We start from the raw sequence: 60948 nt of genomic DNA, 5'->3' as shown, positions 1-60948 counted from the left end.
AGAATTTACCAACTCCAGACAACTTGAAAGATTAAGTTGCTCATTTTTGGGGGTATTTCTATTTGGTACTTCCATTTAAGATATTCACCTAGGATGGAAAATGTTTTTAGTCCTCCAGTAAAGAATGGCTTTGCTAACACATGGTCAGCTTATTTAATATGTGGCATGTCATGTTTCTTCTAAGTCTAGCATTTAATGTCACCTCTTATTGGATGTAGACATGGAGAATTACTCCTTCTTCTATGTTTCTGTTATAGGAGTTATCATATACACATGTATTATATCTGTCTTTCCTTCTCACCTTCTCAAAACCAGATATTATGTCTTCTTCATCCATATATTCCCAACACTACACAGTACTAGGGATTTAGCAAATATTCTTTTTCTTCCTTTCCCTTTTCTCCTCAAATCATGAGCAATGTGAACTCATTTGGATAATTATTTTGAAATGTAGAAGTAGGCCGGGTGCAGTGGCTCTTGCCTGTAATCTCAGCACTTTGGGAGGCCAAGGTGGGCAGATCACAAGGTCAGGAGTTCGAGAGCAGCCTGGCCAACCTGGTGAAACCCCATCTCTACTAGAAATACAAAAATTAGCTGGGCATGGTGGTGGGCGTCTGTAACTCCAGCTACTTGGGAGGCTGAGGCAGGAGAATCATCTGTACCTGGGAGATGGAAGTTGCAGTGAGCTGAGATCATGTCATTGCACTCCAGCTTGGGCAACAGGGCGAGACTCCATTAAAAAGAAAAAAAAAAAGAAATGTAGAAGTATAGAGATGTTGGCTAAACAGGCCAGTTGATAACAGCTTAGAAAACTCAGGTTTGACCATAGAAATGAATGGTGTCCGCATGTTCTCACTCATAGGTGGGAACTGAACAATAAGATCACTTGGACTCAGGAAGGGGAACATCACACACAGGGGCCTATCATGGGGAGGGGGGAGGGGGGAGGGATTGCATTGGGAGTTATACCTGATGTAAATGATGAGTTGATGGGTGCAGCACATCAACATGGCACAAGTATACATATGTAACAAACCTGCACGTTATGCACATGTACCCTACAACTTAAAGTATAATAATAATAAATAAATTTAAAAAAAAAAAAAAAAGAAATGAATGGTGTCTCTAACACTAGCTTTTAGTAAACTTTTTCTCTTCTCCAGATGCAGAAGCTTCAAAGGAGTGTGGAAAGTGTCTGGAAGGAAAGGTGTGCACCTTGGAGCTTTCCTTGGAGTGTATCATTGAGCTCTTTGTGTTTGGGTGGTGGGTCTTTGGAAGGTAAGACTTCTGACCTCCGAGGGGGTGGATCTCCAGAGAGTAGCCTGACTTCCTGAAGGGCATCCTGGAGAGGCAAGGGTGAGGGAGGCAGAAACCAGTGTTCATCTTGATCCTGTAGGAACTTGACCTTGAAGCAGAGGGCTGAGTAGGGCTGAGTATTTGAATGGAAGAAGAGGTGCACCTTGAGTGTGGCACTGAGATACTAAGCATGGAACACTGTTATCTGCACTTAACACTGAAGAATGAAACCCACCTGCTTCAGCAAACCACATAGGGTGAACAAGATCTTGAATTACATAGAAGGTAACCATACATCCTGGTTTTCTGAAACAGTCCTGGCTAACGTCTCTTGTCCTGGCATAAACTATTAACAGCATTCCTTTCTATTATCAAAAATGTCTCAATTTGTACAATAAATTACTTGACCACTTTGTGTAGGATCAGTTTTCAATAGCGACATTATGTGTTCTCACAAAGCAATGGCAGTGGACCAAGGTGTCCCAGGTTGACTCCTGGCTGGTGTGAATGCTAGAATGACCGCTCCCTGCCCTTGGACTTAAGAGCTGTAAAGATTCTGACAGTTTAGGTGGGAGGAATAACTTCAAGGAGTTCAAATATATCCTGTTTTTTTTTTTAATTTAATACATGATATATTATTCAATTTTATGCAACTTTCTGAAAAGATATACTTCACTGCAGTGAATAGTAACTCTATGTGACCAGAATTTCTGTTTTCATCTAATACTAAGCTAATAGGGTAGAATTCTTTACCTTAAATTAAGAAAGTGACAGCCTCTGGGAACTATTCTATTCTCTATGCTTCCTCCTTAGCACGTAACTGACCCTATAAATGTAACCTCAGTTTGGATTTTCCATTTAATCGAGAAGTTAATTAAAAGGATCTTTTATAAAATTTGCATGTGGCTAGATATTACTGGTTGGTTACACATTTTCATAATTTCTATAGTCATTGCACAATGCCTAGAAAATATGACCTGCTTGATACCAGCTTTCTTAAAGTTAATGACATTTTTAGACCTAAAACCTTATCATTTAAAATAATTTTCTCTTGTACTGGAAAATAATGTAGAGTATATCCTATTAGTAAGGCATGTGAGTATTTCAGCAATTAATTGGAAAAATAAGAGGTGTGATGTATATGCTACTTTGAGTTGGTGAAGCAATTTATACCAGTCATATTCTAGTTATTTTAGAATTGTTGCTTACTTTAGCCCCAGTGACCTGATTATTTACATGGTTCTTAAACTGAGCTCTTTGTAGTGGTGTAGTAGCTTTCGCCACCTTAACCTACAGTCTTTAGAAGTTACAATTTTTGCTTATACAAAGACACAGAGTTTAACAATGAAGTAGACCTCTGCTTTTGCATGTCCAGCATCCCTTTTCTCTTCCATAGGAACTGAGCCCGTTTTACTGGGAGAAATGCATTCCACATAGTTTAGGTGATTCCCTTACTTTATTCTTCTTCTTTTACTACTCTTAATCCTTAATAAGGGGCTGAACATATGACATAAGCTTGACCAATCAGAGTATTCCATCCCTCTGGCCACATTGACTGTGGGATAGGGTAGGCAATTGACCTCAGATAGGCCAGTTTATGATCTTTTCTGGACTTTACTGCTGAACCTATTGGAAAATGCTTTTATTCTGCAAAGATTGCTAATCTGGTAGTACGAGATTTAGGTTGTTGGCAGCCATCTTGTCACTAAAAAGAGAAGACCCATCTGAAGAGAGAAGAAAAAGAAACGATGTCTCAAAGACATTGTTTTGAGGTTTCTTGCTCTAGCCTTGTCTAAAGCCCCAAATCTATTCATGCACTTAAAAAAATTTTGTGGGTACATAGTAGGTGTGTATATTTATGGGGTATATGAAATGTTTTGATACAGGTATGCAATGAGTAATAATCACATCATGTAAAATGATGTACCCATCTCCTCAAGCATTTATCCATTGTGTTTACAAACCAATTATACTCTTTTAGTTATTTAAAAATGTACAATTAAATTGTTATTGATGATAGTCACCCTGTTTTGCTATAAAATACTAGGTCTTACTTTAAAAAAAAAAATCCACTAAGCATTCTCACCTCCCTGCCATCACCCTTCACAACCTCTGGTAACCGTTCTTCTACTCTCTATCTTCATGAGTTCAATTATTTTGATTTTTTAGGTTTTACAAATAAATGAGAACATGTGATGTGTGTCTTTTTGTGCATGGCTTATTTCACTTAGCATGATGGCCTCCAGTTCCAATGCAAATGACAGAATCTCATTTTCTTTTTATGGCTGAATAGCACTCTATTGCGTAGATGTACTATATTTTCTTTATTCATTCATCTGTTGATGGGCACTTAGGCTGATTCCAAATTTTGGCTATTGTGAACAGTGCTGCAGTGAACATGAAAGTGTGGATGGCTCTTCAATATACTGATTTCCTTTGAGTATATACCCATCAGTGGGATTGCTGGATCATATGGTAGCTCTATTTTTAGTTTTTTGAGGAACCTCCAAACTGTTCTCCATGGTGTTTGTACTAACTTACATTCCCACTAACAATGTATGAGCATTCCCTTTTCTCTCTATCTTTGCCAGCATTTGTTATTCCGTTTTTGGATATAAGCCATTTTAACTGGGGTGAGATGATATCTCATTGTAGTTTTGATTTGCATTTCTCTGATGATCAGTGATGTCAAGTACCTTTCACATGCCTGTTTGCCATCTGTATGTATTCTTTTAGACATGTCTATTCAAATCTTTTGCCCATTTTAAATCAGATTATTAGATTTATTTCCTATAGAGTTGTTTGAGCTCCTTATATATCCTAGTTATTAATCCCTTGTCAGAAGAGTAGTTTGCAAATATTTTCCCCCATTCTGTGATGTGTCTCTTAACTTTGTTGATTGTTTCATTTGCTATGCAGAAGCTTTTTAACTTGATGAGAACTCATTTGTCCATTTTTGTCTTGGTTGCCTGTGCTTGTAAGGTATTACTCAAGAAATTTTTGCTCAGATCAATGTACTGGAGGGTTTCTTTCATGTTTTCTTGTGCTGGTTTCATAGGCTGAGGACTTAGATTTAAGACTTTAATCCATTTTGATTTGACTTTTGTATATGGTGAGAGGGATTTAGTTTCATTTTCCTGCATATGGATATCCAGTTTTCTCAGTTTCATTTATTGAAGAGACTGTCTTTTCTCCCATGTTTGTTCTTGGCACCTCTGTAGGTGCCAAGGTGTGCAGATTTGTTTCTAGGTTCTCTATTATGTTCCATTGGTATATGTGTCTGTTTTTATGCCAGTACCATGCTGCTTTGGTCACTATAGCTCTGTAGTATAATTTGAAGTCAAGTAATGTGATTCCTCCTGTTTTATTCTTTTTGTTTAGATTAGTTTTGGCTATTCTGGGTCTTTAGTGGCTCCCTATAAATTTTAGAATAGTTTTTTTTTTTTAAATTTATGTGAAGAATGTCATTGGTATTTTGATAAAAATTGCACTAAATCTGTAGATTGCTTTGGGTAGTATGGATATTTTAACAATGTTAATTTTTCCAATCCATGAACTTGGAATAAGTTTCCATTTTTTGGTGTCCTCTTCAATTTCCTTCATCAGTGTTTTACATTTTTCATTATAAAGATCTTTCACTTCTTTGGTTAATTCCTAGATATTTAATTTTATTTGTGGCTATGATAAGTGGAATTATTATTATTATTATTTTTTCAGATTGTTCACTGTTGGCATATAGAAATCCTACTGATTTTCACAACGTGGGGACAGGTCATCATGGTGGATGGGAGGCAGGACTAGATTGCAGCTGCAACTCAGACAGAGAGAGAAGCATGCAGAGGCTCGCATTTTGAATTGTAGCTCCAGATCAACTTCAAGAACAAACCAGCGATTCTGAGAGGACTCACAGACCCTCTGAAGGAAGTGGACTGCTCCTGCAGGACCCAGAAGCCACCCCAAATACTCTGTTGGTATTAATGGCTGAGAGACCCATAGACAGTTCACATGACAGGACTCTGTGCAGACAACCCCCAGTACCAGCCTGGCACCTGGTAGACTTGCTGGGTGGCTAGACCCAGAAGAGAGGCAACAATCACTGCAGTTCAGCTTACAGAAATCCACATTCTTAGGAAAAGGGGGAGAGTACTACATCAAGGGAACACCCTATGGGACAAAATAATCTGAACAACAGCCTTCAGCCCTAGACTTTCCCTCTAACAGGGCCTACCCAAATGAGAAGGAACCAGAAAACCAACTCTGGTAATACGACAAAACAAGGCTCCTTAACACCCCCCACAAATCACACTAGTTCACTAGCAGTGGATTCAAGTCAAGAAAAAAAATCCCTGATTTACCTGAAAAAGAATTCAGGAGGTTAGTTATTAAGTTAATTAGGGAGGCACCAGAGAAAGGCAAAGCCCAATGCAAGGGAATCCAAAAAATGAAACAAGAAGTGAAGGGATAAATATTCAAGGAAGAGGTAGCTATTCTTATATCAGACAAAACAAACTTTAAAGCAACAGCAGTTAAAAAAGACAAAGAGGGACATTATATGATGGTAAAAGACTTTGTCCAACAGGAAAATATCACAATCCTAAACATATACACCTAACATTTGAGCTCCATAATTTATTAGACAATTACTAATAGACCTAAGAAATGAGATAGACAGTAACTTGATAATAGTGGGGAACTTCCATACTCCACTGACAGCAGTAGATAGGTCATCAAGATAGAAAGTCAATAAAGAAACGATGGATTTAAATTGTATCTTGGAACAAATGGACTTAACAGATACATATAGAACATTTTATCCAACAACTGCAGAATACACATTCTATTCAACAGCACATGGAACTTTCTCCAATATATACCATATGATAGGCCATAAAATGAGCCTCAATAAATTTAAGAAAATTTAAATTATATCAAGCACTCTCTCAGACCACAGTGGAATAAAACTGGAAATCAACATAAAAAGAAACCTTCAAAATGATGGAAATACATGGAAATTATATAACCTGCTCCTGAATGAGCAATGAGTCAAAAATGAAATGAAGGAAATTAAAAAATTCTTCTAACTGAAGGACAATAATGACACAACCTATCAAAACATCTGGGATACAGCAAAGGCAGTGCTAAGAGGAAAGTTTATAGCCCTTAACACCTACATCAAAAAGACTGAAAGAGCACAAGCTGACATTCTAAGGTCACACCTCAAGGAACTACAGAAACAAGAACATACCATACCAAACCCGGCAGAAGGAAATAACAAAGATTAGAGCAAAACTAAATGTAATTGAAACAAACAACAACAACAAAAGAAATGCAAAAGATAAATGAAACAAAACGCTGGTTCTTTGAAAAGAGTGATAAAATTGATAGATCATTAGCAAGATAAACAAAGAAAAGAAGAGAGAAAATCCAAATAACCTCGTTAAGAAATGAAACAGGAGATATTACAACTGGCACCACAGGAATACAAAAGATTATTAAAGGTTATTATGAACACCTCTACACACATAAACGATAAAACCTAGAAGAGATGGATAAATTCCTGGAAGGATACAACCCTCCTAGCTTAAATTGGGAAGAATTAGATACCCTGAACAGACCAATAACAAGCAGCGAGATAGAAATGGCAATTTAAAAATTACCACCAACAAAAAAAGTCCAGGACCGAATGGATTCACAGAAGAATTCTACAAGACATTCAAAGAAGAATTGGTACCAATCATTTTGACACTATTCCACAAGATAGAGAAAGAGGGAACCCCCACACCCCCAATTCATTCTGTGAAGCCAGTATCACCCTAATACCAAAACCAAGAAAGGACACAACCAAAAAAGAAAATTACAGATTGATATCCTTGATGAACATAGATACTAAAATCCTTAACAAAATACTAGCTACCTGAATTCAACAACATATCAAAAAGATAATCCATCATGATCAAGTGGGTTTCATACCAGGGATGCAGGGATGGTTTAACATACACAAGTCAACAAATGTTATATACCACATAAACAGAATTAAAACCAAAATCATGTGATCATCTCAATAGATGAAGAAAAAGCATTTGACAAAATCCAGCATCCCTTTGTGGTTAAAACTCTCAGCAAAATTGGCATACAAGGGAGATACTTCAGTGTAATAAAAGCCATCTATGACAAATCACCAGCCAACATAATACCGAATAGGGAAAAGTTGAAAGCATTCCCCCTGAGAACTGGAACAAGACAAGGATGCCCAATCTCACTACTCCTGTTCAACATACTGTTGTAAGTCTTAGCCAGAGCAATCAGACAAAAGAAAAAAAGGGCATCCAAATCTGTAAAGAGGAAGTCAAACTGCCACTGTTTGCTGATGATATGATCGTTTACCTTGAAAACCCTAAAGACTACTCCAGAAGGCTCCTAGAATTGATAGAAGAATTCAGCAAAGTTTCCGGATACAAGATTAATGTACACAAATCAGTAGCTCTTCTATATACCAACAGTGACCAAGGGGAGAATCAAATCAAGAATTCAACCCCTTTTACAGTAGCTGCAAACATAAAATAAAATACTTAGGAATTTACCTAAACAAGGAGACGAAAGACCTCTACAAGGAAAACTAAAAAACATTGCTGAAAGAAATCATAGTTGACACAAACAAATGGAAACACATCCCATGCTCACTGATGGGTAGAATCAGTGTTGTGAAAATGACATACTGCCAAAAACAATCTACAAATTCAATGCAATCCCCATCAAAATACCACCATCATTCTTTACAGAATTGGAAAAAACAATTCTAAAATTGATGTAAAACAAAAAAAGAACCCACATAGCCAAAGCAAGACTAAGCAAAAAGAACAAATCTGGAGGCATGACACTACCTGATTTCAAACGAATCTATAAGGCCATAGTCACCAAAACAGCATGGTACTGGTATAAAAATAGGCACATAGACCAATGGAACAGAATAGAGAACTCAGAAATAAACCCAAATACTTATAGCCAACTGATCTTTGATAAAGCAAACAAAAACATAAGGTGGGGAAAGGACACCCTTTTCAACAAATAGTGCTGGGACAACTGGATAGCCACATGTAGGAGAATGAAAGTGGATCCTCATCTCTTGCCTTATACAAAAATCAACTCAAGACGGATTAAGGACTTAAATCTAAGACCTGAAACTATAAAAATTCTAGAAGATAACGTTGGAAAAATCCTTTTAGACATTGGCTTAAGCAAGGATTTCATGACCAAGAACCCAAAAACAAATGCAATAAAAACAAAGATAAATAACTAGGACTTAATTAAACTAAAGAACTTTTGTCTGGCAAAAGGAATAGTCAGCAGAGTAAACAGACAGTCCACAGAGTGGCAGAAAATCTTCACAATCTATACATCTGACAAGGGACTATTCGGAATCTATATTCAGAATCTACAACAAACTCAAACAAGTCAGCAAGAAAAACCAAACAATCCCATCAAAAAGTAGGCTAAGGACATGAATAGACAATTCTCAAAAGATGTACAAATGACCAACAAACATATGAAAAAATGCTCAATATCACTAATGATCAAAGAAATGCAAATCAAAACCACAATGTGATACCACCTTCCTCTTGCAAGAATGGCCATAATAAAAATAAATAAATAAAAAAACAGTAGATATTGACGTGGATGTGGTGAAGAGGGAAACACTTCTACACTGCTGGTGGGAATGTAAACTAGTACAAACACTATGGAAAACAGTGTAGAGATTCTTTAAACAACTAAAAGAACTACCATTTGATCCAGCAATCCCACTACTGGATATCTACCAGGAGGAGAAGAAGTCATCATACAAAAAAGATATTTGCACACTCATGTTTATAGCAGCACAATTTGCAATTGCAAAATCGTGGAACCAACCCAAATGCCCATCAATCAACTAATGGATAAACAAATTGTGGTATATTTATATGATGGAATACTACTCAGTCATAAAAAGAAATGAAACAATGGCATTTGCAGCGACCTGGATGAGATTGGAAGCCATTATTCTAAGGGAAGTAACTTGGAAATGGAAAACCAAATATCATATGTTATTACTGATATGTGGGAGCTAAACTATGAGGACGCAAAGGCATATGAATGATACAATGGACTTTGGGGACTTGTGGGGAAGAGTGGTAGGGGGTGAGGGACAAAAATATAGGGACAAAAATATTTTTAAAAAGACTACAGATATAGTGCAGTGTATACTGCTGGGGTGATGGGTGCACCAGAATCTCACAAATCACCACTAAAGAACTTACTAATGTAACCAAATACCAACTGTACCCCAATAACTTACAAAAAAAAGTTACTGATTTTTGTATGTTGATTTTGTATCCTGCAACTTTACTGAATTTGTTATCAGTTCTAAATAGCCTTTTTTGGTGTATTCTTTATTTTTTTCCAAATATAATATCATCTGAAAACAAGCAGAATTTGACTTCTTTCTTTTCAATTTGGATGTTCTTTATTTCTCTATCTTTTCTGATTGCTCTAGCTAGAATTTCCAGTACTATATTGAATAACAGTCATGAAAGTGGACATGTTCCAGAAATTAGAGGAAAGGCCTTCAGTTTTTCCTCATTCGGTATGATACTAGCTGTGAGTCTGTCATATGTGGCTTTTATTATGTTGAGATATGTTCTTTCTATCTCCAGTTCTTTGAGGGCTTTTATCATGAAATATTGTTGAATTTTATCAATTGCTTTTTCAGCATCAATTGAAATGATCATATGGTTTTTGTCCTTCATTCTGTACATATAATGAATCACATTGATTGATTTGTGTATGTTGAACTATCCCTGCATCCCAGGTCATGATATATGATCTTTTTAATGTATTGTTGAATTTGATTTGCTGGTATTTTGTGGAGGATTTTGCACCAATATTCATCAGATATTTTGGCCTGTAGTTTTCTTTTTTGATGTGTTTTTGTCTGGTTTTGGTGTCAGGGTAATATTGACCTTATAGAATGTGTTTGGAAGTATTCCCTCCTCTTCTGCATTTTGGAATAGTTTGAATAGAATTGGTATTGTTCATCTTTATTTATTTTTTAATTATACTTTAAGTTCTGAGGTACATGTGCAGAATGTGCAGGTTTGCCACATAGATAAACATGTGCCATGTTGGTTTGCTGCACCCATCAACCCATCATCTACATTAGGTATTTCTCCTACTGCTATCCCTCCCCTAACCTCCCATCCCCTGACAGGCCCCTGTGTGTGATGTTCCCCTCCATGTTCATGTGTTCTCTTGTTCAACTCCCACTTATGAGAACATGTGGTGTTTGGTTTTCAGTTCTTGTGTTAGTTTGCTGAGAATGATGATTTCAAGCTTCATCTGTTGCACTGCAAAGTACATGAACTCATCCTTTTTTATGGCTGCATGGTAGTCCATGGTGTATACATGTCACATTTTCTTTATCCAGTCTATCATTGATGAGCATTTGGGTTGGTTCCAAGTCTTTGCTATTGTGAACAGACAGTGCCACAATAAATGTACATGTGCATGTGTCTTTTTAGTAGAATGATTTATAATCCGTTGGGGATATACCCAGTAATGGGATGGCTGGGTCAAATGGTATTTCTAGTTTTAGATCCTTGAGGAAATGCCACACTATCTTCCACAATGGTTGAACTAATTTACACTCCCACCAACAGTGTAAAAGCATTCCTATTTCTCAATTTTCTCCCCAGCATCTGTTGTTTCCTGACATTTTAGTGATTGCCATTCTAACTGGTGTGAGATGGTATCTCATTGTGGTTTTGATTTGCATTTCTCTAATGACCAGTGATGATGAGCTTTTTTTCATGTTTGTTGGCTGCATAAATGTCTTCTTTTGGAAAGTGTCTGTCCATATCCTTTGCCCGCTTTTTGGTGGGTTTTTTTTTTTTTCTTGTAAATTTGTTTAAGTTCTTTGTAAATTCTGGATATTAGCCCTTTGTCAGATGGATAGATTGCAAAAATTTTCTCCCTTTCTGTAGGTTGCCTGTTCACTCTGACGATAGTTTCTTTTAAGCTCTTTAGTTTAAGTATATCCCATTTGTCTATTTTGGCTTTTGTTGCCATTGCTTTTGGTGTCTTAGTCATGAAGTATTTGCTCATGCCTATGTCCTAAATGGTATTGCCTAGGTTTTATTCTAGGGTTTTTATGGTTTTAGGTCTTACGTTTAAGTCTTTAATCCATCTTGAGTTAATTTTTGTGTAAGGTGTAAGGAAGGGATCCAGTTTCAGCTTTCTACATATGGCTAGCCAGTTTTCCCAACACCATTTATTAAATAGGGAATCCTTTCCCCATTGCTAGTTTTTGTCAGGTTTATCAAAGATCAGATGGTTGTATATGTGTGGCATTACTTCTGAGGCCTCTGTTCTGTTCCATTAGTCTATATATGTGTTTTGGTACCAGTACCATGTTGTTTTGGTTACTGTAGCCTTGTAGTATAGTTTGAAGTCAGGTAGTGTGATGCCTCCAGCGTTGTTCTTTTTGCTTAGTAGGGTTGTCTTTGCTATATGGGCTCTTTTTTGGTTCCATATGAAATTTAAAGTAGTTTTTTCCAATTCTTTGAAGACAGTCAATGGTAGCTTGATGGGGATAGCACTGAATCTACAAATTACTTTGGGCAGTATGGCCATTTTCACGATATTGATTATTCCCATCTGTGAGCATGCAATGTTTTTCCATTTGTTTGTATCCTCTCTTATTTCCTTGAGGAGTGGTTTGTAGTTCTCCTTGAAGAGGTCCTTCACTTCCCTTGTAAGTTGTATTCCTAGGTATATTATTCTCTTTGTAGCAATTGTGAATGGGAGTTTACTCATGATTTGGCTCTCTGTTTGTCTATTATTGGTGTATAGGAATGCTTGTGATTTTTGCACATTGATTTTGTATCCTGAGACTTTGCTGAAGTTGCTTATCAGCTTAAGGAGATTTGGGGCTGAGATGATGTGGTTTTCTAAATATACAATCATGTCATCTGCAAACAGGGACAATTTGACTTCCTCTTTTCCGAATTGAATACCTTTTATTTCTTTCTCTTGCCTGATTGCCCTGGCTAGAACTTCCAATACTATGTTGAATAGGAGTGAGAGAGGGCATCCTTGTCTTGTGCTGGTATTCATAGGGAATGCCTCCAGTTTTTTCCCATTCAGTATGATATTGGCTGTGGGTTTGTCATAAATAGCACTCATTATTTTGAGAAATGTTCCATCAATACCTAGTTTATTGAGAGTTTTTAGCATGAAGAGCTATTGAATTTTGTTGAAGGCCTTTTGTGCATCTATTGAGATAATCATGTGGTTTTTGTCATTGGTTCTGTTTATATGAAGGATTATGTTTATTGATTTGCATATGTTGAATCAGCCTCACATCCCAGGGATGAAGCCAACTTGATCGTGGTGGATGTGCTGCTGGATTCGGTTTGCCAGTGTTTTATTGAGGATTTTCAAATCGATGTTCATTAGGAATATTGGCCTGGAATTTTCTTTTTTTTGTTGTGTCTCTGCCAGGTTTTGGTATCAGGATAATGCTGGCCTCATAAAATGAGTTAGGGAGGATTCCCTCTTTTTGTGTTGTTTGGAATAGTTTCAGAAGGAATGGTGCCAGCTACTCTTTGTACCTCTGGTAGAATTCGGCTAGGAATTCAACTGGTCCTGGACTTTTTTCGGTTGATAGGCTATTAATTGCTGTCTCAATTTCAGAACTTGTTATTGGTCTATTCAGGATTCGACTTCATCCTGGTTTAGTCTTGGGAGGGTGTATGTATCCAGGAACTTATCCATTTCTTCTAGATTTTCTAGTTTATTTGCATAGAGGTTATTCTTTGACGTAGTTTGTATTTCTGTGGAATCAGTGGTGATATCCCCTTTATCATTTTTTATTGCATCTATTTGATTCTTCTCTGTTTTCTTCTTTATTAGTCTGGCTAGTGGTCTATCTATTTTGTTGATCTTTTAAAAAAACCAGCTCCTGGATTCACTGATTTTTTGAAGAGTTTTTCGTGTCTCTCTCCTTCAGTTCTGTTCTGAGTTATTTCTTGCTTTCTGCTTGCTTTTGAATTTGTTTACTCTTGCTTCTCTAGTTCTTTCAATTGTAATGTTAGGGTGTTGATTTTAGATCTTTCCTGGTTCTCTTGTGGGCATTTAGTCCTATAAATTTCCCTGTACACACTGCTTTGTGTCCTCGAGATTCTGGTACATTGTGTCTTTATTCTCATTGGTTTCAAAGAACATATTTATTTCTGCCTTTATTTCGTTATTTATCCAGTAGTCATTCAGGAGCAGGTTGTTTAGTTTCCATGTAGTTGTGCGGTTTTAAGACTTTCTTAATCCTGAGTTCTAATTTGATTGCACTGTGATCTCAGAGGCTCTTTGTTATGATTTCTGTTCTTTTACATTTGCTGAGGAGTGTTTTACTTTCAATTATGTGGTCAATTTTGGAATAAGTGCAATGTGGTGCTGAGATGAATGTATATTCTGTTGATTTAGGGTGGAGAGTTCTGTAGATGTCTATTAGATCTGCTTGGTCCAGAGCTGAGTTCAAGTCCTGGATATTCTTATTAATTTTCTGCCTTGTTGATCCATCTAATATTGACAGTGGGGTGTTAAAGTCTTCCACTATTATAGTGTGGGAGTCTAAGTGTTAAAGTCTTCCACTTTTTTTTTTTTTTTGAGATGGAGTCTGGCTCTGTCTCCCAGGCTGGAGTGCAGTGGCCGGATCTCAGCTCACTGCAAGCTCTGCCTCCCGGGTTCACGCCATTTTCCTGCCTCAGCCTCCCAAATAGCTGGGACTACAGGCGCCTGCCACCACGCCTGGCTAATTTTTTGTATTTTTAGTAGAGATGGAGTTTCACTGTGTTAACCAGGATGGTCTCGATCTCCTGACGATCCGCCCGCCTCGGCCTCCCAGAGTGCTGGGATTACAGGCGTAAGTCACCACGCCTGGCTGTCTTCCACTATTATAGTGTGGGAGTCTAAGTCTCTTTGTAGGTCTCTGAGAACTTGCTTTATGAATCTGGGTGCTCCTGTATTGGGTGCACATACATTTAGGATATTTAGCTCTTCTTGTTGCATCGATCCCTTTACCATTATGTAATGCCCTTGTCTCTTTTGATATTTGTTGGTTTAAAGTTTGTTTTATCAGAGACTAGGATTGCAACCCCTGTAGTTCATCTTTAAATGTTTGATAGAATTCAGGAGTGAAGCCATCAGGTCCTGGGTTTTTCTTTACTGGGAGACTATTTATTACAGCTTTGATCTCATTACTTGCTATTGGTCTTTTCAGGTTTGGATTTCTTTACGGTTCAATCTTGTTGTTTTTGTCTAGGAATTTGTCAATTTCTTCTAGATTTTCCAATTTATTGGCCTATAGTTGCTCATAGTGGCCCCTAATAAATCCTTTGAATTTCTGCAGGACCAGTTGCAAGTCTACTTTTTTCACCTCTGATTTCATTTATTTGGATCGTCTCTCTTTTTTCCTTAGTCTGGCTGCAGGTTTTTCAATGTTGTTTAACTTTTCAATAAAGAAACTTTTTGTTTCATTGATCTTTTGTATTGTTTTCTTCATTTTGATTTCATTTATTTCTGCTCTGATCTTTATGTTTCTCTTCTACTAATTTTGCGTTTGTTTTGCTCTTGCTTTTGTAGTTCTTCAAGATGCATCATTTTGTTGTTTATTTAAAGTTTTTCTTCTTTCTTGATATAGGCACTTATAGCTATAAATTTATCTTTTAGTACTACTTTTGCTGTATCCTGTAGGTTTTGTTATGTTATGTTTCCATTATCATTTGTTTCAAGAAATTTTTTAATTTCCTTCTTAATGTCTTCATTGACCTACTAGTCATTCAGGAGCATATTGTTTAATTTCCATGTATTTCTATACTTTCTCAAATTCCTCATTATTGATTTCTAGCTTTATTCCATTGTGGTCAGAGAAGATAGTTGATATTATTTCAATTTTTGAGAATGCTGTTTTGTGACCTAAAATATGGTCTATTCTTGAGAGTGATCCATGTGCCAAGGAAAATAATGTGTATTCTGAAGCCGCTGGATGAAATGTTCTGTAAGTATCCATTAGGTTTATTTGGACTACAGTGCAGATTACATCCAATGTTTGTTTGTTGATTTTCTGTCTAGGAGATCTGTGCAAAGCTGAAGGTAGAGTGTTGAAGTCTCCAGGTATTATCATATTAAGGTCTATCTCTCTCTTTAGCTTTAATAATATTTGCTATATATATCTGGGTGCTCCAGTGTTGGGTGCGTATATATTTAAAATTGTTGTATCCTCTTGGTGAATTAACTCCTTTATCATTATGTAGTGACCTTATCTCTTATATTTTTACTCGTTAAATCTATTTTGTCTTATATAAGAATAGTTATTCTTGCCTAAAGTGTGTTTCTTTTAGACAACAGATCTTTGGGTCCTGTTCATAAATTCATTCAGTCAGTCTATGTCCTTTGATTGGAGAGTTTAGTCCACTTACATTCAATGTTATTATTGATAAGTAAAGACTTACTTCTGCCATTTTGTTATTTGTCTTGTTGTTTTGTGGTCTTCTCTTCCTTCTTCCTTTTCTTCCTGTCTTCCTTCTAGTAAAGGTGATTCTGTCTGGTGATATAATTTAGGTTTTTTTTTTTTTTTTTGCATTTTTTTGTGTATTCATTGTATGTTTTTTGAGATTACCATGAGGTTAGCAAATACTATCTTATAACCCATTATTTTAAGCTAGTAACAACTGAACATTACTTCCATAAACAAACATGAAAAAAGAAAACAAAGGCTCTATTTCTTAACTTTGTACCCCCACTTTTTAACTTCTTATTGTTTCTATTTTTATCTTGTTATAGTGTCTATGTTCTGAAAAGGATTGTTGTAGTTATTTTTGATTGGTTCATTGTTTAGTTTTCCTACTTGAGTAGTTTACATACCACAGTTACTATGTTATAATATTGTGTTTTTCTGTGTACTTGCTATTAGCAGTAGTTTTGTACCTTCAGATAATTTCCTATTGCTCATTAACGTCCTTTTCCTTCTGATTAATGTACTCCATTAGCATTTCTTATAGGATAGGTCTGGTGTTTATGAAGTCCCTCAGATTTTGTTTGTCTGGGAAAGTCTTTATTTCTCCTTCATGTTCGAAGGACATTTTCACCAGAATACTATAGCAGGATAAATGTTTATTTCCTCTAGCACTTTGAATATATCATGCCACTCTCTCCTGGTCTGTAAGATTTTCATTGAAATGTCTGCTGCCAGACATATTAGAGTGCCATTGTACATTATTTGTTTCTTTTCTCTTGTTGCATTTGTGATCCTTTCTTTATCCTTGACCTTTGGGAGTTTTGATTATTAAATGCCTTGACATAGTCTTCTTCGGGTTAAATCTGTTGGTGTTCTATATTTGGATATTGATGTCTTTCTCTAAGTTTGGGAAGTTCTTTGTTATTATTCCTTTGAATAAACTTTCTATGCCTATCTCTTTACCTCCCCTTTGAGGCCAGTAACTCTTAGATTTTTTCTTTTGAGGTTACTTTCTAGATCCTGTAGGTGTGCTTTGTTGTTTTTCATTTTATTTTTTCTTTTGTGTCTTCTGTGTATTTTCCACTACCCTGTCTTTAACCTCACCAATTCTTTCTTCTGCTTGATCAATTCTGCTATTAAAAGACTCTGATGTATTCTTCAGTATGCTAAATGCATTTTAACTCCAGAATTTCTGCTTGATCTTGATTCTTTTAAATTATTTTAATCTCAGTGTTACATTTATCTGATAGAATTCTGAGTTTCTTCTCTGTGTTATCTTGAATTTGAGTTTCCTCAAAACAGGTATTTTACTTTTCTGCCTGAAAGGTCACATATCTCTGTTTCTCCAGGATTGGTCCCTGATGCCTTACTTAGTTTGGTGAGGTCATGTTTTCCTGAATGTTGTTGATGCTTGTAGGTGTTTGGTGTTGGGGCATTGAAGAGTTAGGCATTTATTGTAGTCTTCTCAGTCTGGGCTTGTTGGTGCCCATTCTACTTGGGAAGGCCTTCCAGATATTCAAAAGGACTTTGATGTTGTGATCTAAGCCATTACCTGCTGTAGGGGCCACCCTAAGCCCAGTAATACTGTGGTTCTTTCCGACTTGTAGAGGTACTACCTTGATGACTTTGAGAAAAATCTGGAAGAATTCTCTGGATTATCAGGCAGAGGTTCTTATTCTCTTTTCCTACTTTCCCTCAAATGAATGGCGTCTCTCTCTTTTCTGAGTCACCTGGAGCTCTGGGTGGTGTAACACAAGTACCTCTGTGGCCAAAACCACTAGAATTGTGCTGGGTTAGACCTGAAGCCAGCACAGCACTAGGTCTTACCCAAAGTCTGCTGTAATCACTCCCTAGCTATGTCCTATGTTCACTCAAGGCCCTGGGGCTCTACAATCAGCAGGTGGCAAAGCAACCAGGCCTGTGTCCTTCCCTTCATGGTGGTGAGTTCCCCCTGGCCCTGTGCATGTCCAGAGATGCTGTCAGGGGCCAGGGTCTAGAGTCAAGAACTTTAGAAGTCTACCTGATATTCTGTTGTACTGCGGATGAGCTGGGTTTCAAACCAAAAGTCTCAGTTCTTCCCACTCTTCCCTCCCCTTTCCAAAAGCAGAGATGCCTCACACCATGGCCACTGCCACCATAGGCCTATGGGGGAGTACTGCCAGACTACCACTAATGTTTCTTTAAAGAAAGGCTCTTCAGTCAGCTTGTAGTGAACGCTGCCTGGCCTGGGACTCACCCTTCAGGGCAGTGAGATCCCCTCTGGCCTAGGGCAGTTCCAGAAATGTATTCCGAGAACCAAGTCCTGAAACTGGTGACCCAAGGGCTCACTCTGTGCTCTACCCCACTGTGGCCAAGCTGGAAGACAATGTCCACTTTGCTTTTTTCCTCTGCTTTTCTCAGGTAGAAGGAATCTTGTCCTATAGCCACAATAGCTGGGACTATGCTGAGTCTCACCTGAAGCCAGAAATTCTCAGGGTCTCACCTAAAGCCCCCCATATAGTACCTAAGTATTGCTGTTGGTTATTCAGGGCCCAAAGGCTTTTCAGTTAGCAGATGATGAGTCCTTCAAGGACTGAGTCCTCTTCAAAGTAGCAGGGTCCTTTCTGGCCCAGTGTGTGTCTAGAAATGTCATCTGGGAGCTAGGGCCTGGAAAGGGGGCTTCATGACTCTGACTGGTACCCTATCTTGCAGTGGCTGAACTGCTATTCAAGATGCAAGACAAAGTCCTCCCAACTTGAGTCCTCCTTGAGCAGATGGAAACGGTCTCTTTTGGAGTCATGTGCTGTGCTGCCTGGGATTAGGGGAGGGGTAATTCCAGCACTCCCTTAGCCACTCGGTGACCACCCCCGCTCCCTGCCAAGTCCACTGTGCCTGGGCCTAGTGCAGCACTAGGACTCACCTAGGAATTTCAACTTTATTTAAGCCTCCAAAGTACTTTAGCTTGGCAGTGGCAAGGCTTGCAGAAACTTAAATTCCGACAGCTGGGATCAGCAATTCTTCACTAGCTAGGGCTGGTTTAAATTATCCCTCTGTGGCAGGTGTCACGTGAGTTTGGTCTGGTTTTGTTTTCTGTTATAATAGGGAAGCTCTGAGTTCAATATCTCACAGATGCTGCAATCTTTCTCTCCCCAGCACTCAGAAATGCTCTCCACACCACACCCCTGCTGCTGGGAGGATGGGGAAGGGGTGGCGTTGGCGATTCCAGACTGTTTTTCCTATCTCTTCAGTGCCTCTTTCGGCAGTATGAAGTTAAAACTACAGACTGTGAGTGCTCATCTGATTTTTGGTTCTTATAAAGGTGCTTTCTTTATGTAGATAGTTGTTAAATTGATGTCCTTGAAAGACGGATAATTGATGGAGTCTTCTGATTTCTTGCCTGGCGTATTTATTCATAGGCTTTTTATTTTATGTTTAAATATGTAAATATAAATATTTATGGATTTGCTATAAATTACCTCAAGCTAAGGTCACTTACAACCTATGAGTTCTAATATAAGTAGTAAGTAATCTTCTGTATTTCAGGAATCCAATGTGTCAGATTTTTGAGACTCACTAGAATAATTTATGAATTAACTTTTCTTAGCATCTATGTAATTCCCCAAGGTCAGATTTGTTTACTATCAGGTACTAATTCAGCCGATCCATAGAGCCACATAAATCTATGACAGAGCTTTTTACTGGGCAAGGTTAATCCTGGAAAGATGATGTGGTGATGGAAGGTAGTCAAGTAGGCAAACGATGAGGAAAAAACTGAAGCAAATCTCTTTCCTCCACAAGTTTCATGCCTCCCTTCTACACGCTCGGATCCCACTTCCCTTCTGTTGCTCAAGGATATTTCTTGAGGAATCAGTGGGGTAACATGTCCTCTGTCTCAAGTGTGAGAGATGGAAAGAAGAAGCATCTGAGCTTCCACAAGGTGCTCCTGCTCAGCACCTTGGGCAGTACATTGACGAGGAGATCTGGATTTATGAATCTTACATGAAAAAACAGGTAGCTCAGCAGTCTGATGAAAAATAGGGTGATGAAAAAGAGACAGCAAAAAATCCTAAAAAGAGAATGCCATGAAACTGTTAACCAGAAGGTTAGAAAACTTGGAACAAAAAATAAATCATACCTGAATGCATATCTGTCTCCCAATTGATATTCTAATGTCTCTCATGGATTATCACCCCCTTTCTTGACAACCTTTTATAATGGCAGCTTCCCTCTCCCATGTTCTGGCCTATTGGTTATTCTCTATCCTTTACCATGTTTTATTTTCTTGGTAGCATTTATCACTAAAATAATTTTGTTCTCTTATTTTTTGTTTTATTTTTGGTTTTGTTTTGGCAAGTTGTTTTTCAAAACAGTTTCATTGGTTTATAACCCTCTAGCAAGGTATAGGTTTTGTGGACCCATATCCTTGCCAACACTTGATTATCAGATGTAAACACTTTTGCTGATCAAATGGGTGTAAAATAATCTCTCACTGTGGCCTCAATATGCATTTCCATGAGGAACAGTGATGCTGAACATCTGTTGATAGGTTTATTGGTTTTACGTGTTTCTTCTTGCCCATTTGTCTACAAGGTAGTTTTAGCTTTTCTTATTGACTTGTAAGAGTTTGTTTTACGTTGTTGATATCAATCGTTTTGCATTGTGTGTAGTGTTATATATCCTCCTAACTTTATAACCTTCACTTGCTCTAAGATGTTAAAGAAAAAAATTATCAATTTTAATAGGGTATAGTTTGTCAATCTTTTCTTTAATTAGAATCAATGCTTTCTGTGTCCTTTTTACAAAAATTCCCTATCCCAAGACCTGAAAGATACCCATATTTTCTATTAAAAGTCTATGTTCATTTAAAAATATGTCTACAGATTCTTTATTACTCCTCCTTTCAAGAGAATTCCCCTCAATTGGAGTGTGGACTGGACTTAATAACTTACTTCTAAAGAATGGAATATGGTGGAAGTCACAGTATGTAGTGTAGCTTCCTAGATTACATCATAAAGGTATTGCAGTTTTCTCCACAGACTGTGGAGGAAGCCAGCAGTCATGTTGTGAGGACACTCAAGTGGCTTTATGGGAGGGTCTGTGCAGTGAGGAACTGAGACTTTGTGTCAACTACCAGAAAAAGCTTGCCAGATATGCAAGTTACTTACCTTGGAAATATAACTTCTAGCTCCAGCCAAACCTTCTAATGACTGCAATTTTGGTCAACATCCTAACTGCAACTTCTTGACAGATATTAGCTAGAACCACTTGGCTAGTACCACCTGGCCCATAGAAACTGTGCCAATAATTGTTTGTTCTTTGAAGTCACTAAGTTTTTGGGGTAATTTATTATGTAGCATAGAAAATAATACAGAGTTTCGAAGATTTTTTTTTTTTCAAGCATTTACATCTTTAACACATCTGGGCTTGCCTTTTGTATATACTGCATTTAGTGATCCAATCTCATATAGATAACCATTTTTTTTTCCTGCTGTTCTTATTGAACAGTTCATTCTTCCTTTTCCTTTGACATGCAGTCACTGTCACATACCAAAGTTTGCTATGTGCACAATTTCTGAACTCTTTGTTCCATTCCACTAGGCAGTTTTCCTATTCCTGTCCCAATACCACACCATAATGATTACTATAACGTCATAGTAAGTCCTGATATCTGGAAGGGCGTGTTCCCCACTCCCTGCTCTTTAAAACTGTCCAGGTTATTCTTGACCCTTTATTCTTCATATAGAGTATATTTTAGAATTATTTTATTCAGTTCCATGAAAAACCCTTTGGAGAGTTTGATTGAAATTTGGCTGAATTTATGAATCATTTGGAGGCAATTCTTACTGTTTTGATATGAGTTTCTACCCACGATTATGTTGTCTTCTTTCATTCATGTTATCTGTAACATTCTGTAATAATTTTTTATAAACCACCCTATGGTGGTCTTGATTGTTTTTTTTCCTTTCAACTGATGAGTTATTTAGGCCTTATGGCTTCGTTATGATTTGCATGAGCAAACCTTCACCATTTCTTTCCTGTATTATCCTTACCCAGCTGTTTTGGGGGTGCCTCTGCCCCTGGACAAATTCACTATTCACCTTTAAAGGTCAAAAACAGCCCCTTCCCCTCCACTTTTCTCAAGTTTGCTGCTATGGTTGATCTTGGTGACAGGAGCCAGCACTCATTATAGCACAACACCTTGGTCAAAATTAGAATCAGAAGCCCTTGACAAATCTTCCCACCACTCTCCATGAAATTTGAGCCAATACACATGAGAAGGTTCTGGGATTGCATTCTCAGGGAAAATCCTAGGAATAGCCTGGCTTTCTTGTCTCTTGAGTTAGTGTCCAGTGTACCAGTGCCCCACAAGATGTAGAAGCAGAACAAGAAAAAAGACATTTATAGTTTGACATGATTAGCTAGATTTTCAGGATCTCTTTTCTAAGATTTCCTTCAGGATGCCAAGTCTGTTTAGGCAGACAGTCCTTATTCTAGAAATCCACACAGTCAATTCCATGGTGGGCCCTTGTGTTGGAGTATAAGAGAACAAGTAGGAGTTCTAGAGAAAATTCTTCTAGTTGTTTCAGGAATATTGTATCTAGGAATATTGAAAGATGTAATATTTCATTTATCTGGTATGAAGGGGTATTCTACTTAAGCAAATTTTCTAGATAATTGGAACTGACCTTTAAGCATCAATAATTTTACGTTAAACATTTTGATGGAACTCTCTCTAAATCATATTTCATACCATTTTGAATATATGTTTCTTTATGCCTTCTTAAACAGACTATATTGAATATAATTTGACCTTTTCTTGAAAATGTAGTAGCTTCATGAATACCAATTTTACTTTGCTATCACAGTGTTTCCCTCAGGATGAATATCTACTCAGGTGTTTGAATCTTAAATTCTTTTCAATTTAACCAGTATTTCAAGCAACCGTTATGTGTTAGATGCTCTTTCTCATAATGCTTGTCTCTCTTCTATCTCTTATTTGTCAGTGGTATACTAGCATGTGACAGGCTTCATTCTACTCTACCAATGCTACTAGGAAACCAGATACATGAAGCGAATCCAAATTGTTAAAGGGAAAAGGCGGTAAATAAGAGATTTGCCACATCTCTTTTACATAATCAAATTTCTATTTCTTAATACCACAAGGCTGTTGATTTTTAATAATGGAAAGTTGAGATTATTAATTACCTTTAAATAAATAAGTCATAACATTAGAATAGAGAAATACAGTCAAAGACGTTAGTTTGCTGACTTGTGTGTATGTGTGTGTGCACACGCATGTACAAGGTTCTCCTTGTCTAGACTTTTCTCTCTGTCAGGATGGCTAAATAGGGCTCCCAGTTTTATAGGAAGTTTACTTGAAGATATTTTACTTACTTTCTACTGAAAAATGTTGCTGTCTTTTGGGTAGGAGTACCCTGGAAGAAGAAGAAAGGATATTGATAAATAAGCAATTTCTGGAGGCTATTATCATTGTCCAATAATATTTAGTGAGCCATTAATTATATGTTATTTAGATAACGTTAACAAATTCTTTTTATATGCATAAGCACATATAATTTTCAGGCCAAAAATTTAAAATATATTTATTATTATTGTTATTTGTCCTAACTTTTTACATATTTATATAACTAAACTAAGGCACAGAAAGTCAAAGTATGCTGCCCAAGGTCACATAGTTAGTTAGTGGCAGGATCGGGCCTGGAACCTGGATTGTCTGACCCCACATTCTTGGCTCTCTCAACTATACCACTCTATCTTCTGCTTAACCAGTGACTCTTAGAGAAGCTTATAGGCTAAGAAAACTACATAAACATATCTTAAGAGAGAAGTCTTAAAAGCTATAAAAATCTAAAGATGAGTGATCAAGTTTGGCTTCATCCCTGGTATGCAAGGTTGGTTCAACATACACAAATCGATAAATATAATCCATCACATAAACAGAACTAAAAACAAAAACCACATGATTATCTCAAGATGCAGAAAAGGCCTCTGATAAAATTCAACATCCCTTAATGTTAAAAACTCTCAATAACCTAGGTATTGAAAGAACATATGTCAAAATAATAAGAGCCACATATGACAAATCCACAGCCAATATCATACTAAATAGACAGAAGCTGGAAGCATTCCCCTTGAAAAATGGCATAAGACAAGGGTGCCCTCTCTTACCACTCCTACTCAACATAGCATTGGAAGTTCCGGCCAGGGCAGTCAGGAAAGAGAAAGAAATAAAGGGTATTCAGATAGGAAAAGAGGAAGTCAGACTATCTTTGTTTGCAGGTGGCATGATCCTGTATCTAGAAAACCCCATCATCTCAGCCCAAAAGCCTCTTCAGCAACTTCAGCGAAGTCTCAGGCTACAAACTCAGTGTGCAGAAGTCACAGCGTTCCTATACACCAACAACAGTCAAGCAGAGAGCCAAATGATGAAAGAACTCCCATTCACAATTGCTACAAAAAATAAAATACCTAGGAATATAGCTAACAAGGGAAATGAAAGACTCCTTCAAGGAGAACTACAGACTACTCTGAAAGAAATCAGAGAGGACTCAAACAAATGGAAAAACATTCCATGTTCCTGGATAGAAAGAATCAATAATTTCTAGATTCAATGCTATTCACATTAACCTACCATTGACATTTTTCACAGAATTAGAAAAAAATGATTTTAAAATTCAGATGGAACCAAAAAAGAGCCCCAATAACCAAGACAATCCTCAGCAAAAAGAACAAAACTAGAGGCATCACACTACCTGACTTCAAACTATACTACAAGGCTACAGTAACCAAAACAGCATGGTACTAGTACAAAAACAGACACATAGACCAATGAAATAAAATAGAAAACTCAGAAATAAGACTGCTTGCCTACAACCATCTGATCGTCAACAAATCTGACAAAAACAAACAATGGGGAAAGGACTCCCTATTCAATAAATGGTGCTGGGAAAACTGGCTAGCCCATATGCAGAAAATTGAAACTGGACTGCTTCCTTACATAATATATAAAAATTAACTCAAGATGGATTATAGACTTAAATGTAAAACCCAAAACTGTTAAAACCCTAGAAGAAAATCTAGGCAATACTGTGGACATAGGCATGGGCAAAGATTTCATGATGAAAATGCCAAAAGCAATTGCAACAAAAGCAAAAATTGACAAGCGGGATCTAGTTAAACTAAAGAGCTTCTGCACAGGAAAATAAACTATCATCAGAGTGAGCAGACAACCTACAGAATAGGAGACAATTTTTGAAAACTATGTTAGACAAAGGTCTAACACCCAGAGTCTACAAGGAACTTAAACAAATTTACAAGAAAAAAACAACCTCATTAAAAAGTGGGCAAAGAACATGAACAGACACTTCTCAAAAGAAGACATACATATAGCCAACAAACATACGAAAAAAAGTTCGACATTACTGATCATTAGAGAAATGCAAATCAAAGCAACAATGAAATACCATCTCATGCCAGTCAGAATTGCTATTATTTAAAAGTCAAACAACGACTGATACTGGTGAGGTCGCAGAGAAAAAGGCATGCTTTTACACTGTTGGTGGGAGTATAAATTTGTTCAACCATTGTGGAAGAAGTGTGGCAATTCCTCAGAAACCTAGAGGCAGAAATACCATTTGACACAGCAATGTCAATACTGGGTATATACCCAAAGGAATATAAATCATTCTGTCATAGAGACACATGCACACAAATATCATTGCAGCACTGTTCACAATAGCAAAGACATGGAATCAACCTAAGTGCCATCAATGATAGACTGAATAAAGAATATGTGATACATATACATATTGCAGGGACATGGGTGGTATTGGAAGCCATTTTCCTCAGCCAACTAACCCAAGAACAGAAACCCAAACACTGCATGTTCTCACTTGTAAGTGGGAGACGAATGATGAGAACACATGGACACATGCAGGGGAACAACATACACTGAAGCTTGTCAGTGGGGGTGAGGTAGTGGGAGGGAGAGCATCAGGAAGAATAGCTAATAGCTGCTGGACTTAATACCTAGGTGATTGGATGATCTTTGCAGCAAACCACCATGGAACACGTTTACCTGTGTAACAAACCTGCACATCCTGCACATGTACCCCTGAACTTTAAAAGTTGAAGAAAAAAAAAAATCTAAAGATGAGGCTATGTCCTGTATTTCTGTGGCATTCTTGTTTCAAAATATTTTCTGTTATTTCATTGTCCTTTAACCTTCCTTGTGAGATAAAAAGAGGAATTACGATCACATTTTAGAGCAAGTCAGGCATGGTGGTGGGTGCCTGTAGTCCTAGCTACTTGGGAGGCGAAGATGGGAGGAACCCTTGAGCCCAGGAGTTCAAGACCAGCCTGAACAACATAGTGAGAATTCCTCTTTCTACTAAGAAAAATTAGAGCTGTGGAAATGAGGCTCACAGAATTGGAATTACAAAGAAACTTTCAGGATTACAAATTTTGTTCTGTAGTTTGAGTAAGATTACATGTCATGCCAAACAGTCAGTTCTCAGGCAGCCTGTCTCCAAAGATGCTCAGACAACATTAGGTCATTGAACCATCATGGGACCCAGATGAGCTTGATGTAGACAACTTTATTTTTTTCCTCTCACACATAGTTAGAAGGAATATTTTGATGAGCTGTGGGGAGAGATGGTAGGACACATTGGAGATGTCAAAAACTTGGTTCTACAGAACTAGGTCGAGTTAATTTCAAGGATTTTGTTTACTAAGCAGAATATGCAAGCTTCAGGGCCAGAATGACTTGTTCGGTACTCTAAGAACCACGGACATGGCCTAACATATATCCAAACATTTGGATGACCCAAGCACAATGGCCAATATTTGATATTTGCTTTTAAGGAAGTGATTAGTTCTCTTTTCTGAGAATTTATCTTGACTATATGTAATTTCTGATGATTGTTAACCTGGACTCTAAAGTCAATATCAATTACAAAATTAAAACCCAACCCAAGTTTAACCTTTTATCCTTGCTGCCACAAGATATCAAGCAGGCCAAGAGGATTGGTTCTCTGCATAAAATTGTTCTGTTTCCTTCAGACCTTTATATGTGTGCTGGTGGGTTCATAATGTTAAATATGAACAGACACTGAAACTGTCATAAAGAAGCAATAAGAAGCAATAGCTTTCTATGTTTTAACTCTCAGGCCAACTCTGACTAGATGATGATAGATGGTGGGTGCTCTGTGTTGAGAGAGATTAGGGACCATGTCGAGATCATCAGGAAAGAGTAATGTGATTGCAGGAGATGGAAGAAGTGGTGTATGTGCCCTATACTGGCCTCTTTCTATAGAGCACACCCTCAATTAAGGTTGCTTCTTGCCTTTATTCTGAGTTCTCTTAGGTCTTTGGCTAGTTTTTTAAGAGCCTGTTATTTGTATGGCTGAATGAGAAGAAAGTAGATTGTTCCTTAGAGTCTAGTTTGTTTGTTTAGGGTTGGAATGCTCTGTAATTATAGCTGGTACTTCTCTTGGAAAATGCACATGGCAAGACTGGGTATACATTTGGTGCCTTAGAGTTTGCTGGAGATGTCTTTGAAAGGCAATGACACTGTGAGGAGCTGAAGAGAGAGTGGAGTGTTTACCTCATTATTTTGCCTGGTATGCTCTTTTTCCACAGAGTTCATGCTCACAAGTTTTGATCTATGAAGATAAGAGCCAGGACAGAAATTGAACAAAGTGCACTAAAATATTCATACTACACCATTGTTATTTTAAAAAAGCTTTATATTCTACATCTGTACTGTCCAATATTGTAACTACTGGCTTCCTATAGCTATTTAAATTAATTAAAGTTAAAATTCATTTCCTCAGTTGAGCACATCTTTTATGTACTCAATTGCCATATGTAGTTAGTTTTACCTACTAACTAGCACAGAAAATTCTGCTGGGCAACCTGTTCTAGAATCTTGGCTTAACAGTCAAGCCATAAGCCAATGTTCAGCAGGGATCTTGAGTGACTTGAAGGTGTCCTTTAGAAACAAGGACCTACAAGTCCTAGGACCCTGGCCCCTAGGCCACAGTTTGTATTTGGCCTATATAGAAGCTATATGCAGTTTTGATCTCTTGTTCTTGATCTAAGGATTTAAAAATATTTCATAAATAGAAATATTGCTTGACTGCGTTAAGATTTAACTTACAAAGGGGGTCAAGAAATGAAGATGAGGTTTTTGGTAATTTCTCACCATTTAGACTCTTGACAAACTCAGTGTATTATGAGAAGTGCTTTCCTTTTATAATGTCTAATTTTAAATGTTTGTAGTTCAATACAGTGTACAGTTCTGATTTATATAATGTAGTAGCTGTGGTATGAGTCTAGAGATTAGTTTCATGCCTACCCAATATGGTTGGGTGTCCATATATTTGGGGGAAGTGAGGATGGTATTAATTAAAAGGCCTTTCTGTGATATATAAGGAATAGCCTACTTATCAAGGTGACTGACCACCAACTCTTTTTAAAGTACATGTTTATACTCTTAATGTCAACCCAAATAATAATGTGATAATGTGATAAAATTATGAAGGGAGATGTGTTTCTGAGGTCTTTTTAGAAGGATGGGAGAATGACTGGAAGTTTTAAGTTGGTGTGATCTACCGGGGTCAACCAGATCACTAACAGAGGGCAAAGATATGTGGTGTCGGAACTCATTCAATTCCACATAGAAACTGGTCTGAGAACTGTTTGCTCTGACTCAGGCTGAGATGGAGTTTCTACCAAAACTGGGATGTTCCTTTGCCAAAGCTCACACTTCTCTCTCAAGGAACCGAGCCTCTAGTTCTTCTTCTATTTTCTTCAACGTTTCCTGGTACTTCTTCAAAGAGAAACAAAGGAAGCCCCAGTTACTACTTAGGAGGTTTTTAATTTTTCTAAGCATAATGAGCACTTGTTATTTTACATGATACCATGAATGCTTGGTATTTCCACTGCCACTTTCTCTGCTTTCATAAACCTCACCCCACCACTACTCTTGATCTCTCACTACTCCTTACCACTGGATAGGTTTCTGGGCATCATTGACATTATAAATAGCAGAAGTGTGAATTATTAACTTAACAGCATAGAGAGTGGGAGAGCAGGGCAGGAATGCCCAGGGAGACAAAGACAAATAGAGTGATATTGGTAGCGAGGTGGGGTGCTGATGACCTTAAAGTCTCCCAGTAACGCCACCTTGAAGTGTTCAAATTGCCCTGGACAGTATTCTTTGAAAATCCTGGTTCTATTTCATCCTGTACCTTAATAAACCCTTTGCTAGCCCTTTACCAAGAAGCTCTACCTTTATGTAGAGGGCTTGGTCTTCACAGAGCTGGGTCACAAAAGCATACTCCTTCATTACCTGGGAAATCAAAATTTGGTTGTAAATATATTTCAGTAAATTGCTGTAAGAACACAAGCATACTTGCTTCCTCCAGTGTCCCAGCTCCTAAATGTGGTTTTCTAATTATTCTAAATATGTTTTCTTTTTTGCTGTACAGGTAAATGGATTTCCTTTGTTTAGGGTAAATAAGCTAAATGGGAGTTATTGGTCAAAGGTGGAATTTGGGAGCAGCTGGGAGAGGAATAGATAGATACTAATATTTGCAAGATATAAACTGTTGAGTGTATTCTGTAAAAAAAACACTGAAGAGAAGGTCACCTCAGGGATTGTGTTTATCTTCCTTTTTTTTACCCCTCCCTAGCCCCATCATGGTCTTGGATCTGGAACCTTTATGTAAATCAATCATTTGAGAAATAGATTGTCTGACCAAAGATCACATTTCCCTTTTCGGGGAGAAGTCACACTGAAGTTCCTGCTGTTACCTTGAGCAGCTCCTTCTCTTGGCGTGCATAGGAAGCTTCCAGCTGTTGTAACTTAACCTAAAGAAAACAAAAGAGACTGCTAACTTGGCAAGGTGAAAGCTGTGCAGGAATGGCATGCTGTCACCAAGGTGGTCTCACGAGCCATGAGGAGCCTCAGGGCCACGACTTCACACGTCTCCTGATGGAGGAGTTAAACTACCCAGCACCCTTTGCAGCTGCTTGTTAAACTTGCTCTTTTATACTCCTTATCTTTTAGTCCTCATCTGATGCTACCTTCATCCCTAAACTTCAGTTCTGAGCTTCCTACTCTTACTTAGCCATTTCTCTGAAAAACAATACCAGTTTTGAAAAACTTCACTCTTCCTTTTCCTTTAATATAGTCGATCAGGCTCTAAGGCATTTGTTCACTCCTTTCTCCCTCCCTGTATGCCTTGCTCGCCCTTTTATTTCCTTCAATACTTGGAAAAAGACCATTCTACATCAGCTGCTATGCTGGAGTGAAGCATGTGTGTGTCGGGGGGCAGGGAGTAGTACTTAGGATACAGTAGTAGACAGGATGGACTAGCTCTCCACCCTTGCAGAGCTGGCCTTCTAGTAGGAAGACAACAAATACGTCTACATGATAATGGTATGTGCTATGAAGGAAACAAAAACATTAATGTTTAAAGATAGTGATGGTAGTGGTGGTGTGAGAGGAGGTGGTAGGTGGTTGGCAAAGGCCTCTCTGATGTGATGATACCTGAGCTAAAGCCTAAATGATAAATGCTAGCTAAATGGAGATCTGGAATAAAGATGTTCTCTGTGAAGGGTATGGCAAGGGCCAAGACTATGAGGTTATCACAGATTTGGCTTGTATGAGGGAGTCGTGTGACCAGAGCGTAAGGGAAATTGGTAGGTAGGAAGCAAGGTGGGATAAGGCAGACAGGGGCTAGATTGTGTAGGGCCTTGTGGCTTCTAAAAGGATTTCGGGTCTTTGTTCTAATTGCGGTGAGAAGGCAGGACAGGCTTGAAGTCTAAAGACACAATCTGATTAATGTTTTTAGAGAATAGCCTTTTCTGTGTCTGAAGAAAAGGATTGTTTGGGTGTGAGAGTAGAAGCAGGGAGACTGGTTGAGAGGTGACTCCTTTTGTCCAGGTAAGGGGTTATGGTGGCTTGCAAAAGGATAGTAGTAACAGAAGTGGTAGAGAGGAATGGATACATTTGGGAGATAATTTGGCAGAAGAGCAGACATGCCCATTCTTCCTTCCCTTTTTGGCTCTGCTGTTCCCACTTTCACCTAGGTGCTATTATTTCACACCCAGATTCTTCTGAGAGTTGCTTCACTCTTCAGTTAGTTACATCCAGGACCAGTTATCCAAATGTGCTAAGGGATATATAGTTTCAAGCCAATAGTGTGAGTCACAAAGGGTTGAATTAGACACTCCATTAAAGCTGCTGCACTGATGACTAGCATGCCAGAGGAACAGAAGCAAAAGAGATTCTGTACATTTCACAGAATTAGAGCTATCACCTGATAATTCAATAAAATACGTGGGCAAAGAGTGGTTCAAAGGATTAAACAATACTCTAGAACTCTTTAGGGCTAGCCAGCAAAATAATGGCCATTATTCTGACTAACACTAGACTCTATTCTCTATTACCTGACATAGTGAGCACAGCCAGACTTAAAGTGTCACCACTCAATTCTGACTGGGCTTATTTTCTGGGAAAAATAAGTGATTTTGTAAGAAAATCAGTGTCCTGACCACTGGAATCATATGGCAAGTGCAGTCAGGGGTGTTTATAGCTCTTCCTAATTTGGGCTCCAATTTCTTCCAGATTTCTCTTTCCAGATAATTTACCTGAATGAGCACAGCCAAGCAAGCTTATTTGGTGGCTTTGGACTTCCTATTTTTGTGGTCATCAAAACTAAATTGGCCAGAAGATAGGGGAGTAATTCTCCATACTTTCATTTTCTATTTCTATTTTCTATGTATCCAAATCTTCAGAGGCTTCATACACACAACCAAGTGTAGGCTTTAGAGGGTAAAGAGAAGTTAGATAAGGCAAGGACAAAGATGTAATTCTAGAGAAGGTGTCAAAAAAATTTTATCTGTTCTTCTCTGAAGAAAAATAAAGTCTCCGCAATGCAACATGTCTATGTTAGCAAAATGGCACTTGTACCCCCTGAATATATACAAAAAATTTCTCTCTCTCTCTCATCAAATAGGTTGTGGTTGGTCTCAGGTTCTTAGCTCTGGAACACAATTAGAGACATGCCAAGCAGAGTATGATGTGCTTAGCAGGTAGTGGTCACATTAAATACTTGAGTGACTAATTGAATCCTTTTCTAGATTGGAATCCATGACAGGGTACATAAATTGCCGAGCACTCAGTAGACTTACAAATCCTAGTTCTTCCTCTCTGAATTCATACATGCACCTCAGCAAGACTTTTAAATAATTACGTAAAACTTAAAGGAGAGAATATTTTATATACACAATTTCATTTAATCTTGAAACTGAGGCTAAGGGGGAATAATTAAATTACCCAACTTCATACACCAAATTATGTGCTGTGGCTTTAAACTGGGGACTTTAACTGCCCCCACATGTTACATATGCATTTGTGCCCTCCTCTTCCTAACAGAAGAGAGAACAATAAATAAGACTTAAGAGTGACATTCCTTACTAAGGGCAGAGAAGAATTCAGCACTCAGTGGCTCAAGCTTAAGCTTGATATGGGGGAAAACTACCAAGAATTTGTCGCAACATTGACAATGATTTCCAACTTAACAGCTTATTTCCTGGTTACATAGCCCGACCACATTTAGGATTGCTTTTTCATTTACCTTTGTCTCTTCTAGGGCTCCATCTGGACTGCTTTGTTCACAATTGGTTATCTTTTGTGATTTCCTTGTAAGCTATAGTTTCAAATAAAAAAATGTACAAAATTAAAAGGTGTAGAAGGCAAAGACTTTCTCTGGTGTGTGGAGATTAGTAACTATGGCCTTGATAAAACTTTCCAGGACATAGTCCTTTGGTAGATATTTGGTGACCTATGGAAAACATCTTTGTTCTACCTCCATCTTCTTCTCACTAGTCTTGGCCACTGATGCTAGAGTCCACTCAAGGCAGGAGTACTTTCCTTAACCCGTAATTCATACTGGGTTACTCAGGGATACAGCCCTCTACAGTAGAGGGCTACTCTCTACTCATGGTCAGAGAGTAGGGTAGTCATTGGAAGCCCACTGTATTCTGAGGAGGTATTGAGGTATTGGAAATGACTAGGTAAGAAAAAGGAAATCCTTGGGGATTAAGTTAATTATTGTTGTTGTTGTTTGAAAGTTCTCTTTCAAAAGTAAAATTAACCTCTCACCACAAAGGTTCCAGTCAGTGACTTCAACAGAGTATCTGTTTGGAACCCATTTTCTGGCGATAGAATGAAGAACCCATGAGATTACTAAATATTCCATCCATTCCTTTCCCCTCATGCTTACAGAGAAAATCCATAACATTTAGGTCATGAACCTTGGCCTCAGGAGAGTGGATTAGAGAGTAGTATGCACTCCCCATACAGGCCTCTCTGACTTACGGGTTCCTCTATGATCACTTCCCCCCAACCTTGCCTCTTTGATGAGTGGGGCTGTTGTGGGGGCACTGGAGAACACAAGAACCCCACCTCACCTTTTGTTGAAGTTCTGTTATACTGTGAACCAATGTCTTATTCTTCCTTTCCTGTGAGAGAGAAATAACAGTATAAGTCTGCCTCTGTACTCCACCTGTTCTCATTCAGTTGATTGCTGTCCATTTCACCCCAGCTATATTTTCCTTCAGTAACTTGACCTTATTTGCATAATGTCATGTGTATATTGAAATCAAACAACAGGTAAAATACAGGGATATAGATGCCCATCTGTAGGGCTTCCCAATTATTAAACATTGCCCAAGAAGCCAAACACATCCCCTTCCATGCATGGACAAATTCTGACATGACTTTTGAGGTGACTACTCTTCATGTATAAAAAGGAGAGATAAGCTTATCTGATAATTGATGAAGGATGGAATGAGGAATGCAACCTATTAAACGGCTCTTCCTAACTTCTTGCTTACAAGTCTGGCTGTTTCTTCCTCCAGCTCCTGCAAGGCTCTTTCCCTTTCCATCGTGGTGCGGTTCTCCTTCTCCCACTCTTCATCTTCCACCAGGTCCCCCGTCTGAATGATCTCACTTTCCAGCCTGGACAACACAAGCATATGCCATGAAGACCCATGCTTGGCAGTTTCAGAACTGATAAAACACAGATGTCTGATATAAGGGAACTTTAGGGACAATGTACATGAATCTCAAGCTGAAAACTCTTCCTTACTGAATCCACAGGATCATGATCACTTCAGTATTATAAAAAGGAAGACCTGCCTGATTCCTAAGCCAAATACCCCAATGTTCTCTCAACTCCATCTTGTAGGAATCTATTTGAAACTTGCTGTGCTTCAGTGTTCAAGAGAAATGTCAAAGAATGAAGAAGTAACTTCCTGACACACAAGATAGAGGTCTCTAGAACAAGCAGGAAAATTCAGTTTTGGTTTTGATCCTCCACCCCTTCTTTGGATTGGGACCTTCCCTCATGAAACCTTAATACTCACCTCTGAATCTTATCTTCTCTCTCTTGGATTTTGAGAAGAAGTTTCTGATTTGCTTCATCCATTCTCTGCATATCCCTTTCAAGGTCCGTGTTCAAACTGATAATGTTTCTTTTTGACTGAGCCAATCTAAAGATTTCCATTTTCTCCGACCTATAGACTCAGCCCCCAAAATGAACAAGGGCCAGTTATCTGAAGATCAATAATCATTGGGCCAAAAAGGATATTTAGAAGACATCTAGTTTATTAACCTTGCTCTCTCTGGGGGCATACCATTTTCATTCTTGAAAAATTACATTTCTTGATCATGCTCTACAACTGTTTCGATAATTCTCAGCTCAGTCAGCAAGGGTCTTTCCCAGGCTTTCTCCTCCAAAGTGCTCAATCTAATAGTGCACCTCCACTCTGGTTTCATGAGAAGCTTTGCTTCCTTAGATAGCCCCTAGCATTGAAGAGAAATGTTTCTCTTGGAAATCTTTTCTTAGATAAACTATTCACAAAACCCGCTCATACAATACACATCTATTGAACACTTTTATCTCAGCACCTGGCACATCACTTCTGATTGGGGCTGGCATTCTGCATAGCCACAAGGGGTTTCCACCAGCATAATAGGGCTTCATTCTTTCCCTTCCTCCTCCCAGCTCAACACCTCTCCCTCACTTATCTGCTACAAAGTTTGAAATTTTTACCATGAGAGTCATTCCATTAAGCACACACACACATAGGCTCTAGGCATAGCTTTCAAAAATGCAAACATCTTTTTTGAAGTAAATTCAAATGAAATAATGGTAACTCTAGAGTATTTTAGAAAGGGTACATGGGAGGCTCTTGATATATTTTTCTTTTTCTTCTAATGTAAATTAATTCATTGGTTTGTGTTTGAATTGATTAACCACAACTAGTGTAGTGAGGCACCAGGGCTTTTGTTTTAGATAGGAATGAAGGATAATATTGGAAAGTTAAGTCCTATCTTGGAAGGGCTTGCTTGGATGGGGGATTTATAGTAATTACTTCAGGAGGGTATGGCATGCTTGGGGTCGGGTGTGGAGGTGGGTGCATAACAGGAGTAGAAGGTGAGAAGAAGGCTGGAAGATGAGGGAAGGGGTCAATAGCAAACCTGCTTTACACCTTGGTCTCTGGATGTGGCTTTGCATAATCATGACTACTTAATCCAGTTGATCTTTCTTGTGTCCTTCCATTGCAGATTCCCTAAAATGCCAACAGAGATGTATCTAATGAATTGGAAAAATGGCTGCATTTGTCAAGAACAGAGTAACTGGGGAAGATTCCCAAAATGTAGAAACCAAATTAAGTTAACTTGTTTTCTCCCTCGAATCCCCACATTTTAACCATGACAAAACTCAGCCCTTTGATTCTTCTGCCCATGATCTGATTATACCCTAGTAAAGATACGGTCAGGATACAGAGATAATGCTGGAATATACATCCTATTAGTAGACATAGTCAGAGATGATTTATCAACATAAAACCCTGTGGAAGTTTATACAAGACAATATAAAGAAATAGAGGTAATCAATACTTAAGTCTCTTTTTGCTCTAGGCCAGTTGCTTTCCATAAAGCACCATAGGCATGGATGTAGGTTTACAACTGCCCTGAAAAATAATCTTTGCTCTCTATCTTGGTGTATGCCAGAATTTCCAGATATTAAGATCTTTAGTATTAAAGCGGGCTCAGAAAACCAAGTACATGTAAATCATTTGGCTCTCTCTTCCCCTTAGTTTCTTTTTTTCCCCTTTATTTCTTCTATAAACTCTACCTCTCCCTTTTGGTGTATCTTGTCTCCCTGATCCTTCCCTAGTCAATTAGCTTCTGAGGAGTCTAATCTTTCTCCACTGGAACTATCCAGTAGAATCTCAGAACATTCTGAGAGGTCATGACTCTTCTTTTGACATAGGATGGGTGGGGCAACATGTCATAGTGGGGTGGGTGGCAATGGTTTCTCATCATTTGTGTAGAGTCTAGAGCCTAGATAAGTGTATGGATTTCATGGCCAAGTCTGCCCTAAGTAGCAGTAGGTTCAACAGATTTGATTTCTGGGTAGTTTGAGGAGCAGCCTCTATCTTTTATTTCTCTGGCAGATAAAGCTCTCTTCCTGCCCCAGTGTGACTAAAATGGAAAGTCTAGGTCCTTTTGCCAGCAGTCTAATTTCAACATATAGCCAACTAACTACTCATTCATTCAACAAACAGTGAAACACTGAATGAGCACAATGTGTGTCTTCTAGGCTCTGTTCTAAGCACTGGAGAGAAAGAGTGAACAAAGCAGCCAAAAGCCATTGACCTCATGAAGTTTATATTCTAAGATGTGTGTGTGTGTGTATGTGTGTGTGTGTATGTGCGTGCATGTGTGTAGGGGGGACTGGTAACACAATCAATAAAATAAATAAAATTAGTTTTACTTGATACGATAAAAGAGGAGACTGCTGAAACCATACCCCAAAGAGTTAAAGAAACCAGTGACTAACAGAAATTCTTGAGCTTGCAGAATAGCAGATAAGAAAATGAACAACTTGCAGAAATGCTGAAACTCCATTTGAGAGGTTTTAAAACAAAAAACCTAGCTGAAATTGGTTGGAACCAATAAGGCCAACTGGAGTCTGTGCAGAACAAGCTTACTAATGTCACAGCTTGAGTTTCCACTGCGTGTTTCATACTAATTTCCTCTAAATTTGCACATGGGACCCATAAGGAGGCATGAAGAGATAATTGTGCATGCCCGAGGACTTTTCAGACCTCCCCTTTTCTTCTGCCAGTCATTTGCTAATTCCAGAATCCACTTCCTAAACCTTTTCTAGTAAAAGTACTGCCTGAAAGCCAGCGCAGGTAGACAGATTTTAGTTGGATTCCTGTCTCCTTGTTGGTAGACCTACAGTAAAAACCTTTTTTTTTTAACCTCAAAAACCTCACGTCATAGTACTGGCTTCCAGCACATTGGGCAGTGAGGCTGTTTTGCTTGGGAACACTGCCGTGAGGAAACAGAAACAGGTGAAGGAGGTAAGAGCGAATGCAGTGTGTATATGTGTTTTGTGTATGGTGGGGAGGTTGTTGCAAGTACAATGAGGGTGGTGCAGAAAAAGCGGCTGAGCATTCTCAGACCCGGAAGTGGTCTGCAGATGTGGTAAGAGGCTGCGTGGACAAGAGAAGCCCTCCAGTTGTGCTGAGGTGGACACAGAGTCCAGCAGATCTAGGAGCAGGCAGGGGAGGCATGAAAACCCAAACCCTTTCCTGTGATGCTTCCTGGGTACGTAGCTTTTCCTTGTACCTGCCACCATCTTAGGAAAGAGCAGCACACTGGAGAGGGAGAATCTCCTTAAAAGACTGAGAAATTACCTGAAAGAGATTTTTAAATTGGAAAATTTTATGATATCTCAAACTGACTTGAGTGAGTCTTTCCTGCCAACTTTAGGAACAGGAGCTGGAGGGGAAGGTATGATCAGTTGCAGAATCTAAAGCATATATTTCTACGTGCCTGAAGGTATGTTCCTTTGATAAGATTCTGTACCGTTTGTGACTTTTTGTGTATGCGAGTCACGGAAGCTTGTGAAGTTTTGGATCTCTACTTAGGAAGGACCACATTGAGTTGATTTGTGAGCCAGAGTGACTTCTGAACATACTGTCGTTTCCAATAAACTATTTGTAAAATTAATGGCCTCTGATGACCCCCATTACCATCTCCCTTCTTCCTGAAAGAAGGCATTTCATTGCTTTATGAAGCTGTACACAGAAGAGTAATTAAGTAACAATTCAGGCCAATGGCCTCTCCCAGGAATTAATGGTAGGGAGAGTTCATTAACCCCAGCTGGTTATAGCTTCTGCAGGAAATGCCCTGGACCAAGGTTATCGAAGCTGTTAATGGATTGGACAGGGACTTTAACTGGGATAAAAATAAAGCTCTATCTCCTTCCTGGGGAGCCTTTCTCCTTGAGGGGCTACTGAAGGCAAGCTGGTATGAGCAGCAGAACCCCAAGCTTGAGGCCTTGTGTGGGATGAGGACAACAGATTGCTATCATTGGGAATTGTTAAATCAAGGTAAAAACAGGGCCTTGGGGGCAAATTAAGGTGTTTGATATAAGCCTTCCTGCTATTCGGGAGATGGTTTGATTAACACAGAGTGCAGCTTTAGAGCAGCTGTTTTTGTCTTGTTAACTTTTCAGTGCCATGCCTTGCGCCATTCTGCTGGGAGACCCCATCCCTATAAAAGCATTCAAAGATTTTATTTGTATAAGCATTATAATTTTCAGTATAAGCAAAATATAAAACAACTTATATTTTGACCCTTTATAAATCAGTATTCAAAATAAAAAATATAAGAAAAGTAAGGACAAGAAGGAATAACTCTCTCACTGGGATTAAAAGTCAATATTAAAAGATCTCCCACATGTATAACTATACCCGGAACATTTACTGACTCATTCTTCTGGAAGGCTGGAAAAGTGCAACAGGAAAAGGGAATTTTCTTGATTATCACATGGTGATGCTACCATGGAGCAGTGATTTATGTATGCTTCATCTTAGTAACAGTTTTTTTGTTTGTTTTTAATGAGGTCATTTCATCAGAGGTAACCAATGCTTGGTAGCTGCTTTCATCATCCTTTGCTTTATTTTAAGTTTGCTTCCCTAACTTTTATCTTTAAAATTTGCAGTTAGTTAGTGATAATTAAATGGAGGATTCCTAAAAAAGAATAACTGGAATAACTTACATGCAAAGTCTTATAAACAATTTACACTGACTTCCAATGTAACTGCATACTCTTTTCTCAAGTCTTCCAGCTCTGTGTTTTTCTGCCATATATGGAAAACACAAACATTTAATTTTTTAATTAGTCTTATTTGATAATTGTAGAGAATCTTCCATACATTGAGACTTTGGAGCATCTTTGGTTCAACCAAAGTAATATTGTGCTGAGATAGTCATGCTATAAATGACATCATTAACTTAGCTTTGGCTACATACCTATCATTCTTTCTTTGTTTAACAAATATTTTTATTGAGCATCTATTATGTACCGACCTAGATCATGGGATAACCCATGGATGACTACTCAGTTTCATAAGGGAGACAGACATGTACCTAGTATGGCCCTCCCTACAATGTAATACATGTCACACTGAAGAAAGGTAGAAAGTAGGTAGAAAGCGCTTTGGAATACAGAGAAGAAACATCTAGCTTTAAGTGATTTGGGGAAGCTTCCATGGGAAGGTAACTTTGGGTTAAGTTAATCCTAAAGGAAGGGAATAACTTTACCAGATAATGTAAAAGGGCTTGGTAAGAGGAGGAAAACAATAGTTTCAAAGGCGCAGTATGCTCAGTGTACAACAAAGAAGTCACTGTAGTTTCTGTCTAGAGCAGTGCATACCAATGTGTGTTACATGAACGACTGGTGGTGTAACATGACACAGAGAGCAACTTCTTAATTTTAAAAAGTTAATTTCAAGAGTAATAGTCAACTATTTAGTAAAATTGAAAGTGGCACATTAAAACTTGGCTAAAAGACACTGCTTAGCATGAGGATAATTTTAAGTAAAAACATTACTTGGTTTATAGAAAACTATTAAATTGATAGCAATTCTGGGGGAACGTGAATGTAGCAAACACTGTGAAGGCAGTGTGTGAGTGACTGAAGTCTGGGAAACAGAGCTCTAAGAGTGTATGTGGCATGGCATGGTGGGGAAGAAACAGCTATGTTGGCTGAGGAGCACCATGTGCGTGTGCTGCAGACTTTGGGTTTCCCCTTGAAACCTCCTGAAGAGGCATTTGAGACTTCTAAGCAAAGAGTGGTAAAATCATTGTCTTTGAGAAAGATCACTCAGAGGCAGTGAAGGATGGATATAAGGAAGGAGTCCCCTCCTTATCCCCGTGCTTGTCTATGCTACGCACTCAGATTAGATGTCTGAGGGGAGATGTATTACATATATTTCCATTTATAACGGAGGCTCAAGTTTTTTTCTTTCCTCCAACCAAAAAGAGTACATTTGGAAATTTATTTTTGTTTGTTATCTTTTCTTTTTTTCTTTGTTTTTAATGGACACTTAATAATTCTATACGTGTATACAAGTTTTTACCGTGGATTTTTTTTCTATTGAAAATAATATATTGGAAGTTTTTCCCTTTTATATTATTTATACTCTGGTTAGTTTTTAAAGGCAATGCTGAGTGTTTTTCTACATGCACAAGGTCTGTCAAACTGGCTGTGAGAGTTTTTATCTCTGACTCCCTAACTTTGACCTGATTAGATAATCATTGGCTGAACAAGAGCTCATCCATAGATGGTTTGGTCTCCTATTGTTCCTTAAATTTATTTATTTTTTCCACTGGGACTAATTCTTCCTCCAAATGGAAACTTGGAAATCCCATGACATTTTCTGGTTGCTTGCAGTCACACAGCAATGTTCCAGTTCGATAATCAAGACATCTGATATCATGCAGTCATCAAAACCCTGAACTTGGTATGGAGTTGAGTATTCAACCCTCTGGCAGCTGAGGTCTACTGTAGGCAGAAAAGCTGTAACTGAGGAAAGGGGCTCTGTTTACTTATCTCTTTCCACATGGAGCATGTCTGCTCTTCCCTCCCACCAAGCTGGCTATGATGGTGAACATACACCTACTACATAGGAGAGGGAAGGGGACTTACAAAGTTCTTACTTGCTCTTACAGATGTTTTGGAGGTTGCCCGACCAGTATCTTGGTGTAACTGGGATCTGTAGCCCTGACCTGGACAGTAGCATGTCTAATCTAGCTCTTCACTTGCTTCTCTACTAACTGCAAGACTTTTGTCATTTTTGTCAGCATCTCTTTGCTGGTCTCTTGTCCTTTTAGGTGACCATGATTGGCCACATAATTTTCATGACCCAGTGCAAAACAAAATTGCAGGGCCCCTTGCTCAGAAATGATTAAGAATTTCAAGCCAGGGAAAACAGAACATTAAATTAAGCAGATTCCTTTTGAATGTAGGTCCCTGTGTAGCTGCACAAGTCCCATGTCCATGAAATTGGCCCCGCAGGTGGGTTTCATAAATAAGACCTTGACAGTCCTTTGCAGGAAAGGCACACTCACATATTCTTTGTCTCTCAACAGGCTCTGGAACGCAGGCCAATTCCCAGTTGTTCACTCTGATGTCAAAGCTGTTAGCTAATCTGTATCAAGCCCTTGGACTTTTCAGAGGACAGTCAGATAGCAGTACCCAGTGTTCACTGGGATTTAGAAGAAATATAGTAAGATGTCCTAGTGGGCTTTCTAAAACCTTTTCTCTTGTATTAGTTTTCTATGCCACTATGACAAATTACCACAAATCTTGTGACTTAGCACAATGCAAATCTACTATTGTACAGTTTTGGAGGTCAGAAGTCTGAGATGGCTCTCACTGGGTGATATGGTTAGGCTTTTTGTCCCCACCAGAATCTCATCTTGAATTGTAATCCCCATAATCCCCACGTATCAAGGGAGAGAATGAGTGGAGGTAATTGAGTCATACGGGCTATTTCCCCCATGTTGTTCTTGTGATAGTGAGGGAGTTCTCATGAGATCTGATGGTTTTACAAGGGGTTCTTGCCTCTTCTCTCAGCACTTCTTCTTCCTCCCGCCTGTGAAGAAGGCGCCTTGCTTCCCCTTTGCCTTCTGCCATGATTGTAAGTTCCTGAAGCCTCCCCAGCCATGCTGGACTGTGAGTCAATTAAACCTCTATCCTTTATAATTTACCCAGTCTCAGGCAGTTTTTAATAGCAGTGTGAAAACAGACTAATACACTGGGGTAAAATCAAGGTGTTGGCAGAGCTGCATTCCTTCTGGAGGCTCTAGGAAAGAATCTATTTTCTTGCCAGTTATAGCTTCTAAAGCCCACCTGCATTCCTAGTGTGTGACCCTGTCATTCATCTTTGCAGCCAGGAGCATGGGATCTTCAAATCTGTCTGGGACTCTCTCACCTTTACATCCATTGGCATATTGCTTCTCTCACTGTGACCCACCTGCCTCCCTCTTATAAAAATCTTTGTGATTACATCCAGTCAATCTGGATAACCTAGGATAATCTCTGTGTTTAAAGATGCTTAATCACATCTGCAGAAACTCTTTTTACCATGTAAGGTATATTTATAGGTTGTGAAGATTAGCATGTAAACATGTTTAGAAGCTCTTTACTCAGCCCACCTCACTTACCTTGCATAGGGAGAGCAGATCTCCCATCCTTCCTTTTGGTCCTCTTGTCTCTCTAGGTTTGGAGGGTTAGCCCTTGCACCCTTCCCTTTGGGGCTATACAGTCACAGCACAGCCCTCTGAAGAGATTGTGCTTCTAATCTTGGCTCAACTTTGTTTATTACTTTTTTTGAAAAATGCCTTTTGATTGATAAATCATAATCATATATATTTACGAGGTACAATGTGATGTTTTGATATATCTATATAATGTGATGTGATTAAGTCAAACTGATTAGCTTATCCATCACCTCACTTACCTGTCATTTTTTATAGTGAGACATCTAAAATGGACTCTCCTAGTTATTTTGAAATATATATTACTATTGACTATAGTCACCCTGCTGTGCAATAAATCTCAAAATATATTTCTCCTATCTGAAACTTTGTACCCTTTAATCAACAACTTCCTATTCCCTCTTTTCCCACCCCCAGCCTTTGGTAACCATCATTCTACTCTCCAATTCTGTGAGTTCAAGTTTATTAAATTTCACATCTAAGGGAGATCGTGTGGTATTTGTCTTTCTGTCCTGACTTGTTTCACTTAGCAAAATGTCCTACAGATTCATCTATGTTGTTGAAAATTACAGGATTTCCTTCCTTTTTAAGGCTGAATCATGTCTCATTGTGTGTGTGTGTGTGTGAATATCTATCTATCTATCTATCTCTCTATCTATATCGCATTTTCTTTATCCAGTCATCTGTTGATAGACACTTAGGCTGTTTCCATAATTTGGCTTTTCTGAATGGTGCTGCAATGAACATGGAGTAGTACAAATATCCCCTTGACATACTGATTTCAGTTCCTTTGGCTATATACTCACACATGGGATTATGTATAATATAGTAGTTCTATTTTTAGTTTTTAGAGAAACTTTGATACTATTTTCCACAATAACTGTACTAATGTACATTTCTCAGCAATAATGTTTAAAAGTTTCTGTTTCTCTGCACCCTATTCAGTGTGTATCTCTTATCTTTTTGATAAAAGCCATTCTAACAGGTGTAGGGTGATTCTTATTTGCATTTCCCTAAAGACGAGTAATGCTGAGCATTTTCTCATGCACTTATTGACCATTTTTAAGTCTTGTTTTGAGAAATGCGTGTTCACATCTTTTGCCCATTTTTTATTGTCTTTCTTTGTGTGTGTTTGGTGGTCTGTTCAGACTTTCTATTTTCTCATGACTCAGTTGTGGTAGCTTGTATGTATCTAAGTATTTATCTGCTTCTTCTAGATTGTAATGTTTGTTAGTATATAATTATTCATGGTAGTTTCTTATGATCATTTATATTTTGGTGGTATCAGTTGTAATGTCTCCTCTTTCATTTCTAATTATATTTGAGGATCCTATCTTAACTTCCTAGTTAGTATAGCTAGAGGTTTGTCAATTTTGTTTATCTTTTCCAAAAAAAAAAAAAAAAAAACTCTTGGCTTCATTAATTTTTTTTCTATTGTTTTCCTGATCTCTATTTTATTTATTTCTTCTCTGATCTTCGTTATTTCCTTCCTTACGCTAATTTTGGGGTTAGTTCATTCTTCCTTTTCCTAGTTTCTTGAGGTGTAATGTTAAATCTAAGATTGTTTATTTGTGATCTTTCTTTCCTTCCTTCTTTCTTTCTTTCTTTTCTTTACTTTTTTTTTCTTTCTTTCTCTCTTTCCTTCCTTCCTTCCTTTCTTCTTTCTTTTTCTTTCTCTTTCTTCTCTTTCTCTTTCTCTCTCTCTTTCTTTCTCTCTTTTCCTTCCTTCCTTCCTTCCTTCTTTCCTTCCTTCCTTCCTTCCTTCCTTCCTTCCTTCCTTCCCTTCCCTTCCCTTCCTTCCTCCCTCCCTCCCTCTCTCTCTCTCCTTTCTTTCTTTCTTTCTTTTTCTTTCTTTCTTTCTTTCTTTCCTTTCTTTCTTTCTTTCTTTTCTTTTCTTTCTTTTCTTTTCTTTTCTTGTTTTCTTTCCCTCCCTCCCTCCCTTCTTTCCTTCCTTCATTCCTTCTTTCCTTCCTTCCTTCCTCTCTTTCTCTCTTTCTTTGTTTCTTTCTTTCTTCTTTCGACACCTCACTCTGTTGCCCAGGCTGGAGTGCACTGGCACAATTTTCACTCATTGCAACCTCAAGCTCCCAGGTTCAAGTGATCCTTTCACCTCAGCCTCCCAAGTAGCTGGGACTGCAGACACATGCCACCATATCCAGGTAATTTTTGTGTTTTTGATAGAGGTGGGGTTTTGCCATGTTGCCCAGGCTAGTCTCAAACTCCTGGGCTCAAGCAATCCACCAGCCTTGGCCTCTCAAAGTGCTGGGATTATAGGTGTGAGTCGCTTTGCCTGGGCCCTACTCTTTTTGGTATAGATGTTTATCACCAAATATTTCTGTCTTAGAAATGCTTTTGCTCCATCTCAAATGTTTTAGTATGTTGTATTTCCAATTTAGTTTGTCTCAAGGTAATATTGATTTCATTTTTTATTTGTTCTGTGACCTATTGTTTGTTATGAGTGTGTTGTTTAATTTCCACATATTTGTGTATCTTCCAAGATTTCTCCTGTTATCAATTTCTAGTTTTATGCCATTGTGATCTAAAAAGACATTTAGTATGATTTAAATCATATTATATTTGTTCAGATTTGTTTTGTGGACTAGCATATGACCTATCCTGGAGAATGTTCCATGTGCACTTGAGAAAAATGTGTGTTTTGCTGCTGTTGGATGGAATGTTCTGTGTATGTCTATTAGGTCTTTTTGATCTAAAGTGCAACTCAAGTCCAATCTTCTTTCCTGATTTTCTGTCAAGATGATCTGTCCATTTTTGAAACTAGGATATCAAGGCCCCCTACTATTACGGTATTGAAATCTATCTTTCCCTTCAGATCATTCAATAGTTGCTTTATGTATATATGTGCTATGATGTTGGGTGCCTATGTATTTACAATTGTTATATGTTCATGGTGAACTAACACCTTCATTATGTGTAATAACCTTTTTTGCCTCTTTTTATGGTTTCTTACTTAAACTCTACTTTGATATAAGTATCACTCCCCTTACTCTTTTTTGGTTTCTATTTGTGTGGAATATGATTTTCCATCTCTTTACTTTCAGTCTGTGTTCTTACTAGTAAAGTAGATCTTTTGTAGATAGCATATGGTTGGATTTAAAAAAAAATCTATTTAGCCATTTGGTCTTTTTATTAGAAAATTTAATCTAATTTCATTTAAGGTAATTATTGATAAGTAAGAACATACTACTGCCATTTTGTAATTTGTTTTCTCATTGTGTTGTAGATTGTTTTTTTCTTCCTCTGTTGCTATCTTCCTGTGTGGTGTGATGATTTTCCATGTCGATGTGCTTTGGATCCTTTCCTTTTCTATTTTGTGTAACTACTATAGATTTTGCTTTGTGGTTGCTATGAGGCTTACCTAAAATATCTTATCCTTAAAGCAAGCTAGTTTAAATTGACTACTACTTGCCTTTAATCACAATAAAAAACTCTAACACTTTCACCCTTCCCCACTTTTATGATTTTGATGTCAAAATATACGTTTGTTTTTGTAATTTGCACTCCTTTACAATTTGTGGTAGCGACAGTTGTTTTTAACACTTCTGTCTTTTAAACCTCCTAGTAGGGATAAAATTATTTTACACACATTCTTATGGAATAAGAGAATTCTGAGTATGGCTATGTATTACTTATACCATAGAGGTTTTCTTTTACTTTATACGTTTTTTGTTATTAATTAGCAGATTTTCATTTCAGTTTAAAGAACTAAAGAACTCCCTTTAAAAATCCTGTAAAGCAGGCCTAATTGTGATTAACTCTCTTAATTTTTTTTTGTTGTTGTTGTTTTCTGGGAAATTTTAATTTCCCTCTCATTTCTGAAGGACAGCTTTTCTGAGTAAAAAAATTCTTGTTGGCATGTTATTTTCCTTCAGCACTTTTTAAAAATATACTTTAAGTTCTGGGATACATGTACAGAATGTGCGGGTTTGTTACATAGGTATACACGTGCCATGGTGGTTTGCTGCATCCATCAACCCATCATCTACATTAGGTATTCCTCCTAATGCTGTTCCTCCCCTATCCCCCAGCCCCCTGACAGGCCCTGGTGTGTGATGTTCCCCTCCCTGTGTCCATGTGTTCTCATTGTTCAACTCCCACTTATGAGTGAGAACATGTGGTATTTGGTTTTCTGTTCCTGTGTTAATTTGCTGAGAATAATGGTTTCCAGCTTCATCCCTGTCCCTGCAAAGGACATGAACTCATCCTTCTTTATGGCTGCATCATATTCCATTATGCATATGTGCCACACTTTCTTAATCCAGCCTATCATTGATGGTCATTTGGGTTGGTTCCAAGTCTTTGCTATTGTGAGGAGTGCTGCAATAAACAAATGTGTGCATGTGTCTTTATAGTAGAATGATTTATAATCCTTTGGGCATATACCCAGTAATGGGTCAAATGATATTTCTGGTTCTAGATCCTTGAGGAATCACCACACTGTCTTCCACAATGGTGGAACTAATTTACACTCCCACCAGCAGTGTAAAAGCATTCATATTTCTCCACATCCTCTCCAGCATCTGTTGTTTCCTTACTTTTTAATGATCGTCATTCTAACTGATGTGAGATGGTATCTCATTGTGGTTTTGATTTGCATTTCTCTAATAACCAGTGATGATGAGCTTTTTTTCATATGCTCATTGGCTGCATAAGTGTCTTCTTTTGAGAAGTGTCTGTTCAAATCCTTCACCCACTTTTGATGGAGTTGTTTGTTTTTTTCTTGTAAATTTGTTCAAGTTCTTTGTAGATTCTGGATATTAGTCCTTTGTCAGATGGATAGATTGCAAACATTTTCTCCCATTCTGTAGCTTGCCTGTTCACTCTGATGATAGTTTCATTTGCAGTACAGATGCTCTTTAGTTTAATTAGATCCCATTTGTCAATTACCTCCTTCATCACTTTTAATATATCATACTCCTACTTTCTCCTGGCCTGTAGGGTGTCTGTGAGAAATCTGCTGAAAGCCATATTAAGGTTACCTGGAATGTGGTATTTCTTTTTTTTAATTTTTAATTTTTTATTATACTTTAAGTTCTAGGGTACATGTGCACAACACGCAAGTTTATTACATATGTATACATGTGCCAGGTTGGTGTGCTGCACCCATTAACTCGTCATTTACATTAAGTGTATCTCCTAATGCTATCCCTCCCCACTCGCCCCACCCCAAGACAGGCCCCGGTGTGTGATGTTCCCCTTCCTGTGTCCAAATGTTCTCATAGTTCAATTCCCACCTATGAGTGAGAATATGCAGTGTTTGGTTTTCTGTTTTTGGGATAGTTTGCTGAGAGTGATGGTTTCTAGCTGCATCCATGTTCCTACAAAGGACATGAACTCATCCTTTTTTATGGCTGCATAGTATTCCATGGTGTATATGTGCCACATTTTCTTAATGCAGTCTGTGATTGATGAACATTTGGGTTGGTTCCAAGTCTTTGCTATTGTGAATAGTGCCACAATAAACATACGTGTGCATGTGTCTTTATAGCAGCATGATTTATAATCCTTTGGGTATATCCCCAGTAATGGGATGGCTGGGTCAAATGGTATTTCTAGTTCTAGATCCTTGAGGAGTTGCCATACTGTCTTCCACAATGGTTGAACTAGTTTACAGTCCCACTAACAGTGTAAAAGTGTTTCTATTTCTCCACATCCTCTCCAGCACCTGTTGTTTCCTGACTTTTTAATGATTGCCATTTTAACTGGTGTGAGATAGTATCTCATTGTGGTTTTGATTTGCATTTCTCTGATGGCCAGTGATGATGAGCATTTTTTCATGTGTCTGTCGGCTGCATGAATGTCTTCTTTTGAGAAGTGTCTGTACATATCCTTTACCCACTTTTTGATGGAGTTGTTTGTTTCTTTCTTGTAAATTTGTTTGAGTTCTTTGTAGATTCTGGATATTAGCCCTTTGTCTGATCTGTAGATTGCAAAAGTTTTCTCCCCTTCTGTAGGTTGCCTGTTCACTCTGATGGTAGTTTCTTTTGCTGTGCAGAAGCTCTTTAGTTTAATGAGATCCCATTTGTCAATTTTGGCTTTTGTTGCCATTGCTTTTGGTGTTTTATACATGAAGTCCTTGCCCATGCCTATATCCTGAATGGTATTGCCTAGGTTTTCTTCTAGGGTGTTTATGGTTTTAGGTCTAATATTTAAGTCTCTAATCTATCTTCAATTAATTTTTGTATAAGATGTAAGGAAGGGATCCATTTTCAGTTTTCTACATATGGCTAGCCAGTTTTCTCAGCACCATTTATTAAATAAGGAATCCTTTCCCCATTTCTTGTTTTTGTCAGGTTTGTCAAAGATCACATGGTTGTAGATGTGTGGTATTATTTCTGAGGGCTCTGTTCTGTTGTTCTATTCCATTGGTCTCTGTTTTGGTACCAGTACCATGCTATGTTGGTTACTCTTGCCTTGTAGTATGGTTTGAAGTCAAGTAGCGTAATGTCTCCAGCTTTGTTCTTTTGGCTTAGGATTGTCTTGGCTATATGGGCTCTTTTTGGTTCCATATGAACTTTAAAGTAGTTTTTTCCAGTTCTGTGAAGAAAACTATTGGTAGCTTAATGGGGATGGCATTGAATCTACAAATTTCCTTGGGCAGTATGGCCATTTTCATGATATTGATTCTTCCTATCTGTGAGCATGGAATGTTCTTCCATTTGTTTGTGTCCTCTTTGATTTCACTGAGCAGTGGTTTGTAGTTCTCCTTGAAGAGGTCCTTCACGTCCCTTGTAAGTTCGATTCCTAGGTATTTTATTCTATTTGAAGCAGTTGTGAATGGGAGTTCCCTCATGATTTGGCTGTTTGTCTGTTATTGGTGTATAAGAATGCTTGTGATTTTTGCACATTGATTTTGTATCCTGAGACTTTGCTGAAGTTGTTTATCAGCTTAAGGAGATTTTGGGCTGAGATGATGTGGTTTTCTAAATACACAATCATGTCATCTGCAAACAGGGACAATTTGACTTCTTCTTTTTTTAATTGAGTACCCTTTATTTCTTTCTCCTGCCTGATTGCCCTGGCCAGAACTTCCAATACTATGCTGAATAGGAGTGGTGAGAGAGGGCATCCCTGTCTTGTGCCAGTTTTCAAAAGGAATGCTTCCAGTTTTTGCCCATTCAGTATGATATTGGCTGTGCGTTTGTCATAAATAGCTCTTATTTTTTTGAGATACATTCCATCAATACCAAATTTATTGAGAGTTTTTAGCATGAGGAGCTGTTGAATTTTGTCAAAGGACTTTTCTGCATCTATTGAGATAATCATGTAGTTGTTTTCTTTGGTTTTGTTTATATACTGGATTATGTTTATTGATTTGCGAATGTTGAACCAGCCTTGCATCCCAGGGATGAAGCCCACTTGATCATGGTGGATAAGCTTTTTGATGTGCTGCTGGATTTGGTTTGCCAGTATTTTATTGAGGATTTTTGCATCTATGTTCATCAGGGATATTGGTCTAAAATTCTCTTTTTTGTTGTTGTTGTGTCTCTGCCAGGCTTTGGTATCAGGACAATGCTGGCCTCATAAAATGAGTTAGGGAGGATTCCCTCTTTTTCTTTTGTTTGGAATAGTTTCAGAAGGAATGGTACCAGCTCTTCCTTGTACCTCTGGTAGAATTCGACTGTGAATCCGTCTGGTCCTGGACTTTTTTTGGTTGGTAGGCTATTAATTATTGCCTCAATTTCAGAGCCTATTCAGGGATTCTAATCAAACTTCTCTGAGCTAAAGGAGGAAGTTCGAACCCACAGCAAAGAAGCTAAAAACTTTGAAAAAAGATTAGATGAATGGCAAACTAGAATAACTAATGTAGAGAAGTCCTTAAATGACCTGATGGAGCTGAAAACCATGGCACGAGAACTACATGACAAATGCACAAGCTTCAGTAATCGATTCAATCAACTGGAAAAAAGGGTATCAGCGATTGAAGATCAAATGAATGAAATGAAGCAAGAAGAGAAGTTTAGAGAAAAAAGGGTAAAAAGAAATGAACAATGCCTCCAAGAAATATGGGACTTTGTGACTATGTGAAAAGACCAAATCTACGTCTGATCGGTGTACCTGAAAGTGATGGGGAAAATGGAACCAACTTGGAAAACACTCTGCAGGATATTATCCAGGAGAATTTCCCCAACCTAGCAAGGCAGGCCAACATTCAAATTCAGGAAATACAGAGAATGCCACAAAGATACTCCTTGAGAAGAGCAACTCCAAGACACATAATTGTCAGATTCACCAAAGTTGAAATGAAGGAAAAAATGTTAAGGGCAGCCGGAGAGAAAGGTCAGGTTACCCACAAGGGGAAGCCCATCAGACTAACAGCAGATCTCTCAGCAGAAACTCTACAAGCCAGAAGAGAGTGGGCGCCAATATTCAACATTCTGAAAGAAAAGAATTTTAAACCCAGAATTTCATATCCAGCCAAACTAAGTTTCATAAGTGAAGGAGAAATAAAATCCTTTACAGACAAGCAAATGCTGAGAGATTTTGTCACCACCAGGCTTGCCCTACAAGAGCTCCTGAAGGAAACACTAACCATGGAATGGAACAACTGGTACCAGCCACTGCAAAAGCATGCCAAAATAGAAAGACCATTGATGCTAGGAAGAAACTGCATCAACTAACGAGCAACAAAACCAGCTAACATCATAATGACATGATAAAATTCACACATAACAATATTAACTTTAAATGTAAATGGGCCAAATGCTCCAATTAAAAGACACAGACTGGCAAATTGGATAAAGAGTCAAGACCCATCAGTGTGCTGTATTCAGGAGACCCATCTCACATGCAGAGACACACATACGCTCAAAATAAAGGCATGGAGGAAGATCTGCCAAGCAAAAAACAAAAAAAGGCAGGGGTTGCAATCCTAGTCTCTGATAAAACAAACTTTAAATCAACCAAGATCAAAAGAGACAAAGAAGGCCATTACATAATGGTAAAGGGATCAATTCAACAAGAAGAGCTAACTATCCTAAATATATATGCACCCAATACAGGAGCACCCAGATTCATAAAGAGTCCTTAGAGACTGACAAAGAGACTTAGACTCACACACAATAATAATGGGAGACTTTAATACCCCACTGTCAACATTAGACAGATCAGTGAGACAGAAAGTTAACAAGGGTATCCAGGAATTGAACTCAGCTCTGCACCAAGTGAACTCAGACATCTACAGGCATTTCTTATCTCTTGCTACTTTTGGTATGTTTTCTTTGTATTTGATTTTTGATAATTTGGTTATGATGGTTATGAGGTGTCTTGACTAACTCCTTTTTGGCCTTAATTTGGTTGATGACCCCTGAGCTTTCTGTACCTGAATGTTGCCTTTCACCAGATTTGTGAAATTGTCACCCACTACTTCCTTAAATATCATTATCAGGCCTCTTCTCTCTCTTCTCCTCTAGTAACTCCTATTATGTAAAGGTTAGTTTGCTTGATGGTGTACCATAATTCCTGAATTCATCATTCTTTTCCCTCATTTTTCTTATTACTCCTCTAACTGGAGAACTTTAAATGTTCTGTCTTCAAGCTCACTGAGTCTTCTGCTTGATGAAGTCTGCTATTGAAGTTTTTAATTGAATTTTTCAGTTCAGTTACCATCTTCTTTATCTTTAGAATTTATGTTTTTTATTGTTTCTCTTTCTTTGTCAAACTTTTAATTTTTTTTCATAAATTATTAGCTAAATTTTATTTCCTAATTTTCTATTAGTATTTTCTGGCAGTTCCCTGAACTTCTTTAAAATTATTATTCTGAATTCTGAACAGTTTTTCAAATAAACTGATTTACACTCAAGTCCTTATCTGAGTGTTTTTCACATTCACATTTTGTTTTATACTTTTCTAATTTCATAGTTAAAGTATTCCAATAGCAATTAGTATGTCAGCTTTAGTACTTGCAGAAAGTGTTATAATAGCAGTCATGTAGAAAAACAATAATACATCATTTCATATTCTATATGTTAAAAGATTCATTTCCCTCTGATTAAGAGTTTATTTTGAAAAGTCTGGGAAGTTGCTGTTGACTTCTACTCCCTGCTTTGCATCCTGATACCTTGCAGTTTTAACATTTATATGACCTAGTTTAAAATATTCAGTAGCATCTCATGTAAGTTTTTTTCCCCCTTTGGAAGTAGAATATTGGAGTAGATAACTCTGTGTGACCTGTTTGATTTTCTGCCCCACATTCATACAACTGCAGGTTCAGCTCTGTGCCAAGCTCCATCATCCATCATGGGGAGTCTAATTAAGGTAGAATCCAGTCAGCTTGTGCTAGGGACTGAATGTTTGTGTCCCCTAAAATTTATATGTTGAATCTCTAACCTCCAGTATGATGGTATTTGCAGGTGAGACCCTTGGGTGGTGATTAGGTTTAGACGAGGTGCTGCAGGTAGAGCCCCCATGCAGGAATTAGTGCTCTTATAAGAAGAGATAGGCATAGCTTTCCATCATGCTGGACAGGAGGGAGGACTAGATTGCAGCTCTGACTCGGATGGACAGAGCAGCATGTGGAGGCTCGCATCATGAATTTTAGCTCCAGCACGACTGCAGGAATGAATCAGGAAACCTGAGAGGACCCACAGACCCTCTGAAGGAAGTGGATTGCTCCTGCAGGACCTGGGAGACACCCCAAATACTGTGAGTGCCCAAACTGTAGAAGTTGAAAATGGAGATCCTCTGCCCCTGAACACACACCCCCACTGGGAAAACCAAAGGTCTAGTTTACAGGAGAAGATTCTGACCTTACCTGGAGCTGAGCCAATGTAGAGAGCTGAGCACAACACAGGGGTAGATCAAGCAATGGGAAAGGCCCTGTGAGCTTGCTAGGTCCCCAAGCAGGTCATTCCTGCTTGGCACTACAGGGATTCTTTGGGAGGGTGGCCAGAGATGCAGGAAAAATGCCACAGGGAGAACAAAACCTCCAGCTGAATGTTGTAACAGTTTGAACTGGTCAAGAAACCTGGCCAGAACTCGGGGAGGGCATGAATCTGACATGCAGACTCCAGAGGATGGGGAAGAACTAAAGCCCCACTTTCTTTCACAGCTGGGAGGTGGGTAGCCTACAGCAGTTTCTCAGCCCTGCTTGCCCACTGCCTGGAAATAGGCTTAGCACTGTTGGTGGGGAGGGCATGGTGGGAGTGAGACCAGCTCTTTGATTGTGTGGGAACTGGATGAGGCCTGTGGCTGCCGGCTTTCCCCCACTTGCCTGACAACCTGCATGACTCAGCAGAGGCAGCCATAATCCTCCTAAGTACATAACTCCATTGACCTGGGAACCTCACCCGCATCCCCCACAGCAGCCACAGCAAGACCCACCCAAAAAGTCTGAGCTCAGACATGCCTAGTCATGCCTCCCACCTGATGGTCCTTCTCTACCCACCCTGGAACTGAACACAAAGGGCATATACTCAGGGGTTATAAGGGCCCTGCCCACTGCCAGTTCCTCTCCATACTACTACAGTTGATGCTCTCTGGAAAGCACCACCTCTTGGCAGGAGGCCAACCAGCACCAAAATAGAGCATTAAACCACCAAAGCTAAGAACTCTCACAGAGTCCATTTCACTCCCTGCCACTTCCACCTGAACAGGTGCTGGTATCCACAACTGAGAGATCCATAGATGGTTCACATCACAGGACTCTCTGCAGACAACCCCCAGTACCAGCCTGGAGCCTGGTAGATTTGCTGGGTGGCTAGACCCAGAAGAGAGATAACAATAACTACAGCTTTGCACTCAGGAAGCCACATCCATAGGAAAAGGTGGAGAGTACTAATCAAAGAAACACCCCTTGAGACAAAAGAATTTGAACAACAGCCTTCAGCCCTAGACCTTCCCTCTGGCAGAGCCTACCCAAATGAGAAGGAACCAGAAAAACAACTCTGGTAATATGACAAAATGAGACTCTTTAACACACCCCCAAAATCACACTAGCTCACTAGCAATGGATCCAAACCAAGAAGAAATCCTTGATTTACCTGAAAAAGAATTCAGGAGGTTATTAAGCTAGTCAGGGAGGCACCAGAGAAAGGTGAAGCCAAATGCAAGGAAATAAAAAAACTGATACAAGAGGTGAAGGGGGAAATATCCAATGAAATATGTAGCATAAATAAAAACATTAGAAACTTCAGGAAACATTGGACACACTTACAGCAATGCAAAATGCTCTGGAAAGTCTTAGCAATAGAATTGAACAGGTAGAAGAAAGAAATTCAGACTTCAAAGACAAGGTATTTGAATTAACACAATCCAACAAAGGTGAAGAAAAAAGAATAAGAAAATATAAACAAAGCCTCCAAGAAGACTGGAATTATGTTAAATGACTAAACCTTAGAACAATCCATGTTACTGAGGAAGAAGAGAAATCTAAAAGTTTGGAAAACATATTTGGGGGAATAATTAAGGAATGTTTCCCTGGCCTTGCTAGAGACCTAGACATCCAAATACAAGAAGCACAAAGAAGACCTGGGAAATTAATTGCAAAAAAGATCATCGCGTAGGCACATAGTCATCAGGTTATCTAAATTTAAGATGAAGGCAAGAATGGTTGGAGCTGTGGGACAGAAGCACCAGGTAACCTATAAGGGAAAGCCTATCAGATTCACTGCAGATTTCTCAGCAGAAACCCTATAAGCTAGAAGTGACTGGGGCCCAATCTTCAGCCTCCTCAAACAAAACAATTATCAGCTGAGAATTTTGTATCCAGAGAAACTGAGCATCACATATAAAGGAAAGATACAGTCTTTTTCTGAAAAACAAATGCTGAAAGAATTTGCCACTACCAAGCCACCACTACCAGACCTGTTAGAAGGAGCTCTAAATCTTGAAACAAATCCTGGAAACACATCAAAACAGAACCACTTTAAAGGATAAATCACACAGGACTTATAAAACAAAAATATGCTATTTAAAAAACAAAATAAAAAAGGTATACAGGCAGCAAATAGCATGATAAATGGAATGCTACCCTACATCTCAATACTAACATTAAATGTAAATGGCCTAAATGTGCCACTTAAAAATTACAGAACTGTGAAATTGAAAGAATTCACTAACCAACTATCTGCTGCCTTCAAGGGACTCATCTAAACTTAATAAGGACTCATATAAACTTAAGGGGATGGAAAAAAGCATTTTATGCAAATGGATACCAAAAGTGAGCCAGAGTAGCTATTCTTTTTTTTTTTTTTTAAAGTTTATTTATTTATTTATTTATTTTTATTTATTTATTTTTTAAATTTATTTATTATTATTATTATACTTTAAGTTGTAGGGTATGTGCATAACGTGCAGGTTTGTTACATATGTATACTTGTGCCTTGTTGCTGTGCTGCACCCATCAACTCGTCATTTACATCAGGTATAACTCCCAATGCAATCCCTCCCCCCTCCCCCCTCCCCCCTCCCCATGATAGGCCCCGGTGTGTGATGTTCCCCTTCCTGAGTCCAAGTGATCTCATTGTTCAGTTCCCACCTATGAGTGAGAACATGTGGTGTTTGGTTTTCTGTTCTTGTGATAGTTTGCTAAGAATGATGGTTTCCAGCTGCATCCATGTCCCTACAAAGGACACAAACTCATCCTTTTTTATGGCTGCATAGTATTCCATGGTGTATATGTGCCACATTTTCTTAATCCAATCTGTCACTGATGGACATTTGGGTTGATTCCAAGTCTTTGCTATTGTGAATAGTGCCGCAATAAACATACGTGTGCATGTGTCTTTATAGCAGCATAATTTATAATCCTTTGGGTATATACCCAGTAATGGGATGGCTGGGTCATATGGTACATCTAGTTCTAGATCCTTGAGGAATCGCCATACTGTTTTCCATAATGGTTGAACTAGTTTACAATCCCACCAACAGTGTAAAAGTGTTCCTCTTTCTCCACATCCTCTCCAGCACCTGTTGTTTCCTGACTTTTTAATGATCGCCATTCTAACTGGTGTGAGATGGTATCTCATTGTGGTTTTGATTTGCATTTCTCTGATGGCCAGTGATGATGAGCATTTTTTCATGTGTCTGTTGGCTGTATGAATGTCTTCTTTTGAGAAATGTCTGTTCATATCCTTTGCCCACTTTTTGATGGGGTTGTTTGTTTTTTTCTTGTAAATTTGTTTGAGTTCTTTGTAGGTTCTGGATATTAGCCCTTTGTCAGATGAGTAGATTGCAAAAATTTTCTCCCATTCTGTAGGTTGCCTGTTCACTCTGATGGTAGTTTCTTTTGCTGTGCAGAAGCTCTTTAGTTTAATTAGATCCCATTTGTCAATTTTGGCTTTTGCTGCTGTTGCTTTTGGTGTTTTAGACATGAAGTCTTTGCCCATGCCTATGTCCTGAATGGTGCTACCTAGGTTTTCCTCTAGGATTTTTACGGTATTAGGTCTAACATTTAAGTCTCTAATCCATCTTGAATTAATTTTCATATAAGGAGTAAGGAAAGGATCCAGTTTCAGCTTTCTACTTATGGCTAGCCAATTTTCCCAGCACCATTTATTAAATAGGGAATCCTTTCCCCATTTCTTGTTTCTCTCAGGTTTGTCAAAGATCAGATGGCTGTAGATGTGTGGTATTATTTCTGAGGACTCTGTTCTGTTCCATTGGTCTATATCTCTGTTTTGGTACCAGTACCATGCTGTTTTGGTTACTGTAGCCTTGTAGTATAGTTTGAAGTCAGGTAGCGTGATGCCTCCAGCTTTGTTCTTTTGACTTAGGATTGTCTTGGAGATGCGGGCTCTTTTTTGGTTCCATATGAACTTTAAAGCAGTTTTTTCCAATTCTGTGAAGAAACTCATTGGTAGCTTGATGGGGATGGCATTGAATCTATAAATTACCTTGGGCAGTAAGGCCATTTTCACGATATTGATTCTTCCTATCCATGAGCATGGTATGTTCTTCCATTTGTTTGTGTCCTCTTTGATTTCACTGAGCAGTGGTTTGTAGTTCTCCTTGAAGAGGTCCTTTACATCCCTTGTAAGTTCGATTCCTAGGTATTTGATTCTCTTTGAAGCAATTGTGAATGGAAGTTCATTCCTGATTTGGCTCTCTGTTTGTCTGTTACTGGTGTATAAGAATGCTTGTAATTTTTGCACATTAATTTTGTATCCTGAGACTTTGCTGAAGTTGCTTATCAGCTTAAGGAGATTTTGGGCTGAGACAATGGGGTTTTCTAAATATATAATCATGTCATCTGCAAACAGGGACAATTTGACTTCTTCTTTTCCTAACTGAATACCCTTGATTTCTTTCTCTTGCCTGATTGCCCTAGCCAAAACTTCCAACACTATGTTGAATAGGAGTGGTGAGAGAGGGCATCCCTGTCTTGTGCCAGTTTTCAAAGGGAATTTTTCCAGTTTTTGCCCATTCAGTATGATATTGGCTGTGGGTTTATCATAAATAGCTCTTATGATTTTGAGGTACGTTCCATCAATACCGAATTTATTGAGCGTTTTTAGCATGAAGGGCTGTTGAATTTTGTCAAAAGCCTTTTCTGCATCTATTGAGATAATCATGTGGTTCTTGTCTTTGGTTCTGTTTATATGCTGGATTATGTTTATTGATTTGCAAATGTTGAACCAGCCTTGCATCCCAGGGATGAAGCCCACTTGATCATGGTGGATAAGCTTTTTGATGTGTTGCTGAATCCGGTTTGCCAGTACTTTATTGAGGATTTTTGCATCGATGTTCATCAGGGATATTGGTCTAAAATTCTCTTTTTTTGTTGTGTCTCTGCCAGGCTTTGGTATCAGGATGATGTTGGCCTCATAAAATGAGTTAGGGAGGATTCCCTCTTTTTCTATTGATTGGAATAGTTTCAGAAGGAATGGTACCAACTCCTCCTTGTACCTCTGGTAGAATTCGACTGTGAATCCATCTGGTCCTGGACTTTTTTTGGTTGGTAGGCTATTAATTATTGCCTCAATTTCAGAGCCTGCTATTGGTCTATTCAGGGATTCAACTTCTTCCTGGTTTAGTCTTGGAAGAGTGTAAGTGTCCAGGAAATTATCCATTTCTTCTAGATTTTCCAGTTTATTTGCGTAGAGGTGTTTATAGTATTCTCTGATGGTAGTTTGTATTTCTGTGGGGTCGGTGGTGATATCCCCTTTATCATTTTTAATTGCATCGATTTGATTCTTCTCTCTTTTCTTCTTTATTAGTCTTGCTAGTGGTCTGTCAATTTTGTTGATCTTTTCAAAAAACCAACTCCTGGATTCATTGATTTTTTGGAGGGTTTTTTGTGTTTCTATCTCCTTCAGTTCTGCTCTGATCTTAGTTATTTCTTGCCTTCTGCTAGCTTTCGAATGTGTTTGCTCTTGCTTCTCTAGTTCTTTTAATTGCGATGTTAGAGTGTCAATTTTAGATCTTTCCTGCTTTCTCTTGTGGGCATTTAGTGCTAGAAATTTCCCTCTACACACTGCTTTAAATGTGTCCCAGAGATTCTGGTATGTTGTATCTTTGTTCTCATTGGTTTCAAAGAACATCTTTATTTCTGCCTTCATTTCGTTATGTACCCAGTAGTCATTCAGGAGCAGGTTGTTCAGTTTCCATGTAGTTGAGTGGTTTTGATTGAGTTTCTTAGTCCTGAGTTCTAGTTTGATTGGACTGTGGTCTGAGAGACAGTTTGTTATAATTTCTGTTCTTGTACATTTGCTGAGGAGTGCTTTACTTCCAATTACGTGGTCAATTTTGGAGTAAGTACGATGTGGTGCTGAGAAGAATGTATATTCTGTTGATTTGGGGTGGAGAGTTCTATAAATGTGTATTAGGTCTGCTTGCTGCAGAGATGAGTTCAATTCCTGGATATCCTTGTTAACTTTCTGTCTCGTTGATCTGTCTAATGTTGACAGTGGAGTGTTGAAGTCTCCCATTATTATTGTATGGGAGTCTAAGTCTCTTTGTAAGTCTCTAAGGACTTGCTTGATGAATCTGGGTGCTCCTGTATTGGGTGCATATATGTTTAGGATAGTTAGCTCTTCCTGTTGAATTGATCCCTTTACCATTATGTAATGGCCTTCTTTGTCTCTTTTGATCTTTGATGGTTTAAAGTCTGTTTTATCAGAGACTAGTATTGCAACCCCCGCTTTTTTTTGTTCTCCATTTGCTTGGTAAATCTTCCTCCATCCCTTTATTTTGAGCCTATGTATGTCTCTGCATGTGAGATGGGTCTCCTGAATACAGCAGACTGATGGATCTTGACTCTTTATCCAGTTTGCCAGTCTGTGTCTTTTAATTGGAGCATTTAGTCCATTTACATTTAAGGTTAAGATTGTTATGTGTGAACTTGATCCTGCCATTATGATATTAACTGGTTATTTTGCTCGTTAGTTGATGCAGTTTCTTCCTAGCCTCGATGGTCTTTACATTTTGGCATGTTTTTGCAATGGCTGGTACCGGTTGTTCCTTTCCATGTTTAGTGCTTCCTTCAGGGTCTCTTGTAAGGCAGGCCTAGTGGTGACAAAATCTCTAAGCATTTGCTTATCTGTAAAGGATTTTATTTCTCCTTCACTTATGAAACTTAGTTTGGCTGGATATGAAATTCTGGGTTTAAAATTCTTTTCTTTAAGAATGTTGAATATTGGCCCCCACTCTCTTCTGGCTTGGAGAGTTTCTGCCGAGAGATCTGCTGTTAGTCTGATGGGCTTCCCTTTGTGGGTAACCCGACCTTTCTCTCTGGCTGCCCTTAAGATTTTTTCCTTCATTTCAACTTTGGTGAATCTGGCAATTATGTATCTTGGAGTTGCTCTTCTCGAGGAGTATCTTTGTGGCGTTCTCTGTATTTCCTGGATTTGAATGTTGGCCTGCCCTACTAGGTTGGGGAAGTTCTCCTGGATGATATCCTGAAGAGTGTTTTCCAACTTGGTTCCATTTTCCCCCTCACTTTCAGGCACCCCAATCAGATGTAGATTTGGTCTTTTTACACAATCCCATACTTCTTGCAGGCTTTGTTCATTTCTTTTTCTTCTTTTTTCTTTTGGTTTCTCTTCTCGCTTCATTTCATTCATTTGATCCTCAATCGCTGATACTCTTTCTTCCAGTTGATCGAGTCGGTTACTGAAGCTTGTGCATTTGTCACGTATTTCTCGTGTCATGGTTTTCATCTCTTTCATTTCGTTTATGACCTTCTCTGCATTAATTACTCTAGCCATCAATTCTTCCACTTTTTTTTCAAGATTTTTAGTTTCTGTGTGCTGGGTACGTAATTCCTCCTTTAGCTCTGAGAAATTTGATGGACTGAAGCCTTCTTCTCTCATCTCGTCAAAGTCATTCTCCGTCCAGCTTTGATCCATTGCTGGCGATGAGCTGCGCTCCTTTGCCGGGGGAGATGCACTCTTATTTTTTGAATTTCCAGCTTTTCTGCCCTGCTTTTTCCCCATCTTTGTGGTTTTATCTGCCTCTGGTCTTTGATGATGGTGATGTACTG

At 38.4% G+C, this 60948-nt stretch overlaps 1 protein-coding gene across 1 annotated transcript; it reads right to left on the bottom strand.

Annotated features, from left to right (window-relative positions):
• Window positions 1–1887: 1887 nt before the first annotated feature.
• Window positions 1888–36115, bottom strand: TMCO5A (transmembrane and coiled-coil domains 5A). Its single transcript, XM_065547746.1, has 12 exons — window positions 36061–36115; window positions 35400–35491; window positions 34283–34432; window positions 33752–33875; window positions 33326–33376; window positions 32491–32562; window positions 29660–29716; window positions 29136–29195; window positions 28609–28673; window positions 27447–27504; window positions 23213–23253; window positions 1888–3020 (listed from the first exon to the last, which is right to left on the bottom strand). Exons 3-12 carry the CDS (start codon window positions 34420–34422, stop codon window positions 3002–3004), a joined length of 687 nt encoding a protein of 228 aa, XP_065403818.1. The 5' UTR covers window positions 34423–34432; window positions 35400–35491; window positions 36061–36115; the 3' UTR covers window positions 1888–3001.
• Between the last annotated feature and the right edge of the window lie 24833 nt (window positions 36116–60948).

Source organism: Macaca fascicularis, chromosome 7 (assembly GCF_037993035.2).
Source record: "Macaca fascicularis isolate 582-1 chromosome 7, T2T-MFA8v1.1".
In the NCBI taxonomy this organism is placed as follows: Eukaryota; Metazoa; Chordata; class Mammalia; order Primates; family Cercopithecidae; genus Macaca; species Macaca fascicularis.
The sequence above is the reverse complement of the archived record's forward strand: the minus strand, read 5'-3'. Positions and strand labels throughout refer to the sequence as shown.

What these genes read in the sequence shown, in the direction of transcription:
- TMCO5A (XM_065547746.1), bottom strand. Translation starts at nt 34,422, where the DNA reads ATGGAAATCTTTAGATTGGCTCAGTCAAAAAGAAACATTATCAGTTTG. An exon ending in AGAGAAGATAAGATTCAGAG is followed by an intron (nt 33,876 to 34,282) that starts GTGAGTATTAAG and finishes TGTGTTGTCCAG; the next exon opens with GCTGGAAAGTGAGATCATTC. An exon ending in AGGAAGAAACAGCCAGACTT is followed by an intron (nt 33,377 to 33,751) that starts GTAAGCAAGAAG and finishes TCTCTCTCACAG; the next exon opens with GAAAGGAAGAATAAGACATT.